The 72,089-nt window shown below is 44.9% G+C and overlaps 2 protein-coding genes across 2 annotated transcripts in view; both read left to right on the top strand.

Moving 5' to 3' along the window:
* The window catches only part of LOC144140058 (uncharacterized), a 15,965-nt gene extending 2,036 nt beyond the window's left edge, over positions 1-13,929 (top strand). Inside the window, exons 2-3 of the mRNA XM_077672259.1 lie at positions 10,711-11,013; positions 13,586-13,929. Of these exons, the coding sequence (XP_077528385.1) occupies positions 10,711-11,013; positions 13,586-13,929 (647 nt within the window). The remainder of the gene's footprint in view (positions 1-10,710; positions 11,014-13,585) is intronic.
* Positions 13,930-18,726: 4,797 nt separating this feature from the next.
* LOC144139577 (uncharacterized) lies at positions 18,727-71,783 on the top strand. The gene is made up of 8 exons (XM_077671887.1): positions 18,727-18,807; positions 23,811-23,885; positions 29,604-29,811; positions 34,589-34,882; positions 39,437-39,537; positions 41,534-41,744; positions 53,187-53,363; positions 71,109-71,783. Exons 2-8 carry the CDS (start codon positions 23,823-23,825, stop codon positions 71,312-71,314), a joined length of 1,260 nt encoding a protein of 419 aa, XP_077528013.1. The 5' UTR covers positions 18,727-18,807; positions 23,811-23,822; the 3' UTR covers positions 71,315-71,783.
* Positions 71,784-72,089: the final 306 nt, after the last annotated feature.

The raw sequence follows: 72,089 nt of genomic DNA, 5'->3' as shown, positions 1-72,089 counted from the left end.
TCCCCGCATTTCCCCGAGGGGAAGAATGTGAAAGTGCGAATGCACGAGTTGAATTTGCGCGGTTCGGTAATGTTCGTGAAAGAGAGATCACACACACACACACACAACTACAAAGAAAGAAAGATGCATTTATTCACAGACACCTATTTGTGTTGTCGTTGTACTTGATTGCTAGAGCGGATCTCAGCTTTGAAATTTCGTGTCAGTACTCCTTTAAGCGGGTGCATTAGCCCTTCTCACGCCCGATTCCTGGCCAATACCCCACGTGGGTACACGCCCGATTCCTGGCCAATCCCCCACGTGGGTATGTGCCATGTCAGCGGGCAGGCAGCGCGCGCCCATCTCCCCCCGTTGCCAAGGAAGACGAGGAGATTCCTGGCCAATCCCCCACGTGGGTATGCTATGCGGACATCGCCGGTGGACGCAGGTTCAGGGTCGCTTAAGAAGTGCATTCGCACTTAATAAACTAAATCGTGTCTTTCGGCTTTACATAGGGTACATTGGTGTCGGCAAGCTCCTGGATAAATCATAGATAATTTGCGGGTTGTAAAGACTTTGTTAGTCTCAAGCGGCCTTCAAGGAGCTGCATAAATATTTTTGAGGGATTGATGAGAGTGAGGATATTTATGTATGTTTAATCGGTAATGCATAACCATCTGATAGTATGTTTGATCAGTTCCGTAGCCTTTCTGAGGGAGAAGTCCCCCACTGCCCTTTTCGCTAAAAAGCCCGCGTAATAAATGATATGTCCAGGGAAATCGGTCCACAAGATTGCAGCACCGTAAAACAACGACCCATACTGTAAAAGCGCATACATGTTGCATTCTATAATTTCTGGGGATTGTGCTTCCTCACTGTGATCTGACACTGCTTACATTAGACTTACTAAAATGCCGTCATATCAATTCACTTTTGAACTGAGGCGAAGCCGACTGTGATATAGCACTGCTCAGATTACCCAACGATCTTCTGTATAGAGGAGAAGCCGACTGAGATATATAACTGCGCACATTACTCCCATTAAAATCTCACCCCACCAATGCACTCTAGTACAAAAGTGAGGCTTACTCTAAACAGGATCACTACATGAAAGAATGGCTGAAAAGTATCTTTACGCATTAGTACAGAGCCGCCAAAATATTTCAACCATTATTTGCAGATTGTTAGTAATGTAAAAATACAGTTAGAGATTACTTTTAATGAGCGTGAAAGGCAGCTCTATACCGAAGTTGCCTAAGTTCGTGGTAGGCGCCCTTGCCCTGCTACGTCTTTTTACATTCTCTACATTGAACTTCGACACAACAACCATTATTTGCGGATTGTTAGTAATGTAAAAATACAGTTAGAGATTACTTTTAATGAGCGTGAAAGGCAGCTCCATGCCGAAGTCGCCTAAGTTCGTGGTAGACGCCCTTGCCCTGCTACGTCTTTTTACATTCTCTACATTGAACTTCCACACAACCATAGAGGTAAAATAAACCGTGACCTCGTTTTATTTGAAAGCCATATCTCTTTGTAGCTTGCTCTACGCTAGTGCGGCCCTGGAGGATGTTGTATTCATAAAAACGATAATAACTATTTAAGACCCTAAAACATCACACTACCCAACTTCAGCGGCGCCGTAATTTGTCAAAAAATAAAGATTAACCAGGAACTTAACTTCATGCAGCAACCAAGGCGTACCACAAAACAAGACTGGAGCACCACTAAATCTCACAAACATGATTTTTAGCTGCGGCTTTGGCCGGCAGCTACGCGTTACATAAATATTTTCCTGTGACGTCATAAGGACTGGGAAAGGAACTGTTTGGTGAACGGGAACTTCATTTTTTTTTTATATCTAGCATAATTGTTTAAAGTTGCCATTGAGATCGACATCATTCCTATTTAGACTAAGCAGTCTTTTTAATAAACCAAACTTGTATTATTTTGGTTACGGGCCTTGTGAACTGGAAACTTAATTTTTTCGTCCTAAGTAGTTACAGTTATTTTTTTTCGAACCGGTTCGGAGCCGGAACCGGAACTGCACTATTTCCCCCGAATCTGAACTGTAGCCGAACGGGCATTTCTTTCGGTTCCACACACTGATTTTATCGAAGTACTCCGACTTCCAGACAACGCCACTACTGCAGGTAGATTTCTGCTCGGTGGCCTTGATTCCTGCGTAGTATCTGCTGTTACAACTTCAACTAACGGGTAATTTCTATTCTGCAGCCTCTTTTTACAAAAGTGTAAAAACTTCGACACCGTTGTTTGTATTTCTATACTGCATACTCAAACAAACCTCGCTTTAATGCAGGAACGACAAGATATGGCGCTACACTTCGTAAGCGCGCTATGTTTAGGTGATTGGATAAGTTCCACGACAAATTCGTGAAGAGAACTGCGTGTTACGCTTAGAATACAAACATGCACCGTTACTTGCTAATAATCGTAGTTGCACCTCATTGTGTTTGGAGAACCAGTACAGTGATATCCTAATTTTAACCGTTCCCGGAGTTTAAATACAAGATACGGTTGGAGAGGCCAAGGAATATTTAGGAGTTCATTTAGGGCAGCGTATTAATTTTGTGGCTTCGTTTTACTGCCCCCCCCCCCACCGCGCTGCTTTAAACGTACAGTTCCGACATTATATTTTGCCATTTCCTGTATTGTTTTATTGCTTTTTGTCGCAACGTATTTATTGGCTCTCATAAATATGATAACGACCTAGGGCACAGAAAAAAACTTCTTTTCCACGTATATTGCCTTGAACATGCTTTCTGCACACATTATGCACGCCTTTTTGCACACTGAGTTACAGTCTAGAGAGGGGATATATATTCTAGATGTCTGTCCTTAAATTCAGCATACCTGTGTCATTCTTGCTGATGTTTGCTATGAGTAAAACTGGCAAACACTTACCTTTTTCATTTTGTGATTGGTGACACTGCCCGGACGCAACGCATAACATGACGTGCTCGAGCTGAGAAATGACTTGCCAAGCATTTCCTGAACCCACTTTTTCTATACACCCTGTTTATTAGGTAAAAATCTTACATTTCTGTTTACTCTATTCCGCAGGGTACAAAAAGTTAGCTTCCTTCCATTTTGTAAAGGAAAAGGACCATCGAAGCTTGGCACCGTATAAGTGGCGCATGAAGAAAAATACGTTGGCTTGTAATTTGTGATTCAGCATGCGTAGAATAAAATTTCCATAGACCAGAGTTTTTTTTCTATCGTAAAAAGATGGAGTAGTTTGTGTCCCTCCCGGGTCATAGGAATCGTATTGCCTATATACAACACTACCCCAAACCCCTCGCACACCGAAGACCGCCGCCAGGTCGCACTTGGCATTCAAATAGCCATGTTGAAATCATATCACCGCAAATGGTATATCGTCGTCCAGCGCATGAAGCCTGGCTTCCCGTTAGCGCAATCTCCACTGCATTCCAACCAGTGCACGCATACCCGGCAGGCGGAGATGAGCGGGTGCTTAGACGTGGAAGACACGGACAAGGATGTCTTGCGGAAATCTTATCAAGCTGGACAAAGAAAACTCCGGCCAATCGTCACAGCAGGAGCCCTTTAACAAAGAAAAACAGTCCAGAAGCTCTTGGTAGCGAAAAACTTCGCCTACGCCGATTTATTATTGCACGCTCTTTTTGGGTGCTCTGTGCATACGCTACTTTGCTGTAAATATTGTTGTGACTCAAACATAATTGCTAGAGAAATTGGTACGCTAGAGGATGAGCACGCATCGGCAAAGTAAAACAGGTGTTCCGCAGAAAGACCGAAGAAGAACTGAGGAAGGGGCACACAAAGGGGGCCAGAAATAAAAAAAGAAGAAACATCCCCCTCGCTAGGGGCACGATCAAATGCAGAGCATTTCTGCGGGGGGGCGCGCCTGCAAGTCGTATGGATTACGTATTGGTTGTTGTTGTTGTAATTGTTGTCTTCCAGCGTAGACATTGTCGATGACGTCGATGGTGGAACGTGCCGTGAACCCCCTGCCGCGGCTATGACGCAACGTGGAGCGGCTATGACGCAACGTGGCGCGGCTATGACGCAACACAATCCAACACAATCCACTTTAATCCAATCCAATCCAAATCCAAGCCAATCCAAGCCAATTCAATCGAATCCAATCCAATGCCCCTCGCGAGAGAGTGTTATAGCGCCGAAATCGCCACCACGCGAACGCGTGATGCTGACGTCACGATCACGCCACAGATGTTAGCGACCGCAGCTCGCGCGAACGATATATGTTTTAAGCGCGAACCGACCGCGGCGAGAGAGCGCGATGCGAGCGCCCCACCTGTTCTTGCGCGCGAACCTAACGCGGCGAGAGAGGGTGTTGCGCACGTCCCCACCTGTTGTGCGCCCGAACCGAACGCGGCGAGAGAGGGCGTTGCGAGCGGAGAGAAGGCGAGGAGGACGCGGGGGAGAGGGCGCACCTCTGGCCGATGGTTGAATGAGTCAAGAATATAAGGCACGTTCGTAACCTTCCGTTCTGTGTCGGCTTTGTGGCTCAGTTGGTAGAGTACCGTGCACCTTGCGTTCCGCCCGCAGAGTCGTAGGATCGAAACCTGGCGCCGGCAAGTATTTATACAGTGTAGGGGGAGCGATGCAGACGCGGACTACGGACGCCAACGCGGGTGACATCGTGAGTTACTGAAATGCTCTGCATTTAAGAACAGTGTCAGAGGCAGAAGGCTCCTTTCGAACATGAACAACAGCTGCTTTGCGCAGTGAAAAAATCAAAGGGTATAAAACGGTGGCTTCTGGCGATTGATTTTGAGAGGACAATGTTGGAGGGGTGTTCTCAGGTGGCTGGTAAAATGTTTACAGACGCTGCGGCCAAGTGCATTAAAAGTTCAACACCAGAGCCAGATAGCGTGAAACTGCGTCTTCACCTTTAGATTCTTAGGCAAGAATGATCATCCACATTATTTTTATATATTGTGTAGCACTTCGCCACTCTGCACCGCAAGAAAAAAAAACCACGTCCGCCTAAACATCTGGAAGTGTTGGAAGCGTTGAAACACCGCACTCCTTGGAAAGTAGCAGCAAACAATTGTGCAGGGCGTAAACAAGAGCGCATTTTCTCTGGCGTTCCGGTAGATGGCGTTTTTACATAGGTCCTGTAAGGAAGAACATTTTTCAACTTGATTGTGCGTTGCTTCTCTCTCGGAAACATTATGCTGAAGACTTAGGCTAAATAAAAAGGGGTAGATTGATTGGCTGTGGGGTTTAGACGCCCGTGAATACGGTTGCGAACACTATAATGGCTGAGGCTTTCGCTCTTTCCTCATGCCTGCAGTTGCTATAGAGTGTAGGAGCTGCTAAGCTCGGAGCAAACAACCCAGAGACAGTCGTCAGGGCATTTGCGCTCCGAGGTACGCGCAACCATTGGATCGGCTCGGCGGCTCGCCCGGGTTTTCGCTCTAAGTAGATTGCGCGAATGCTCTGCCTAATAAATGGCTGCATGGCACTGCTTGTCGCTTCGGCAGTGCTAGCGATCTCACGTCAGTTCTAGAAGTTTGAAGTTTGAAGTTTTTTATTTTAGCATTCCTAATACACAGAAATGCAGGGGAACAGGGACAGAAAGCTTGTTATGCGATATGCATGACACACAGCAATGGCAGAAATTTTGTGTACACATGGGGAACATCTCAACTAACATACAGAATTGTTTTTTGCCTCAGTAACACAAAGCCAATTGAGTAATCTAAACCTGAAAAAAAAACTTAAAACATACAACTGTTTCATCTCCTAGGTAACAAAAAGCCATACATGTTATTTACAGAATGAAAACGACGCGTATCAAACGATAGAGATGCTTATCTCACCATCATTACAAATTCACGATAGCAATGAAAAACGAAATAAAGTATGTAAATATACTTTGCTAAGTATATCAGTAAGTACTAAAGAAATTCATAAGGGGTCAGTGAAGTCAAGAACATAAAAACGTTTAAATGATGCCACCCTACCACTGTACACCGTAGCAAGAATATCATCTTAAACAAACAATTCAACTCACAAGAAAGAACATTATTAAATATCATGCATGCACACAGATATGATGACGGGTCCCCGTGGTTTTAATACTCCATGTTAATACTTACACATAGCGTTCATAACTTCAAGTGCCAGAAATGTATTGATGACGTATTTGTTTCAAATTTTAGGGTGAAGTACTTATGCTCAAGATATTTACGTTTTTTATGTATATTCATTCAGTAGCCTGCTCATACGGTTTTCAACACTGTTTAACCCTTGGTTTGTTGTAGCAAAAGTTATCAACCACTTTGCCTGATGGCGAAAACTCTACGAAGCCGCCAAAGCTACTTCCAGACTACACAGAGACAGAAATGCCTGGTTAATACTTTTAACGCCGTTTTTATATATCCCAATAAGCCTGTAGTTGTATAACTGCGGGAATGGCAGTCTCTTGTAATTTAAGAAAGGTTTGTGTGCGGGTGCATCCCCTAGAACGTTTGCGATATGGCGAAGCGCTTTTTTTGACACGTAAGAATTCTTTTCATATTGGATTTAGAAGTTGTGCTCCAGCCCAGAGAGCAGTAGTTTATCTTTGATGAAAAAACAGAGTTGTAGATGAGTAACTTGAGGCGATAGGCTACAATCTACCTGAAATGGACTATAATGTCCCGCAATTTTCGCTAGATTTGTAAGAACGGGGACTACTTGCGAGCTCCACAGTAAATTCTCGTTAAATATTATTCTTAGCACTTAGCTTCTGAGGTCACCTCAACTTTTTTCGCACCGATGTGAATGCTCAAATCACAATTTACGTGCTACTGATAATGGGTGAAGAGAATTGCTTTAGTTTTTTTGCTGTTTATTTGTAATGAATTTGGGGTGCTGCAATCGTGAAGTTTTTGGAGTGTCAAATTTACGATTTTGCGCAATTTATCGGCGCTGTCAGATTGAACAAACACGCTAGCGTCATCGGCGTATATGACGAAGGAACCTTGATCTGTAATGTTCGCAATATCGTTGATATAAATGTTAAACAACAACGGGCCCAATATGCTACCCTGCGGGACACCTGCTTCACCGTTTAATACTACTGACTGAATTCGATCTGTAAGATAAGACTACAGAAGATTGAGAGGCGGAGCACGTATTTCGTAGTGTTCGAGCTTCTATAAAAAATCCCGACATGCCCCCGAGGGAGGGGCACGAGTAAATGCAGAGCATTAGCGGCGTTACGCGCGTGGCGGTGGCGATGGGTGTTGTAATGTTGGTGGTAGGGTAGTTGTTGTTGTTGGTATGATTGGGGAGAGAGGACGAGACGAGTATTAGGTAACGTCAAGTGTCATTATTATTATTATTATTGATTTTCGGTAAAATCGATTGGTGGATTAGATCTTTATTGTTATTGCTGCATTGTTGTTCTTCTTCTCTTCTTTTCTTCTTTCTTCCTCTTTCTTCTTGGGACGGGACGGTTGGGAGTTGCGTCGGACGCGGTAGATGCCTCTCGGTTTACTCTTACGAACGCAGTAGAGGGAGAGGAGGTGGAGAGAGAGCGCGCTATCACGCCACCGTCAGGCCACGACGCGCCCGCCCCTGCTGTTGCTACGGTGCTTGCAACGCCGGAGCGCACGCTGCACCTGTTGTTGCAAGCGTGTTGAGGGCGAGCAGGAGTAGGGAAGAGGGCGCAGCTGCCGTGGTGCGGACGCCGAGTTACGGACGCATAACATCGTGAGGGAAAGAAATGCTCTGCAATTAAAAGTGTGCGGTGATTTAAACAGTCAAATGCCTTGGAGGAATTTACAAACACTCCCATGACTAACTTATTAACTAATAACTAACTTACTAACTAGCAGAAACGGCCGTTTGAAGGCCAGATAGGGGGGATGCAAATACAGTATGCTCTCTGACGACAATAATTGAAGAATTCCCCCTACGAGTAGCGGCCTGCTTGCGTTTCCTGGATGAATCATTGCCGCGGTGAACAGATGCGTCCGAAGCCGGGTAGAGCAGAAAAGGCCTAGAATCGCTGCAGTTATTCGGTCACGGCTGTGTGAAGCCGTGCAGACAACGAACCCCAGCACAATTTGTCTGCGTGCTGCCATCCCTTTTCACGCATTAGTAAACTGATTTTCAGAAACAGTCAGGATCTGGCGGGCGGCGGTAAGTTTTAGTTGCTGCAGTGTGACTCAATTTGTGTGCGGTCGTTGTCCACCGTGCAGGCAGGTGCTTGCCGTGGTCGTGCGTGTAGTGTTCGTGACTGTATAAGACGTTTCGTGTTTGTCAGCCTCATTTATATCGTGCAAACGACTCGCTTATTGGACTAGCTTTCGCTCAGAGAAAAAACCGCGGGAATCGAAACGCGAATAGGCGTATGGGTGCGTGTGGGCTCGAAAACAACCGAAAGCAGCTACGGAGAGACGCCCAGGCGGCGCCGTTGCCACGTCAAGCTCCGCCTTGCCAAGTAGCTGCGAATCCTTGAAGGATGATGAGCAACAGGTTCTCTAAGAACGTCGACGTTAGCCACGAGTTATAACATGCCAATTCATTGTCCCGTGCCTTCACCGTAGCCAAACCCACATTAGCTAGAGTTTCACTGGCTTCAGTGTTCACGCAGCAGGGGGGCTCTGCACCTTTTGTGTGAAATCTAATTCGGGGGCGTTTGATCCATGAGCTCTAAGGCCAACTTTAGGTTTTGATTAGTTGGGGTCACCAGATATTTTGTAATTATTTGTATCGTAGTTGGATCTCAGTAAATATTACTGTAATTGGATAGGAGCGCCCACGCTGTATTATTTATCACTGAAACGTGCAACATTCGCCACTGCGTACAAAAGGGAAGCCTGCTTACACAAATGGTATAAAATGGGCCAGGAAGCTTTGAAAACGCTTGCTTAATTTAATTCAGCGTCTCTTACAAGTCACTCTGACACAGCCACTTGTGATCAACAACTCTGGTAGCAATGTTGTAGCATTTGCAGTCGAAAGATTTCCCAGAAATTGCTGGTACGGCTTTGCACAGAACAGTGCGGGATTTGCGGGCTGAAGTAGTTAAACTGTACTCACCGGCGTCATCCTAAGCATGAAGCACCACAGGTACACCGTTCCGCAGCAGAAAGTACCTGCACCGTGAAATGCCCCGATACCTGTACTCTGGGTTGATGACCGATTACACTCTGCTCGTTTCGTCTGGCCAACGCAGTGTACGCTCTCCCCTTTTTTAGTGTCTTTTTTGTAATACATAATAGATCCTCGTGTACGTCCTTTAACGCTTGAATAAGCGGGTAATTTGAACTGCAGAGTTTGAACGCTTAATCGTCAGTCATGGTGACAACGTATCTCGAACAAAAAAGTTGTAGTCAAGTATGAGCGGACTCATGCATGATGTTAGGCAAAGTTGTAGGCTATATTTTATACCTTTAAATCAAGAGGTCGACACTTTTCTCCTGGCTCACCAAGTTGGACACGGATATGTTAAGGCCTCCTCTGTGGAGGTTTTTTTTTGTAGTGATGTCAGCAGTGGCGAGGAAAGCGGAGTAAGCCGTGGCGAGGAGGAGCGCCGTAGCGGCGCCGAGTAAATCGGCTACGCATCAATGAACATTGGAAGTGTTGACATACTGCTTCGCAGCAAATGACTACACTATAGCGCAGCATAGGCGACTTCCTGAGAATACGCTTACTGATCCTCTCGGATTTATTTATCCACAATGTCATATCTATTTCTCAGTGTGGTCCAGACGCGTTGTTCTCATTTTAAGCTGTCGTCGTTCCTGGCGCCAAGCAACCTTCGCTATGATGTGTCATGTTGGTCGGCTCCTAACATAGCCCAGCGAGACGTCTTTTTTCAAGATGTGAACTTTTGTGTACTCCGGAATAGATAGGTAAAGATTTCAATCATGGATTTCTCCTGTAATGCTCGCGTTTTATGGAACGGTGAGCTAATTCCGATGGGCGGAAACGTGGGGAAAATCTGAACGCGGAGCACCAACGACTTTTGACAATCTTTGCTGTGAAATCATATTCTGGTAAAAAATGGTTCACCGTAACTTCTCAACCGGCGTAGCAGTGAGGAAGAAGCGCCACTGCTGGATGAGTAGAGCACAGAAATTACACAAGGAACGAGAGCAGACCACAAGAACGAGCGCTTGTCCCTGTTGACGTCTCTCGTCCTTTGTGTAATTTTTGTTGTTTACATGAATCTAACCATGCAATACCAACCTGCCCACAAGGCCACCTTCATCGGCACTGCTAACTGAATGTATAGGCATAAATTGGTCGAAGCAAGCGTTGGCTTTAAAATTTGGTTAGATAATAACGGGGCAGTTGTGTTTCAGGCTACGCAATTTTAAGCAACATTTTTGTGTCTCTAGAGCGACAATGATATTTATTTGGAGCGGAGTTCTCAATCACATCAGTGACTAAGGTTGGCAAGCTTGTAAAATGTAACAAAGGTCCTGGATATTATTACTCAACACATGTCAAGGCGGCACTAACTTCATAAACGACAAATCTGGTGTAATATATTCTGCACTAAAGTCGTCATATATAGTTGCGTGCATGTGTCAAAATACTCCAAATAAAGCCAAGGGACAAAACTGTCAATTGACAAACGTCATGCAAGAACATACAAATCCATGTAATAATAACAATTCCGCAGAACGGGAGCCTCTAAATGTCTCGCGTTTAAGTAGCGCTGACTTGTACAATTAATTTTTTTTGTATTATTTACAGAGATCAACAGATTTAGGATAGTGCATCTGACCAGTCAGGCACAACAGAACGGGTCCTTGATTCTTTCGTGGAAGTGGCGTGGCGGTGCGGCACCGAGTGGACTCTCTGGGATCTATTTCAAGGCAACTTCACCAGACCATATGGTCCAGGCCACTCTACCTCCCAGGTCAACTAACCACTGTGCGGCCAAGCTGCGTTTCTATAAAGAGTATGATATCACGCTGTGGCCGTTCTACAAGTCTGAAGGTGATTCTGAAAAGCTCGGAAATCCCATCACACTCAGCGTACGGACGCCTGCTTCAGGTGAAGAGCAATTTATGTAATTGTTAACAACACTGGTCATGCATTTTCATCGCAAATGAAGTACGGATTCAAAACGTACTTGCCAGTATTTCTGCTGAAGGTGTAGCGGCATATATAAATCATAAAACTGCGGACATGCTACAAAAAACACTGATGATGTAGCGGCATATATAAATCATAAAACTGCGAACATGTTACACAAAACACTGATGATCAAGTCGAAAACGTGTGAATTACTGGCTCGCTTTAAGCATAGTGGTTCAAATTGCGAATTTGAAAGCATTTGCATTAGTATTTGTTTAACGTGGGCGCAAGTGTTACAATGCGTGTATGTGCTGGACAAACGCGTGCATAAATTATATCCGATCAATAAAATGCACAAAATACACAATCAATAGGTTGCAGAAATAGTCACTACTGCACAAATTGGTCAACAAATACCGGATACAAGGAGAAAAACTAGACAATGTGGTAGCACTGCACTAAAAAAAGGTATATCAAAGGACTTAAAACTTCCAGGGAACTCAAAAGACCTTCACAATATAAATTGAAAACAATGGATAAACGAGTAACAAAAAAATTTCTGTCCAAATGTTTTTAAAACTATGCCTCCCGACCATCACGTTTGACCAAAAAAAGCAACCGGGTGGGAAAAACAAATTTCATTGTCCGACGAGAACGAGTACTTGCAGAAATTGTAAACGATGGATATCAACTCAACAACCACAGCGTACGGTACTCCGAAATCCTAGGCTAAATTTGAAATGGTATTTTGGGTAGCATAATTCAATTGCGCCCCTAGTATTTTGCCTCGCTACGATTCCACTCCAAGAAAATTTATATACACCATAATTATTTTTCCTGAACACAGCACCTAGGTGTGTATATATTGACCTTCTTTCGTACGTCAAGTTTGCGGAAGTGTATTTTTTGTCTGCAGGTCCACCCAAGAACTGCCGTACATCACCGGTTGGTTAAAGACTAGAAAATGTAGAATTGTAATCTGAAACTCCTTAATTATATTTATCACACAGTTTTATGTTTTTCTGAAAACTCACAGATTGAAACTGCAGATTGCTTCCATAACTGCGCCTTGAAGCAAACGGGAACAATATACAGTGGAACCCCGTTATTACGTTTTTCACCGGCCCGGAAATAAACGTAACAGCCGGGAACTCGTAAGAGTGAGGAAAGCCAAGGAAAAAAGGCCGGCGTATAACTGACGTCCTTAAATCTGCCCCTATCTAGGGCTCCATTGCTGGCATCACGTCTGTATTAACGCATTAACACTGTGCTGTCATCTTGAAAACATATTTTAGTGGATCTCCGAAGTGTCGGTGCGGTTTGTTGACGTGCTGCGCACCGGAATGCCGCTCGGGGTATCTTCGGCAGCGTCAAAGTGCGTGCGGTGGTATTTCTCCAAGGTGTCCAAGGATCCTGACGTGTAACAGGCCTGCGAATGCTTGATTCTGCGGAAAAACTACAAGGCTACGCCACAAATATACGGCTGTGACATTCATTGTGAGCCTTCAGACATCAACTGTCGCGAACTATTCGTGAACGGTCAAAATAAGGATACCGCTAGTCAAGTAGACCCTGAGGGAGAGCACGAAGCCCCGTATTTCCCCTAACATACGTGGGCACCTGTCGAAACAAAGACGCCAACGTCACGCAAAAAACCACCCAAATGGATTGTTGCATCCTGCCAAAACGATGGTTTTTCTGCGACAAAATGGGCGCAAGTGACGGTATGGGTGGTATAAAAAGAGCCGAGAGTAGCAAGAAAGCAGCAGCAGACGACGCACCGAGGCCGATCTCAAAGCCACCGCAGTGCCAGGGCCTGCTCGGCGGCAGCATCGGCGCGCGCCGCGGTACTGAAAGGCCGCGCTCTTTGCCAACTGACTTAATCCAGAAACGCTGCACGGCACCATTACCGCAGTGCGGCAGCGGCAACACCACGCACTTCCGGCGTTCCAAAGTGAAACTTCTGTTGTAAGCAGAGTGGTGATGGTGATAGCACTGTCCACGGATGGTCATCTAGTGACTGCCATTCAAACTCGCTTCGGCTTCTTGTAACCAGTTCAGTAACGAAGCCTAGCCAAGACTCATTAAAGCCAAAATTGTGGTGCCCAAGCGGCTTCGGAGTGTCAGGTTGCGACGCATCATACGGGAACGGGCCCACAGTTGCGACGTTACTGAGCGGTTTGCAATACATTAAATCCTCTTGAAGCTGTACCGGTACCAATGACAAACAAAGTAACAGCCAGGAAAAGGCAACAATAAGGAACGTAAAAGCGGGGTTCTACTCTCTAAACAGGAATAGTAGGCTCGTAAATTGAACGGTACATACAGCTTGCATCCATATAACAATGGCGACTACGTGCCCTTTTGAAATAGGTTTATTACTGTTTCCGAATGTGCGAGGTGTCAGATACAATGAAGGCATTCATTTTAATATTTTATAATGTGAAAAGGAGTTTCGCTTGTTCTCAAATTCGATACGCACCAGCAAATACTCCAGTAGTACTTTATTGCACAGCTCATTGTGTCATGTATACATCTGATTCCACAGCCCCTTCCGTACCGGCAGTCGTTGCACCATGGCCTGAATCGGCTTGGCCAGGACCTGCTGACGTGATCCTGACCATCTATGGGCCAGCAGAGTGGAACTCGATACCATCGGGTTACCGCTTTAGGATAGTACCTACTAATGTTGGTGAAGAAATAATCAAATTTCTGGAATTCCCTGACGATGCAGAGCAACGAACATACGATCTCAACGCCACCATTTCTTTGAATCCCGGGCAAAGGTACACCGTCTTTGCCAGCGCCTGCGGTCTGGCAGACTCACAAGAAACTCTCGTCGGACCTGAAACATCGGCTACATTTGCCACTGTTCCTTTGGGTAAGACGTAAATAGCAACCTCCGGCTGAGTTTTTTTTCTTGAAGAACGTTTTCAACAGGATCAAGCTCGGATTTGAATTCTTACTGAAAAACCTGTAAAGCCCACAAGCCAGCGAAAAATTTCTTTTTTCTATTTAGTAGCGAGCGGGTAGGGAATACTAAGTGGCTTTAAATGCTGTGAATAAGACACACGACGCCACCAAACTCAATTGGCGCATCAACATGAACTGCAGAAGTATAGAGGCTAGATTAGGAGAGACCAGGCCGCAAAATTTTTCATCTCTCCAAAAAAGCGCTTGTCACTTCTGAGACTGGAAGCGTGGGCTAATACTTCAAAACTTTATTCTCGGTGTATATGTTTGTGGTTAGCAAGGCCAAAGATGCTATGTCTCTGTTTGCTCTCAGCCACACCACTGCGGCTTTTGAAATGTTTTTATGCAGCGGTCTAGAAACAGGTTTTTGCCGGAAATGAAGTGTTGCCCTGTGTTTAAGATGTTCTTTGTCGAAGTAGTAACAATTATTTCAATGTAGGGCACATTTAAAGAAGTAGGGACGTTTTTTTTTTACTTTTGTGTGTCCGCTAAACATTTTTTGTAGACACGACCTTCACAAAGTCAACGAGCGTAGAGTAATACTAAACTGTAGCTCATGCTTCAAGTTTTAACAATATTGTGATACTATACGAGGCAGACTCTGGTTCAGTTCATACATACTTCTTCAGGTAAGCTACAGCTTGGGATACTTAGTATAGTGTTGCGTGAATTGGAAAGAAGTTCTGTAGTAAATTTGCTTTTGACAAGTGCTTTCTGTGCACCACGGCAACAGACAGTCACTTTTGAGTGACTTTGAAACGAATCGTTTCTTTTTATATACAAGATGTCATCTCGAGCTTGCGCTGCCCTCATCAATATGTGCTGATTCGCGTAAACTACAAAAATTCTCCTATAAATGTTTACCCAAACGTGGTGCCCAAAGCACAGGGACAAGAAGAGACACGAAAATAGTAACCTGAGCGCCGATTTTATAACTTTTTCTTCGCCGAAACTCACGCTAATCATAAGAAAAATAGGAGTGCAGAAGCACTATAATAAGAAAAGAACATTTATCAACAAAAGGGCCCAAAACAGCAATGTCACAGTGGAGGATGCACAGAACAGTAATAGAGTGCCCGAAAAGAATGGATGCTGTACCGCCGTAAACAGAGTTGAAACGAAAGGCTTCAGATGCGCGTGTCAACGTTTCCGGCGATTTCCGGCCATCTATTAAAAATTGCTCCTTATGGCTCAAAGACAGCGAAAACGCGTTGACGTGTTATTTATTCCTGCTCTTTGTATAAACACCGACTCGAGTAGCTTCGCTTCCATTCTGTTTCGAACTCTCCTGAGAAAAGTACACTTGTGTTATTGTGCCTTCCGATCACAGCCCTTGCTTTTGTCTGCCGTGTCCATGCTAATGTTGCTGCTGACTGGCACTCGGGGCTTTCTCACCAGATCATGGATTTCTTTTACCTAACTTATTAAACCTTACTTTATGACTTAAGGTATGTCACCACGTTTGAAAAGACGTTTGTTCTAAAAAAATACCATTTTCTCCCAAACAGTCTACATGTTCATGAAACATGTTCTGCAGAAAGAATCATGTTTTTATATCAGTTAGTTTTAAAGTTATAGCCAAGTTTCTACCAGCAGGTGGATGGTTCTGAAACCGAAACTAATGTAGGGCCGTTACAGAAACTGACAACTCAGCGAATATCACTAGCGTACGTTACAAATTTTTTGGTATCTTTTAGTCCGATGCGTAAAAAAACTTTTGAAAGACACTTTTTGAGTTTCCGTTTTCTAAACATTGCTTTAAATTTCTGTAAGGGGTTTGCGTGACCCCACAAGTGTCCCAGTTTACTTTGCGAGCTCCTTATGCTCCTGCTGTGAATGCTACGAGGCTCTAAATTTTTATATGTAATATTCTTAGCAGCAACTGTAATAAATGATGATGGAAGTTTTGATAAAAAAGCGTAGTCAACTAGTCAAGTCCATGATAAGAGGCGACAAAAGTGAAAGTTTCGCGACAATTGGTACACAGTGAACGCTCCAATCGAAGACCATGTGGCCGGGAATGTATCGGTTTGCGATGCAAAGCTTGGGAACTTGGAGAAAAATTGCGAGGTGGGGCAGCGAGAACCTTTACTGCAAGGTAATAGGATTATAGGTATGCTGACCGCATCATCTGTTTTTGCACAGCGGACTTAGGTTGCCTAAGACGCCCACGTGGCCTGCCCACCCTACCCTTTGCCATATGTATAAGGCCGTGGAATACTCTAACGATAGCAAAAGAAGTACAGCAGATATTTTGAGGGAAGCGGGCATCAAGTTTTGCCACCATACTCCCTTACAAGCCAACAAACAAACAAACAAACAAACAAACAAACAAACCAACAAACAAACAAAGAAACGAACATTTAATAAAAGGCATGGCTCAAGGCCACATGGGAAGGGAAGGGACGGGAGAAGAAGGCCTCAATAGTGTCCCAACATAGAGGAGTCAAGAACGAACCGCCACAGTGAGGATGAATTCTGTCTGATGCGGTTCTTCGGCCGGATCCACTCCCTTACCATACTGTAGAGGGACCACTATCGAGTGAAGGAGGGGAAGCGCCAATCAATGGGTGAGACAAAATAACTTTGCAAAAACAATGGGCGGAAACAAAGGCCAAAAAAGAGCTTGTGGCAGGTCAGGAGAACCTTTGCTATGCACATGGTGAATTTTACTGTTCCCGGACTAGATTATCTGGTATAAACACGCAACGAAAAACTTTATTTTGTTTTTCTCAAAGTAAGTTTTTGCACATTCTTTTTCCGCGAACACATGTAACTTGGAAGTGAGTAATTATTTTTCAAAAAACTTTGCCAGATGTTTTCCTTTAATAATGTTATGTGCAATGAACTAGGATTTTTAAAAACGACTCGTAAGTTTTGAAGTATATTGACTTATTTCAAGGATGCAGACAAAAATCACACATTTCTTGTTTTTTTTGTGTTTTCACTATAACTTGATTCCATATTTTCGAACGGCATTGATCCTACGTTATTGCACACTACGATTAGTTGGCTAGCTCTATACCAAACATTTTGCAATTCCTGCAAAACATTCATTAGTTGTGAATGTTCGGGTAACATTCAAGTTTGGAGTATTTTTTGTACATAACAAGGATCAATTATATTATATTCCAAACATTACTTTATATGATCCATAGAAAAGAAACATTACCGGTGAAAATGGAAACATATTTTGAAAAAGGTGGTGACATACTTTAATATACAGAAAAATTATCCCTCCAACGTTTTTTGACGAATGGTATGTCTTCACCTTGTTCTCTACGCACCCATGCATACCAGAGACTACTGCACTAGCATACGTATGTTCTCTGCAGGGCAAACATTTTTAGCGTTTTTTCTCCAAAAAGATCTGTTTGCGTAAAAACATAAGTATCTCCACTTTCACCTATTTGGTAAATCATTATTGGTTATTAACATGCTGACAGTTTTTTCAGTATATATTTTCATTTGCCATTGTCGACACCAGTTTCCAACCTTTTTTAGCGACTGATATACTTTTAACTGATACTGGTAGCTATCTATACTCTGGTAGAGAATGCAATCGGCTCTGAACAATCTGACATTTACTTCAACTACGTCGGCGACGTCATTATTAAAAAGAAGAAACAACATGGGTGCTGAAACAGAACCCTTGGGCACTCCTCATATTCCCGGAACAGTTTCAGACACATGTGCACCATATTGAACAAATTGGTTGCGGTCGGTCAAATAGTTTTTGACCCACTTGGTCATTGGTCGATTGCCAAGTATACTGGTAAGCTTTTAGATCAGGTTGGGATGGGAAACGCGGTAAAAAGGTTTTGACAGATCTAGAGAGATTACGTCAACCTGCGATTGATCGTTAATGCTATTGGCAAGGTCATGCAAGATCTCAACCAGTTGTGTTACAGTAGATAAATTATGCAGTTGCATTTTCTCTAGAAACGTCTTTGCAGCTGTAAAATCTCCGCAAATTGTTCAGAAAGCCACAATGCTTCACCGCAGAGCCCATTTCCAAACACACGAGCATTTAAAGTTTTCGTCGCCGCTTCTATTTAAAAATAGCTGTCAGTGGCAGAATCTGTTTTTTTTTCTCCAAAGATCTTGTAGGAGGGCGAATAGTGTAAAGAAGTGATCACGCACATAATTTATAGTGTAATCAGGAATGGGCGAGCGAACTCTCTGGAACATTTGCGTGTAACTGCCCATAGCTGACACAAATACAGAACTCCTCCACCAGAGATATCGAATGTGCCTGTTAGAGGAGTTTACCAATAAAAATATGGGGAATAGAATGATTTTACGGTATAAAATTGTGCTCTAGAGTTTGAGCCACTCTGGTCTTCTTTTTGAGACACAAAAATTGCCACACCAATGTGCTGCCATTTGGGCTAAAAGGTCCCGAGTCACCTTTTTCACCGTTAGTTTGAGTCTTTTTCCAAGTCTTTTCTCCAAAACACAAGGGTTGCAAATGTCATTTTTGTAAGCTTTAGCGCTCTCATCTATATCTCTCTCAACTCTTTCTGCCGCAGACTTTTTGTTCTGGGATATAGTCACTGACACTTAAAAGGAAAGCCTAATAACATTCGTGCATTTAACAACCAAAATTTTAAATGAGGTACTGTTCGTAGTACAATCAACTGCCCTAGTTATTCCTATAGATAGTTTTACCTACATGGTTTGTTTTGTGAAGCTATTTTTCCTTTTATAGCACCGGTGAACGTGCGTGCCGAAATATCCGACGCGAGGAGTGCTCTGCTTGCATGGAAGTCTTCTAGCCCCGCAGAAAGATACGAGGTATGCAGTTAAACGTTACATCGTAGCAACCACTAGGTAAACCGCCAGCGCTAGGACTACATTAGCACTGCAGAAACAAATATCGGGAGAGCCATGACAGTTGCGGTACTGACGTGTTAGCTGGACTATGAAACTCTGCTGTTTATGAAGTCTGGCAGGTTTCCCAGATTTCGGCTCATTCCGTTTGCAAGTACAAACAAACTTCGGCTCGTTGGTATATAACCGGTACATTACTAGTACATAACTGGTTGAGCTAGTTGGGCCATGGGTGTTAGAGGGGTAAAAGAAACGTTTTTAAGGAAAGGGGCAGCTCATCAAACGGGACAAAGGAGAGCCGGGACAAACACATGCGTTTTATAGCTCTAGCGCAAGTGTCTCTCCTGTTCTACTTCGTCACTTTCGTTGCGCTGTTCCTTACACTAAAATGTAGGAAGCCGTAAAGGCTCTGTAGCCAGTTTCTGGAAACCGGCCATAGTAGTATCGAAACAAGCATAGCCAATACCATGCTAACCAAAAATGCTGTTTTAAACCTGGGTTATTTGTTTCATGTTGTACGCACTGTCTTTTTGTGCTTTCACTGGGTCTGTAGGAAACTTTCTGTGAAATCTGCTTCATAGGGTACCATTTGTTGCACATTTATTGTTTCTTGCCCCTCCCCACTCTCGGCAATGTGCTTCAACAATCCCTGAGCGTATTATCAATATGTAAATAGATAAGTAAACTCAGAAAACTGTGCATGATGTGATTAGAGCCGCCGACAGTACCTCGTTTGCTTCCATAAAGGCGATGCGTTAAGTCAGTTTGCGCTATAAGCCCACTTCTACCGACTGACCTTGACGCAAAGACACATCCTTAGAGCGCATTTGGGAAAATCTATACTGCGCACAGTTCTCCGACGCCTTCGCAGGTTTCAGCGTTCCTTTGCGCTAGTCGGATTTCCACTGAGGCAAATGAAGTTGAAGCATGTGTTTGCGCGAAAGAATTTTTAATATACGAACAGGCAAACTTATGCTTCGAGTTTGGGATGTATTACCTGTGGATCAAAAATTTTGTAATGACGGCCGTATATAAAACCACGACTACTGGGCCAGCCTTGTGCTGGGTTATTGATTTTCTGAGTATAATACGTCACTCACGAAGCACATATTGGCACAAAAAAGAGCATGCAAAGAAACTCCTCCTTACGACCACAATTGTCAAGACAGTAATCTTCGCATCACGGGATGCAAAAGAACCATGCTTTTCTCCACTGTTTCATGATTATCGCCATTTTATGGCTGCCTTGGAAAAAGCCCCTCCAAGATTGAGGGGTAAATGCTGTTGCCGAAACTCAAACGATCGGAGTAAGAGTAAAGATTTTAATCAGTTTTTTAGGGGCGAAGCTCCTTAGGGTGTGGGTCTGCCCATCCTCGACGTATGTATGTAGCCACCTCTAGTTTAGTTCTTGGATTCTTTACTAGATGGCGTGGCTACCTCTAGTTTAGTTCTTGGATTGTTTACTAGATGGCGGGAAGCGTTGTAATAAAATCCGTTCGCTGTTGGCGCACGCTCGGAGTCGCCCGATGGATAAGGCTGCAGATGCGCGAGCCCGCGAGGCAGAAGCGCTCCGTGAAGCTGCGCGACGCCGCCGCCAAGATCCTGCCGTACGAGAGCGGGAGGCCGAAGCGTGTCGTCTGGCTGCGCGACGACGCCGCCAAGATCCCAGCGTTCGAGAACGAGAGGCCCAAGCGTCATGGCAACGGCGCGAGGACCCTGCCGTACGCGAAGCGGCACGGCTGCGGCGCGAAGAGGATCTCCAAAACGTCAGAGAACGGGAAGCGGCGAGAAAGCGCGCGTATCGGCAGGCAGACCCCGATGCAGTGAGAGCTCGTGAGGCGTCTGCAAAACGCATCAGGCGAGCTCAGCCCCAAGGTGCCGACGCGCGGTTTAAGCGAGACTTTCTAGACGTTACGTTCGGACACAGATGTAGTGGGCGAACTTTCACTGAAGAGTCACGGTTTTACCGATGATTTCCCCTCAGGAGCTTCGCCCACTCATCATCATTCACCCCGTGGATATGCTGTGAATTTTTTTACATGGCGCTTGTTCAGAGAACTCACGACGTAATGTAGACCTTTGGACGATATAATGACAGAAATTGAGAGCAATTTAAAAGAAAATAATTTTGTTAGGGGCCTAATGCGCCGAAGCTCAACTTGGGGTATGAGGCGCGCCGTTCTGGAGGCCTCCGGATTACTTTTGTCCCTCCGGGTGCCTGTACGAGCGCAAAGTCTCGACACACGTGCGGTTTCGCTCTAGGACTTCATCAGTGAAGGAGCCACTGCTGCCCGTATCGAACACTCGTCCTTGAGCTCAGCAACACATCTCTTTAGCCGAACTTGCGGGTCCGGCTTTTAAAAGTTTGTTTTCTTCGGTTTAGCACATTACCTTTTGATAAAAATATTCCCAAGCTGATATTTCCTCTAAATGGTGAGTACACATCTGCAGCGGAGGCTGATCCGCAAGAAAGTCGTTGCTCAAAAAATTATCCCACAAATTGCATTCGCGGATTCCCACTGCACTCGGCGTGTGTATTTTGGCACTCGGTGCGCTCAAACTGAGCGTACAAATCAAAAGATCTTTCGTGTATAGCAGCTAATAAATGTAACTATTATGGCCTCTATATAGTCTATATAATTATAATATATATATAATATGTAATATATATAATATATATATTGTCACGGGACAGGTTGACAATGCCCCATGGCGGCGTAGCTCGGCATCGAAGACGACGTGGAAAAGGGCGCGTGCAGACTTAGCGGACTCGGCCATGGCCGCTTGTAAATACAGTAAATAGATCGTTCTACCCCATTACATCGTTCATCTCATGTATGACCTGCCGCCGCGTAATACTATTATATATTATAAATATATATATATATATATATATATATATATATATATATATATATATATATAAATATATATATATATATATATATATATATATATATATATATAAGGTCCCCTTCTCCCTGTGTGGTCTGAGTGGCGCTGGCTGCCACCCTCAAGTGTCAGATACAGTTGTAGTAAATATAAATACCCCAGAAAGTGAAGCAGAACACAGTCGCCCAGATAGCCGAATTGGTAAGGCATTCGAGATCTAATCGAAAGGCGTGGGTTCGGTCCCCACTCTAGGCGCGTGTTTTTCTTTCTTTCTTTCTCGCGTAATTAATAAAAAAAATAAATGATGATGTACCGTCACTAACGGTAAAAAATTGTCTAACCTTCCCCTATGTCTTCTTTGGCGTTGTAGGCTGCCGGCATTTCTTTCTGTATTTTCCTAACGAGCCCCTCATTTTCCAAACCCATGTATATATATATATATATATATATATATATATATATATATATATATATATATATATATATATTGATTTAAATATATAATACAAATATCTATATATAATCTAATAATTTTCTAGATTGTAATTTTTATTTAGCGTAAGCTTCGCTCAAATCAGCTTCATAACTAGGAAAAAGGCAATGGCTATGTCAATCACTAGCTCACTTTCTGCAACAGAACTTATGATGTCATACGCCCAGCTGTGCGATTGGCTGAGGCCGGCAGAAGCAAATGCAAGTTATGCGGTGCTTATAAGCTTGCAGCACAAGATATTTTCGCTAAAATGTAATCCATTTATTAATTTTATAGAGGTAAGAATGGTGGTGCAAGCATGGAAGTTAAGAAAGTACAAGTAAACAATGAAGTAACAGAGCGCGCTGTTGTTGGTACTGCGCACGCTTGGCTTGTTCTAGCTGCACAGCAGTAGGCGCTTTGGAGTTGTCCGACACGACACTGGCCGATTGGCGTAAGCGACATTGGCTTACGTGGCCCTGCTGTCGAGAATAGCCCATGTTTCACAACACGAGTACTTTCTACCGTAATAAACACAAACCAGGTGGAAATACGGTCAAAAATAAAACAATAGCGGGCAACGGTCTGCCAGTGTATGGTGGCGCCCTCTGGGAAGACGGTTGGCAAACAAGGCTCTGTAGTTTGCTGAATTCCTAGTGCCACGTTAGCGTTCACTTCAAGGCCTGCTTTTGTGACGTCATCGCAGACGACCTCACGAAACCCAAGAGTCGGAGGGAGAATCAAAATTTTTAGCGAAGTTGAATAAATACTTTCTGAATAAAGGCTTTTTTCTGCCAGAAAATTGCTTGAGTGACTATAAAACTCCAAATCTTTAGAATAAAACAAATACGTACTATGTCTGCATGTTCCCTTGAAAGCTTGAAATTGTTCTAATTAAAAAGCTGTTAGCTTAATTATTCCTACAGAGTCAGTTGGCCATAGTCGTTTGTAAGAATAAGAGCTTTCAGAAACTACACACTGACATATATAAAGATAATAACGTAAACAGCCTGAACACATTTGTAAGCCACAATAGACGCCAGGTAGAAAGGCTCCAAAAAAGCTTCACGGCCCAGAAGACGACGGCCGACATGATAACACTCTACTTTGCCGGGGTTGTTATTCAGCAGCATCCATTCCCCGTTGCCTTTTCTGGCAACGCGACTTGCCTCCTGTTGATGCTGCCGTAATCACCACTGGCTTTTCGTGGTGTGGTCAGACAGCTTTTATTTTTAAAGTGCCCTCTTAGTCTTGGCTCGTCAGCCAATTAGGAAGGGATTTTTTTTGCTGAACGGCCCGGGTCTAGCTGATGTGCGGCTTTCTTCTATTCGATTGTGTTTTCCTCTTGGTTTCTTGAAACGCCGGGCACGTTGGTAGTTGTATCCGAAATCATTTTTTTGGTTCTTTGCACCTGCTTTTGCTATGTGGATGAAAAGCAACATTTCTATCGAGGAGTTAGGCACATCTCTTGCAAAAAATTTTTCCTTGATGTTGCATTTTTTTTGTCATTCGCATGTAAACGTGACCCTCCTGCAATTTTGTCGTGTACAATACTGCAACCTATTCAGTTTGACTATATCGGCCATCAACTGAAACGTTCCAGGTCACCGTAAGCATGGAAAACATGACAGAAGATGGCGAAACCAACAAAATGATCCACTGGCCGACGTTCCATTCGGTAAGATTATTACAGGTTCATTTTCAACGCGTATACATTTTGTTTTAGATATCTTGCGTAGTATCGTCTACGCTGGCGGAAAACCGACGCTTTTAGCATAGTATGCATTATTATTTACAGCGTTGCATTTTTGGATATTTTTTTTCACCCCTGAGAAACATTTTGGCGAAATATTAGCCAGGCAGCTAGCACCAAAAACCAGAAAGAAAATTACCCCTTAGATTACTGGAATTATCTCAATTAATGTAAAACGTCCTGAAGGTTTGATATTTTAACAATCCACTTAAAGCAGTTGACGCCGGGTTTTATGTTTCCTTTGTCAGATTTTAGGCTTAAATTCTTTCCTTTGTTCATAGAGTGTTAGAGTGAGGTATACTAGGTAAAACGTTCTCACTGCAAGTTCCTCTGATCACATTAAAACTTACGCAGAAAAGTCCGAAATCACAGCGTTAAAACTGCCACACACTAACAACAGGAAAAGGAAATCGGTACACAGCAACCAGAGAAGACTCACAACTAAAGTTTGTTTCTAACGTACCCATGTTTACCATGGAAACGTATAGTATTAGCTTGTCCATTCCATGGAGACTTTTCACTGAGACGTTCATGCCATCATTACGCAAATTCTATCGGAAGCTAAAAAGCACGATAACGCAACAGTCGCAATGGTGTTATATTGTTAGAGACGGAATTCCCATTTTGGCGAAGGCCAATAAAGGATGGCTTGCACATGCCCCTTGCATTCTAGGCGTGTGTCGGTCCCGAATATTCTGCCGGGTAGTTGTGTAAGAGTTATGTACGAATACAGATATACCAAACAAATGTTTGCACTTTACTTCTCTATGTTCGGTACCATGCATTGTCTTATGCGTCTAGGAAGGTGCTTTTAGGCTGAGCTGATTGTCCATCTGGCTTACAATTTTATATACGACTATGACCAACGCAGTCCGGCACACATGCGAATGATTTCTTGTAAACAACTGCGTCCTCATCTTTCAAAAACTCGTGCCTAAGGGGATTACGCTTGGCATGACACACAACCATTCTGGCCCAGGTGGTTGGTATAGGCAGAGATAAAGAACCTAAAGGTCGAGCCGGAACTTAAAAAGCAAGCACCATCCGAACCGTTTGGCTGAACTGTATGGTTCTTGTGTACGGTGATCCGCTGGTGTCAAACGTCAGGTGTATCTACGTTACGACCGCTAATGTCACAATGCTTAGCAAACATTTGGCTTAAGATGAGGATACATGCTTATGCTTAAGTTTCGCACAGCGCAAACTGCAGTCTTCCGGCGACGGGGAAGGAAGCGGGGAAGGAAGCCCACTCCTATGGATTCTAATGCCGGCGGCGCTAATGATCTGCTACTGCCGCACACCCTACGTGTTAAGCATGAACCGCATGGCTCGTTTTTGCACGCGATTCGGGCGTGTCGCCGTTGGACTTGCGATTTTTCGCTGCCCTCGTCGGTGATTCCGTACGCGCGGCAGCTTCTGCATTGCTCAGAAAATGATTCGCGCCGCGCGCGGAAGTGGGAGGAGCCTGGCAACTTGCGCCAATGGGGAAGCACACGCCTCATGGCGAACGTTTCGAAGGGCTCGAGACAGCCGGCTGGCTCCGCCAGAGATGTTTAGGCTTAACACCCCGGCAGATATTGCGTGGGCACTTTTAGTAGCGGCGTGGATGAGGTTTCATAGTACCCGTTTCGCCCAGAATATCAGCTCCTTTACTGCCAAAGCAACTTCGTGCGTGCCTAGAGCGGCATTTTAGAGAGCGCTCAGAAGCGGTCGCTCGAGCTCTCGACATCACATCGCGATCGAAGCCGCCGCCATGTTGCCGCCGTCGGCCACGCCACGCGCAGCGTGCGGGTGGTTCCGCGGCACCATCAGCACGGCTATGACGTGCGCGACGCATTTTCGCGAGCACAAAACGCCCCATGCGGTTCACGCTTTAGGAAGTAATTGCGTCGTCAGCGAACACAACATGGTGTGCCATATTCTGACGGGAGTAAAACAACGGGTAAAGAATGCCGTTTAGAAGCTTCATTGCTTTTACAAATCACTCTACGCATTGTTTGAACCGCGGGGCGCGCCTCTAAAACCTTCCGTCAAAACAGCAATGCTTTGCTCCGCATGTCAAGCATAGCAGGTGAACTTGCAAATAAAAACGTAAATAAAGATAAGTTAAGACGTGGAGTAGCAATTCAGTTTCGTGAGCGCGAAGTTGGAGCTTTGTGTTATGCTTGCACATACAGATGGCAACTTTACGATTGTTAGAAGGAGGAGTGCAGAGGGTGCAAGGCGAATATACAGCAAACGGCGCAACAGCTATCACAAAACAGGTGGCAGTGGCTTCAAGAACTTTTATTACTTTGGCTCTGTTGTTCACTATTGGAGCACCCTAGAACCACACAAAAAGAAAACGAGGCAACTGGCCATGAGTGACCCCTTCGAAAATAAACGAAAATAGACATATAAGGGCAAGGCTATAAGCGGTCGTGTTAGAACTGGCTGGAATACTTAGCTCTTCTTGCCATACGATTGCGAAGATAGTGCATGCTACGCAGTTCACCGGCTGTACATGCTTACAAAACAAAAACCGCCATGCTGACAAAAACTATATATGCTTATAAAAACAAAAACAACCGCCAAGTTCCTGCAAATCCGAATTATATTGTTAGAATATCCACTACTTCGTGGCCTGGTAAGTATCTTGACTGTACTGAGAACAATGTTCACTCTAACGCATAAGAATACATGCACAAACACAGCCCATATATTGGTTCATCATCATGATGATGATCAACATTAGCCTGTATAAGCACACTGCAGGGCAAGGACATCTCCAATTATCCGATCCTGGGCTAACTGCGACCAATTTATCCCCGTGAAGTTCCTGCTCTGATCTGCCCACCTAACTTTGTGCCGCTGCCTGGCTTGCTTGACTTCTTTTGGGATCCACTCTTTTGCCCTATGACCAACGGGTATCGTGCCTTCACAGTACATGTCCTGCCCACGTCCATTTCTTCTTCTTAATTTCTACTAATACGTCCTTAACACGTGTTTGCTCCCTGACCCACTCCACCCTCTTCTTGTCCCTTCATGTTACCCCTATCAGCTTCCGTTCCATTGCTCGCTGAGCCATCCTCAATTTAAGTTGAATTCTTTTAGTGAGCCTCGAAGCTTCTGCCCTGTATGGGAGTACCGGTAAGATGCATCTGTTATTCACTTTCCTCGTCAGGAACAATGGTAGGTTGGCATTAATTATATGAGAATGCCTTCAGAATACACTCCACCTCATTCTTACCATTCTAATTATCTCTGCGTCATAGTTGGTACCGGGGATCACTACATAGCCTCAGTAGATATATTCGCGCAGCACTTCCACTGCCTCGCCACCTATCCTCCCGAAGCTATTGATATACTCGGTTAGGATTTACTCACAGATGAACCAGGATAAAAACTGAACCATTGCAAGATGTCTGGAAGCACTATGTAGATGATACGACAATATGATGTCAGATGTTCTTAGTATGAAAAATGCAATGTGTTAGCTATTGAATTCTAATGTCAAAGCTTTGCAATCAGTGCCAAACCTATGCGCTATAGCTTACAGTTGAATACACTTCATAATTTCCCAAATTGGTTCATCGGGTTATCTTTCACCCCGGTTGAGACAACAATACCGGCATAATTTTTTGCATCAGCATGTGGACTTTCACTTGATTGGGTACAGTTTCTCAGAAATGTTTAAACATCACAGCGATATAAAACACATAAAGTGGGCATATCTTTTCTTTTGACTCCGTATGTAAATTTTCCAGCCCTGACACACGCTTCTCGTAGGGAGTGAGCAATGGTGTAACTGTTTTTGTGCTCTGTTCCGTGTCTGCAACGAGCCTTGTTAAACTAGTGCCTTCAGCTCTACAGTTTCCGTCAGGCTCAGCATGAAGTTTGTCTATAAGGTCTAATGCCGTCAACAGGCAGTCCTAGTTCGCGCTGGACAAGCTAGTCGTATTGGAAATTAGTTGTAAATCATGAAGTTGACTTGAAGCTGCATAGCTTGACTTAACATTCTATGTCCAATCTTAAAGTTAGGAACCCTACATTTTGAGAATGGCGAAGAAGCTAGCCATGGGTAATTATTTTAAATATCTGCGGACGAGCTCGTGGTGACAGTTTTGACTCCGAATGGGGATGATAGATTTCACTTATAGCCTTCTCATGCCCCTGATGCAAACTCCGTGAGTACAACAGGAAAGTTTATATTTCTTGCTATTCTCAGAGTGAGAAAACATAAATGATTGTTGTATTTCATCAGCACGACCTAATCAAAGTCAAGCCATTTGCATTACCGCCAGGAGGTATCCTCAATATAACACTCAAGACTCATTGCGCTATTAAAACCTCTTGTGTGGTGAAAAGCTGTTTCGATATAATTTGAGCCGAATATTTTTCAGCTCCTTGTATTTTCAATTCCCTTTTATGGTTATGAACCCCGTCTTCTTAATAAACCACAACAGCACAAGGTTTGCATTAGCAACTTGTTACAACCACGTGTACCAACTAATTACGCCAAAACGCCTTCACATTTTTCTGCAATATAAATTTGGAATTGTTTACCACCGTTCGTGAAATTATTTATCGGCGTGGCGTTTATTAAATCGTCCCTAAAGACCACCTTTTGTCATAAAAATGGCTCGTTGGTCTCTTTTTTGCTCATTTATTGCTAAAGGCGATTTGATATTGTGATCTGTTTTGTCGTGTTGAGTCAGTTGTGAACCTTTTCCTGTTTTATTTGTTTACTTGAAATAAACCCACCCTTTTTTGGAGCGTCGTATAATTTTGCCGTGTTGTTGCCAGTGTTTTTTTTTTGTTATTATTACTTATGTGTTAACTCATCGAGTGTCGCTGTACAGTCACTGACTTTGGGAACCTTGCCTGCAATGTTTTACTGATGTACATTTTTTGACGCACTCCTTATTTTTTTAATGAATCGTAAAATACAAATCCAAACTACAAAACCCGGGAGCGCACCTTGCTTCATTATCACTTCACAACTTGCGCATTTTCTATAGAGTAGGCTTTGCTATTGAAGGTGAAATAGGAGCAACTGTATTAAAGGTAAAAAACACCTTGGCGCCACCTTTTCCCAACTACGAGAATAAATAAAAATTCTGCCATTCGCATACAAACGGCGACCAGCCAGTAAAATCAAAGTACTTGAAAACCCTACAAACGCACATTCAAGAATTTCCTAGTTGCAATTTTTTTCATAATTTATTAGTACCTGAAAACCGTGATGGCTCGAAGGAACAAAGTACCAGTGATAAGTAATTGCTCTTTATCGCATGCATTGACAAACTGCATCCGCAATACAAAAGAATAAAAACTATACAATTGTTAGACGATTATAAATATGATAATTCTTGATTACTTGATCACGTGAGCAGATCTTGCCATTGCATTTATTACAATTTGATTGCGCACGTACAGTGCTTCTCCAAAATGTTTTGCGAGCGAATTTAGAACTATACTAAAAAGTTACGTAATGTGTTATCGCCGGAAGTTGTATTATTCTTTGTTAAATCTCTTCATTTTAGCAATGAATTGAGTTTTCTGCAGATGCCTAACATAAGAAACGCCGCAACGAAAACTGCAAATATTTTTAAAAGAAATAAATGATGTTGAGTAACGCATTTTGAAATTTTGCCTCTTCAGCCAGTGTTCCCATCGGTGAACTTGTGGACCGGAGGCGGAAACACAGGCAATGCCACAGTTAGCTTCGATGGTGATAATCTGACATCACACTACAGCGTTCCTGTGTTCGGCCTGATGCAATTAAGACACTATAAAATGCATATCCGGGCTTGCACGGATGACGCCTGCAGCAAGCAGATATCTATGGCCTTCAGGACAACGCTATCAAGTGAGATGGTGATCTGTGCATTTTTAGCAGAAATATTTTTCACGCTTTCTCTTTTTGCTAACATCTATGCCTTAGGTGAACTTTAATACAAGAATCACTGAAGATGCTACTACCGTAACAAGCTGCCTTGGCGTTTATTTATTTAAGTGACAAGACCTGAATATGTTGCGTTTTGCGGCTATGGAAACAATATTTTTTGGCAATAAACGGAACATTTTGTAACATTTTTCTGCAGCTAGCCGAAACGCCCCTCTGAAAATTTGGTGACTAGAGCGGGGTTATTGATTCCCCACTTGTATTGTTCGTGCGTTCGATTATATGGCATACTTGTTGAAACTGCAACGTTCTCCTCCCATAAAAATGATCCTGAGTGCATCATGTACTTCTTTGCTCCCATGGTGAGCTTACGTATTATGGAACTTCAACTTTTTGAGGAACTAAAACGGACCGTAACAATTATTACCCTTTCCTTCACTCGGACTTAACTTTCTTGGCTACGATTTTTTTAGCCTTATTAGCAAAGATAACATGTTTGTGCGCTAGACGGTTGTTAGGAGGAATTAAGGCCCAATTGAAACAGAGATTTAACAAAGACCGGTGAATAAAGGATCCAAAAAGTGTTTCTCAGCACTTTCTCTTGCCTTCCCATGTGCATGAACTGAACCGTTGGTCTTCTGCGAGGTATATTGTCAGCGCTATCCAAAAGCGGAAAAAAACTGTAGACTTTTATTAGCTTCAACGAGAACAGCTATAGGCTGCAATGTTTTAGTTGCGCAACATTATTACTTATTTATTGCACCTGCGCGTTGAAGATCTCGTTTCGTTAAGTTGGCAGCATTGCATGCAACCTGCCAATTTTTGTTTGCTAGACGCTGCGTAGCTAAACCTCTTCGCTTTCCTGACTTTCCTCCTCTTGCATGAATGCGATTTGTTGTGTGCTGAATAAGGGATAGCTACAGAAGTTATCCTTATAAAGTGGACATCTGCAGTAGTAAAGTTTCGGATAAATCTCTCATCGGAATAAGAATCCATTGTTAGCGCTAATCGCATGATAATATTGTCACCCAAAATAAAAGAGTGGCACGCGGCTTTCCTCAAACAACCCTTAAGGGACAATATTTCGATTTCAAGTTTCATGGCTCGCACTTTTTTACAATGTTAGCCAAATGTCAAGTTTCTTAAAACACTCTCTCAATGTGGTCATGAAATGAGTCATCGCCCTTTAATTAGCCAAAAGAAAAAACTCCATTTAGCACCAAAGAAATATTTATGCGCAGAAAATAGAAAATTTTAGTGTCCATTTGAACTTTCCAAAGTCCCAGCTTTTTGTGCTGCATGAAAAGTGCAGGTTTGCGCTCCCAAGAGAGTTTTTGGATGGCTTCGATCTGCCTCCTACGCGTAGCGCAGCTGCCCGTTTAGCCTATGTAAGGAAACATTTAAAAATGATCGTGAATTTCACTGATTGTATGTTGGCTCCATTGGCGTTGTTCTTTTGCGGATTTATTTTCCGGTGCATGGACTGCATGGACATGGCAAACATTTCTTGCTGCTGCCAAATTTAGGGACACGCTAAAAAAACCCCTTGTGCTATGAATCAAGACTAACACACCATCGTACGTGGAAATGATTTCAAATATTGGTGTGTAATACTTTTACGTTGAGCATTTTATCATTCTTTTTAATGGCGGAAACTGCATGCATGAGTGCAGTAACGAACACACGCTCTAGCCAAAGGTGGTTTAGTGTAATGCGGACATGGAGTGCCCGAGTGCTGCAAAAGGACATACGTACAACCCCTTTGGTTACAATACATCGGCATCTCAGTTATTTTGCTTCTATTGGCGCGGGTGGCACTTTTGACAAGCATTTGCGCCACTCGTTTGTGTAGCCTACACGTTCACAATTTTGTGCAATATATAGTGCAAGAAACGCAGCAAACACAAAATGATATCTCGTACGCGTGCATCGACTGCATGGTGATAGTATGTATATATACAGGCTCGTTGGAAGGCTGTAATAAAATTTAGATATTATTCCCCAGATTTTTTCACCGAACAACCTCTTACAGATCTGGGATTCTGTTAAGCTTCTTTGTTTGACATGGCTTCAGCAGAAGTTAATTATGCACATTCCGACAAGTTACAAACAATATGTAAACACGAATCAGCGGGAACAGATTTCATTTCCTTCTTCTGAAGACTTGGCCTTTCATTTCAAGCGTTTACGTGCCAGTAGCATTGGTTTCCTCTCCATGCCTACTCTCTAGAACGCAGATCTGGGTACTACAATTTGGGTGCACGCACTATGCAGAGATTATTCAGGCTTTGCAGTGCAAAACAATTTTTACGTCAATTCAGCGGTGATTTGTTCCTTCTGCTCAAGATTTGCATTTTATTCAACCAAGGCAGGCGTAATTTTTGTGTGCCAAAATGCCGTTCAGCAAAATGCTGGGTGTTGATGGCTCTGATTAATATATTGCAGCTGATGTATTTCGAGACATTGTTCTTTGCCGCGGTTGTCTCATCAGCGTGAAACTTTTCAAGCGTACGCATACGCGGCAGAAAATTATGGCTGCATAGTTCGAACATCTGTGTGCATTCTTCACAGCCTGCCTTGTTCAATACTTTTTCTAGATTTTGATCACTTTGTGCAATCATGGTGAGGTTCAACAAATGTTGTTGCTTTTGAGCACATGTCAAAATAGTAGCTGTCATTGTGCAAACTTCCAAGAGTTAATATCATATGAGAGCAAACCAACTGTTCTGCGCCTAGAGTCATACACAAACTTTCTAAATTCTCTGATATTTCTTTTTGTGTTGGAGTCCGCCACGATGTGCACGTCTAGGAATGAAATTCTAGGTACTTTGAATTCAAAAACGTTGATTTCGCGTCCACTATATTGGTGACACAGGTGAACATGCGAAGCCAACTGCGAGAAACCAATTTCCCGCCTTCCTGCTACTCCGCCACATTCGCGTCATCCGTTTTCAGGCAATCACGTCTCGCTAAACATGGATACTTTGAAGATACCATAAAATAAAGACAAAACAAAGAATCTGGTACCACGCGTAGCTTTGGCGGAGATGACCAGAAATATTCATGCCACCCCTATGATAACATCTCTTTTCACAGCGTTGCGGAACATACCTCTTCTCTGTCAGAAATATCTTACACAGTACCATAATCTGAACTCCACTGCTGTGAATTTAACTGAAACAAATACACAAAAAGTTCGTTCCCCATCCTGTATTAGGGATCCAGTTGTTTCCAAGTAATAACCGCGTTGTTGTTCCGAACCGAGCAGTGTCTATTAAATCTGAGATCTTGGTCGCCACTATCATCCAACCCTTCTTTACTTCCCCCACCAACTGTGACTATCTTCCCAACCCCCTTCCCTCCTCTTTCCTCCTCTGCCGGTTGAGGTGACGACGCCACGCCAGACAGCTAGCGGTGTGTATTTTCCTACACCCCCGCCCCCCAACAATTACCTTCTTCTTCTTCTTCGGTGGCTTTTCTAACACGTTCCGCCTTGTGATAGCCGGGCACCTGGAATCCGCGGTTTAGAAATCAAATGGCACGTCCGATTTACGACTGTATCCCCCCAATATCGTAACAAACGAGGGTTTATTCAGATATATTGTTATTGGGCGAACTTCAATATATGAAAACCGGAAATTCAGCTCGGTTTGGTTTAAATAGCTTCGCAAAAGACAAGCCTCATCAATTCTCATTCTAAATTGTTCGCACTAGTGCATGATAGTACAGCATTTTCATAATTTTTAATGTTGAAGGCGCACATGGAAGATTCCCTGGGGTTTAAGTGTTCCTTGCGTGAATCGTATGCAGCTGATAGAACGAATCCATTTTAGACGGAGAAAAAAAATCGTTATGTCTTTTTTTTCCGAGAATGTGGTTGTGAGAGAGGCATCCATGGTACATGCAAAACCTTATATTACCACGACTAATAAGTCTCTGAGTTACAAAATGGCGCCAATTGAACTTGTAAGGCAGACAGGACGTGAATGCTATAACAAAAGCATCACCGTAAACGTAAGCATCGTTTTCGACTTGATAAAGGCCAAGGACTTCCTTTTCTGGTAAAAACTAACGCGACGCCAGTGGAAATAGTTACCGCTATATCTTCCCGGCTCCACGACGCAGTACTGCGTGGCCGTGCCTATTACTACTTACACTTCCTTAGTGACCTTTGACACAGAGCAACGCGCGAGAGGTTTCTCTCCGCAGGAATTGCAGGGTTGGCCAGACACATCAATGCCAACACATAAGCAAACGCTAGCAGTGAGTCACAGAAAGGTGTGCTTTAGGGGAGCTACTGGAACCGATACTTCAAAATATATTTCACAACAATCAGCTCTTCCTATTTCTGGCTAGGCTTACTTCTAGAAAGCGGAGGCAGATGTCGAAGCTGAATTTTTTAGAAAGTGGTGATGATTTTTGTGTATTTTTTATTCTTCGGTAAAAATCAAAAGATAGATAAACTTTGGCAAGAAAAAAAATGACACGTACGAGAATATTTAGTTAAAGAGCTCCACCTTTGTCGCTTGTAAAACTACTGGCTACCCTTTTTTACGCTGACATTTGTGTGAATGAGGGCTATGGTCCCCTATCAGCGTTTTCAGAATAACGTAACACACAACCAGGTTGTACCCCTCCTTCTATTCCTTTATCAGAAACTTGAGCATTTTTTGGATCCGTGCTTCGGTATGTATGGTATTTTGCCCGTATTTCATTGTTTATCCGTATTTCATTATTACAGGAATCCCCAATGCTACCATCACAAGAATTTTTGCTAATGACGCGAACTCTATACATCTGGAGTGGAGCATCCCGCGTTCGGAAGAATTGATACACCTTGGCCTCAAATTTGAAGTGCGGGTATACAATAACGGTGTGTTCCGACTTATATCTACGGCGGAAATGGCTCTCAAACTCACCGACCTCAGCTCCAGTGTAGAATATCAAGTTGAAGTGCGTCCTTCCCTTGAGGTATTGCCGGGAAGGCGAAAATATGGCAACCCTGACCGAGCCACTGTGCGCACCTGGCCCCTTGGTAAGCACCACATTGGAAAAAGAAAATAGCATTGTTCTTCTTGACTGCACCGGGTATTTCTACATTTACCAGTCGCCCAAAAGTCAGGTTAGAACGTTATTTCTGAACAAACATCATGTTTTCCGACAAAGCAAGAGTAAGGCTAAAATAAACCCAGTTCAAGAGGTAGAATTTTGTAACGTAAGAATGTTCATCGGTTTTGAAACTCAAATAAGTAGTGCTTTCTATTCCTTTATTTTGAATCAACGTGGTGTGGAATATGTTTTCCCAAGACCAGCGTGTGCTTGGCAGTATTTTCTGTTTCGTGTGCTCTTATGGCGCATTATATGACGCAAGCTTATGCATATCAATTAAGGCCATGTCTGCTCTAAACAACGGCTACACGTATAAGGTTGTCTCATTTGCGAATGCCCAAGCGGGGATGAAAATAAAGCGCCCATCTAGAATCATTATTATATACTGAGGTCGCCGATATTACATTCTGAACATAACTTCCCCTTGAAATGATGCCTTGCCCAGAGGAATTGTGTCAAGCAAGGATTCCCTATATATACTGACATGCTTCAGAACTAAACACGAACCTTGGTCCTACAGAAAAAAAGATACGCTCTTTCCAGGTCCATTTTTTCGTCTCTACGCACCACGGCAAATACCTTAAGTGTTCCTCATTACGTTGGTTGATTTATTCGGACGTTAACGATGAAAGTCATCGGAGGATTTTTTGTTTTGCATGGGAACAAATTATTCCAGTACAATTTACATATTCTGCGAGGGAGGGTACAGTAAAAACTGGGTTCAGTGGGATGCGAGTAGCCTACAATGAACAGAATTTGGTGTCCTCTTAGTTCGTGGGGAGGCCCCCGCCCTGGTGACTTGTTCAGGTTTGACTTATAACAGAGTTTACCGAGCGCAGCCAAAATGTTTTCGTAGATTCAAACGTTCGCAAGTATTGTTTTATTTCTATATAATGAGAGTAAGCTACGGCTTGCAAGGTTTTTAGTGGACTACAATCCAACAGGTTTAAGAAGGGTAATGTGCTACACTGTGACAAAACAACTTGTGGATATTAATACTCAGAATACCTTCACTCAATACTCAAAAGAACAATCAAAATGCACGAAATATTCCATTTGTGTTATATCGTATTTGAAGTACTTGGATTTTAAAGCAAATAAACTTTCTAAGCAACGTGTCATCAGCTTGATACCTACTAATATTTTGGATATTGCAATTGTTGTACGCGTGTAGAAGTTGAATGTTTATTCACAACTAAACCCATGATGTCATTTAAAGGTAGCAGCGTCTTGAAACAAGTTTTTTCTACAACCTAAATAAATCAGATTTAAGCACCAATATAATAAATAAACTCGTCTCAATATACAATAAAGTCACCGAAATTTCATAATGCTCTAAACAGTGAAACAATGTAGTTTTACCGGCTAATCAAGAAAACGCGTATGTCACGTTGGCTATAAAGACAACGGTTAATATGAGCACGCCCTGTCGTTTTCCTTATCTCGATGCAGCCTGAAAATTGCTGCTAACGGCCAGTGAGAGCGATAGTTCCCGTTCAATTTGCCGCGTCGCTTGTGGGACTCACTATCCGCGACTCGGCAACGGCGGCAGCTCGGAAACTGAAGCCGCGGAGGCAGAAAAAAGCGACTCATTCTTAGGTTTTTCTTAAGGGGTTCGGATAATGAAGGGAACAGTGGGTAATTAATTCATACTGGACGCTCTACAGTAAGCTGTAGTGTGTTATCATTGGACGTGCTTCGAAACATGACCATGTTTGTATGGTTGTTGTCCGTAGAAATACACATCATGAAGAACGCCGATCCTTAGACAGCAATAAGCTGACTGAGCGTCAGGTTACACAACCACTCATGTTTGAGATTTCCGGTTAAAAATATCCTATGGGGCTAACGTAAGCCTTGCAAAGCCACCGCAGGACAAAGCAATGGGGCCCATGGAATATTTCAGTTTAATGGTTCAGTTAATTCGAGTTAGAAAGCGTTATCAACAAGCCAAAAAAATGGCTCCAATCGACGCTGCGAAGCTGGTTGGAAAGCAAAGCATTAAACGACAACCACAGCAATTGCCCGTGCGATGTCACTTGAATTCACACACGTGGCTCTACAAAGAGTGAAACGAAAGTTTGTGCCATCCGTTACTTGGAATTCGCGGGGCGGCGTCCCGAACGCAGCAGCGTCGGCCACGGCCGGGCTAAAGCGGTGGACGCCACCGCCATATCCCGGCCTTGCGTCGGCAGAAAGAAAACGGAGAGGAGCGCCTTTCAAAAGGTGAGGAAGCAGAACCTAGCCAATCTGATGGGCTTTCTCGCTGCTACAGCACCGCGCGAAACAAGCGTAGATACCGAAACAATTCAGGAAGTGAGCTTAGTGATTTCTATTTATACCGATTTAAACTAGTTGGTTTAGTACGTTTGAAAATTGCGAGAAAGCTGAGGGAACTTCTATAATCGCTATTTATCAGGACCAGTTGCTCCTTCCTCCTTGTGTAATACCTCTCAAAACCCAACAGAATTGTATTCATCAACATAGAAAACTGAGTCCCATGCCTGACAAGCAGTGCACAAAAGGTAGCGTTTCTCTAGCGGCCAGATGCCTGCATGTGGTCTCTACATTTTGTTTTCCTCACCCTTCAAACCAATCTTTCACGTATCGTTGCCGTACAACCACTTAATTTCGTAAAGTGCGGGTTACTAAGAAGGTGCTGTGGAACAACTTAATCAAGTCGTGTGCAGAAAGCGCGCAATGGACGCGAAGCTGCGCCAAAACTGGCCCGAAACAGCGTAACTAAAGTAGACGACGAAGCCGTACCACCTATGCGCCCACCGGCAAGCAGCCACCTCTGCGTAATGAACGCAGGGTTAATTCGCCGCCATAGCTGCAGTGTGGTCCATGAGTGAAATATTCCGCCGCCCCCCGCCCTTGCCCTCCCCGCCGCCACCTCCGCCGCGTTGGGAGTTTATTGTCACGCACGGCGCAAAAGAACAGTTGGCTGGTAGCGGCAGAAAGGTTTGCTTTAAAATTCCGTCATCTTCATGCTCATACATCTGTTCACTGTATCGACATTTTGTCAATGACGAGGCTGTGGTATGGCGTTTTCTCGCATCGCAAGCTTTGCCTCTCAACCTGAAGCCATTCCTTCATTAGTCTCGTTACGCTAGACTCTCTTGTCGATCTGACGAAATTTTGTAGCGTGGTTTGACACCCGCCCTTCAGCAGTTTGCTTCGCATATGATCGTAACCTTTACAGGATTTCACCTTCACAACACGCATTCAGTATCGTGTGCTTCTGCCCAGCTGGCCGCGCCTTGTAACAGTTGATAGTCTGGTAAATGACAAATTTTGCAAGCCTACCTTCCCCTTGCGCGGCTTCGGCGTGGGTTATTCGACCTTGCAAAGCTTGGTTGTCTTCATATTGCTGAAGTTTTTCTTTGGATTCCTCGCAGGTTTGTTGAAGTTATTGCAAGCGCTCGTTTAGTGTCCGAACTTTCACTTGAAGGCTGTGAAGAAATTTTACGTGCGGATATTTCTTTTCCTCTCCGCAATATATCCAACCATGGCGAAAGTTGTCTCGCATTCCTTAGTTTTCTGTCCATGGTCCAACTGTTCTTCACCTTTGACATATCCCCTGGGGCTACGTATTCTTTTAGCTGGTGTCCAGGGGCTCTAGGTTACGCCTTTGGTCTTGTAGACGAGGAGTGTTTTGTTTTTTCGTGCGCTATAACCCGGTTACCCTAAGGTTCCCGCTTGCCCGCACGCGGTACATGGTGCGCTAAGCAGAATTTGTCGCTACATGGACCGAGACGGTATGTAGGTCGGTATAGGACAAAAGCAGTCGACAGCACAGTTCTTGGAAGCAGCAACTTGCGTTTCAATCTTACCTTATATACGCATGAGTGAAATGAAGCAAACTGACGACGGTCTAGGAGATTTCCTACCAGTGGCTAACAATCTTACTTCCTTGTCGGGACATTTTTGCTGGGAGGTATTTCCGAAGGTTTCCTTTGCACGCAGGTCAGGGTAACAAAAACAGCTTTCGTGAGGCAAGCGATTTACAAAGCGGAACGCATCGATTTGTAGGAATAGCGTGCCGTGTAATTTATCCTCAGGCTGATAAACCTTACAATAGTAACAAAAGAAAAATATTGAGGTGGCCGGCTCAGCAGACGACCGCATGGCAGGTGTCAGAGTAGAAAAATTACGCCTTCGCCCGAGGCAGTGCAAGCAGATGAGACGCTATCTACGCCTGTAAGCAGCACCCCCACCACCCGCCGTGGCCGGTAATACAACTTCTCTTTAACACAAGTCCTCATGTTCGCGAGACGAATCGGCAGGCCAACCCAAAAACTGGAGTGGCCGTGGTATGGTTAATAAGCATCAAGCAAACGTCACCTTTCACGCAAGACCTATGCACATGCTTTTCCGTACGCTCATGTAAATAAGCATCATTAACCGACTACTTCGCTCTTTATAGTTCGTTCAGAATATTATATTTACCATAAATGTCTGTTGTTTTCTGTATTAGTTCTCTTGCCACCAACTTTGTCAATCAATGGCTTCAAAAATGGGCTGGATGTCATGGCTGTCTCCTGGATTTTTGTCAACAGTACCGTCCTGAATGTGGAGGTAAAGTAACAAACTTGCCTAGACGCCTGGCAGTATTGTTTGTGTTCTCTAAAAGTGCACGCAACCTAACGTGTTCGTTATGATTTCCCAGCTCATCCTTTCAAGTTTTTTTATCGTGCCCCGACGGGATGTATTTTGTTAAACGGAGTATTTCCCCCTGTTGTGACTAGACTAGCGTGGAATATCATGCTAAGAAAAATATTAGTACTGAGAGGTTATTGCTCCAAGGGCGAATGCCGTGGCTAATTATTTGCTGAACCCTGGCTGTGCGTGTTCATTTGTTGACCGCTGCTTCGCTGCTTATGTATTTTCGATTTCTGTGTGCCAGGTCAAACTTAATTGATGATTTGTGTTTTCTATTTTAAGCAGTTTTTCTCTCCGTGTTTGGAGACACCATATCGAGTTGAAAATGCTTAGAACCTTAATATCCTGCAAAAGTGGCACGTTAAGCGGAGTTAATGTCGTTTTTTAAACAGTTTACAATTTTTGTGTCCATTTCCAGAAAAAAATGTATTAGTCGTCTCTGCAACCAAAACAAAGTACAACCTCGACTATTGATACAGACGATTTTAAAATTTCTAAGTAACTTGTTTATTAGTTTTTTACCGACCTTTGGCTTAGATTTACGCGTCACCATCGTGAAGTGTGTTATTTACTACTTCATGGCAGTTTCGATGTACGAGTGAACAAAGGCCTTATCATCATAGGTAGCTTTTCTCACATAGGCTTGTACTAACTTCAAGTTTCTTGGTGGCTGAGCGTAGTCACAACGAGTGCAACTCCATCGTTAATTCTTAAAAACACCACCGCGTTCTCTAGTATTTCTCAGTGAATTGCAAATTCTTTTGCGCGCTCTCCATTTGCTAAAGGCCCTTGGTGGCACAAAATATTTAACACTACTCAACTCCGTAAAGCATTTTCCAGTTCTTCCCAGGAAGCTTAGTCCGATGATATGACAGTTGATGTCCGAGAGATCATATATAAATACTAAGGTAAGTGTCACTATTAGATGTCCTGGTTACTGTAACAGAGATGTGCTAAAGGTGCATCTTATCTTGCCCCGCTACACAGATTTCTCGCGTTTAACGTTGCCAGCATCAAGTTCCATAGACTGCCTGGCTGGGCCCAAAGATTCTAAGACCCTCTGCTGCATCAATGCCGTGACCGGCGGCACGGCGGGGGCGCACTGGCTCCTCACATAGAGCTTCATACTAATATATACTAGAGGAAAATCTAGCACCACTCTCTATGGGAGCCGCGCTTGAGCGAGCGCTCCGTCATGTACCGGGCAGGCACGTTTCGGTTGTCCTTGGCATGGCCCATGAACAGGCAGAAAAGTGCGCTCTGGATGCAAAAAAGACACCTAATTACTGTAGAAGGTTCTTCAAATCTGTTTTGTTATAATAAATTGAACATCCAAAAAGAACATTTTGTCAGTGATTATGTACAAGCGTCATGCATGATGAACAAAAAATATGTTACCTTTTTTTGTTGATTTTGCCTTCGAGAAAAAAGGAGCCATATTTCGAACTAAGCCAAGTGGGCAAAGAACGTTGCCAGCGGCAATGGCGCCGGCCACGGCGGCCCGCGACTGCAGTGACAGGTTTTCCTCTAGTATATATTAGTATGAAGCTCTATGCCTCATGAGGACGAAGTGCCAAGAGAAGGTTGGTTATTCATTGGAAGTGGGGGCGAACTACTACACAGGGTTGCCAGATATCTCTGGTGAATGAGGATGTGCTGTTTCTACCCCAAAGAACCTCCCAAGCGTGATCTCACCTGTTTAGTTGACCCTATGAAATATCCAGGAGAGTGTTTACTTCCGGACCTGCCAGCTGTCTATAGCTGGGGAAGTAAGAGAGCCTGAAAAAGAAATCGCGGTGCATGCTTCTCTGTACGAAATCTTTTCATTATACAAACACAAAATAAACCACTTCAAATTGTTACGTATAAACGTTCAAGCAAAATGTTTTCACAATACTTTTTATCCTTCCAGGTGGCTATTAACAGCAGCGACTTCGTAAAATGCGGAACCTCCTCGGCTTGTGATTTAGTTGTGCTGTACGGCTGGAACTCATCTTTCAAAGCTGGTTTTATTAAAATATCTAAGTTAAAGGTCTATGACACATGCGCCATTGACATGCGTGGCTGCAACAACCATGGGTGTGGTGACCCAACTACAATTAATGTCACTACCGGCATCTCAGGTATTATGTTACTTTTCACACGACTTAAAAAACCAACGACCCTTGCTCGAAACTTCACTCCGCTTTTTTTAAGTGAATTCTCGCTTCGTTGGGAATAAGTCCACTGATTTAGAATGTATGCTTAGGCAACTATCTGAAAGGGACTTTTTGTGATTGCTGAGACTTGCTGATGTCAACCGGAAAATAGACTACAGTCATTTAAGTACAACTTATTTTAGTTAAATCATAGATAAGGTCGAGAGGTTGGTATTTGTGGTGTAGTCAGAAACTCTCCTTCATGTGAAAGAATATTAGTATTATTCGGTTACTTCTGGGGTTGAGACATACCTGATGAAAATAGCACCGTAAACGATTTCTCCACCATTTATCCGGAAATAGCTGTACTAATGCCATAAATATGCCATCCTGAGTGACAACAAGCAGTTAGTCGCTCCTTGACTCACCTATAACTTATTTTTATTCATCGCAACTAGAATGTTTTTTGTACTCACAGTTTAAGCGACCATTTTTGAATTGTACTTGCCATAAAAACTGCTACTAGTAGGTGGGCCTAACTCGCCGTTCCTATCAGTGCATTATGATGGAGGTCCGTGCTTCTTTTCGACAGCCTGTCACTAACGAACGGTAGTCTGATGCACTAAATGTAATAGATGCTGAAACCCCAAACGACGCTTTATCACAAAATTTAAAACCCTATATCATACCTTCTTTTTGTACATAGAACATGTCCCTCCCACAAACACTCGCAAATAATCAATCATGCCGGCTTAACTTAAGCGAATAGTACTCAGATAAATATGTAAAAGAAATTCATTTCAACATACAACGCTGCCTTTACGTCGCAAAAAATAGGCTCACCAAACAATTCCCACAGACAAGATAGCCCTATTACTAAGATACATTCGGCTCTCACGAAGTTAATTTCACACAGCTGTGTACAAAAATAAGTACGGTTAATTTGTCTATACAACATGCCGGTGTGCCTTACGAAATTGTTAATGAAAATGTTTTCACTTGAGAATATCTTTGCAATAGTGCTAGTGACTATTTTATTTCTCGTCGTCACGGAAACATTACTGACCCACCGGGTAAATCCGGTTTCTTTCATGGTGACAAGACCAATTTTTTCAATAAATGCACTACGAACTCCGAAATTGTTACAATTTTAGAGGCTTTAAAAACAGCAGTTTTTCTGACGCAGAAAATTGTTAGATGAAACCAATTAAATACGCGATAAACATCTTATGCTGTCATAGGTGGTAGGTATACTTTTCCACATGTGCCTTGAATTGCGAGTATTTTAATGTATATTGCAGATAGCCAGAGTATGTTCTATTCTTAGGAAAACCGGCCGACATTGTCTATAATATTACATGCTAGTCTGTGTAGTGCCGTTGTTTTAAAAGGCACCGTGGGACCTTGTTCTCGGCGGTTGCACTCGGTCTTGCAAGAGGTAGCGTCAAACATCCCCCTCGCGAGGGGCACGATCAAATGCAGAGCATTTCCGGGGGCGCACGACGTTAAGTAGTTTGCGTTACGTTAATGTTGTTGCACTTGTGGCAACTGCTGACGAGAGAGCGCTCGTCAGCAGTAATTTGAATGAGTCAACGATATAAGGCGCGTTCATAGCGTGCTATTCTGTGTCGGCTCAGTGGCGCAGTGGGTAGAGCACCATGTACATTGCGTTGCGCCCGCAGGGTCGAGGGATCAAAACCTGGCGCTGGATAGTATTTTTTTTATATAGTAGGGAGGGGTGCGGTGCGGACTACGGACGTCAACGCGGGTGACATCGTGAGTTACTGAAATGCTCTGCATTTAAAATTTCAAATAAAATCTAAACTAAATACTACAATCATCTGTAGAAAACTACTTCTGGCGTTCTTTATGGCAGAATTTAAGGCTTCCTCCGGTTTAGCCTAAATATTATTGATATTGTAACCAGCTCAAATTAAGCACATTTATCACATACGCCGATGATGTAACCTTGTGGTTTAGACATTATGTCGCCGAAGCTAGTACTGGTCAAACAGCGCAATACAGCAAATTAGGCACTGTTCACTTACAAACCAAGTAAACCTAAGCGTAAACAAAACAATGGCTGCATTTTCAGAGGCAAAAATAAAGCGCTAATAGCATATTTAATACTTCATTTTGGCAACAACCATCTAAAGCTCATTAAAATAAACTGTTTGGCGTCACATTCTATACCAAGCTTGGAGGGGATGATCATGCTAAGACAAGAATGAACTTTCGCAACTGCAGTGGCATTACGCAGATGTCGCAACTAGCTAGTGACCAAAGTAAATCTGGTGTGGCAGACTTCCTTATTTTTATCGCACTGAATTGTGTCCACCTGGTGTGGGCTAAGACTACCGCTTTAAACGAGAACGCATTCACGCTCTGCAAAAGAGGACTGCGTACAATATACAGTCGACGACCGGTTATTCGGACCCTTAAGGGACCGCGAAAATTTCCGGAAAATTAGGCAGTACAAAAATTGTACCACCCAAAAGCTCAATTTATTTTTTGCTAAAGCGGAAGATGCTAGACAAGGTAGCCTCAATCTAGCGTCAGACATTACTAGCGTACGCACCTGCACGTACGGCAGGCACAATTTTTGAGGCTATAGATGAGAAAGGAAAAAAAAACAAGATGGCGACTACAGACTTCTGTATGCGTGGTAGCCGGCTCGGCTGATGCTTGGGTAGTCCAAAAAATCAATCAGCCAATTCTAGCTTGTCCGAAATTTTGAGCTGCGTAATACATTAAATGTATGGTACATCCTGGTGCCGGGAAAACGTACGCCGTGCTGTCGGGAAAAAGTACATATAATCAAGCATCTCAGAAAACATAGGCACCCGAAAAATTCGTGATCAAATGTATCACAAGAATACTTGGAGTATACAGCTGAGGTAGTTTCCAAATGGGGGTGTGTAAGAATTTCCCATTTGTATGATCTTAGAACAATGCAAAGGTATAAAGAGGAAACAGAAAAAATTGCCCCCACCTCCCCGAAGGGAATCGTGAGGAAGTGCGAATGCATTTCTTGCGCCGAGAGTACACGGCGTAGTAATTCTGCCATCGCCTTGAGAGGCGCAGTACCGGTGAGGGGGAGCTGTCAGGCGAGGGGAGAGGCGTGCGCCGAGGGTGAGTGCAAACCTAACGGGGGGAGAGGCGCGCCAGCTGCAGAGCATGTGACGTCACGGCGCGAGGAGAGGGGGAGCAGACGCAAAGGCGCCAGCGCGCGGTCAAGTGGGAGTGTGACGTCACGGCGCGAGGAGCGGTGCGGGAGCAGGCGCGGGCGCGCGCAGCCACGGCGCGGGAGGCGGAGCGCGCGCGGGTCACGTGGGGTGTGACGTCGCTGCGCCGTTGCTACAGACGCTCCTCTCCGCTCCTCGCGCCGTTGCTAGGGGAGAGCAGGAGGAGCAATGCGGACGCCGGATTCAGGGTCGCTTATAAAGTGCATCGCACTTTAAACATCTTAAATCAGAAACATTCAGCCGCTTTCAGTTGTTGCCATCAGGTTTATACTAGCAGACCAAAGAAACATTGAATCATTCCTACGTGCCGAACAACAATCATACGCTGACGCTATCGAGTACATTACCTTGCATTTTAACCTTATTATATCGGAATATTTCAGATTATCAGAATATTAGCAGAATATTTTATTCTTCGTACCATACGGACAACCGTCTTTAATGACTTCGTTAGTTTCAATCTAGGCCAAAGCTACCGTCATATTTTCTTACTTTTTATGACTCCCTGCATTTCGGCCTGAACACCGAATTGTTACATGTGTTTGAGTTTTCTGCGATCTGTACTTTTCGCTGCCTCGTTACACGTTTGTTTTTAGTAATTGCGACCATGCGCTCGTTGGTGTATCTATAATGGGTAAAAAGCCACAATGTCTACCTCCGGGTTTTATATTGCTGTCATTTGTATTGTTTTTTTTTATTTTCCACAAAAAAGGCTGTTGTGCTATGCGGTCGACGACTATTGTTTTTATTGCACACCTTAATTAATATTTTTATACCAATACTTTAAATGTATGCGTACCACTATGCTATTCGCGGTTCAGCTTTTTTTGCCTCTATTGTCACCTGCCTATGCTGCTACCATGCACTTTAAGAGAAGAGGACCCGTCATGCGGTATATGCGGCTTTTCTTTGTCATGCCCTCCATAAACTGGGGGGAAAAAAAATTTTGTATCTTTTGTAGACTTCCCTGCAACTCTAGGATGTATAAAATGGCTTACTAGTTTATATCTTTGCTGAAAATCCAGAGTGCACGAGTAATCGTTCCGTAGTTTGCTTCACTGCGATAGAAGTCATGAATCGCGTTGCAAAAATTTGCAAAAGTTAGAATTGCCAAGCAGCATCGCCATGTTCAGATCGACGCTGGAGCCATAGGCATAGAGAGCCTCCAAAGTTCTTTATTCGTAATGCTGCCCTGTGCCATGGTATGTTGTATTGAATTGAAAAAGTTTGGCCTTTTTAGAATAGTTACGATGGAAAAGAAGCTGTGCTAAACAATCTACAATTTAAAATACCTTGGATAAAAGGTCGCCACGTTTGCCGCACATAAAACGAGTTCTACACCCATTATACTTCCATCTGGGTCTCGGCAGCCCGAAATTGCCGCAATGCTTTTAATTACTTTGGTCTTGTCGCGCGGACGGAGCCCAAGCTTAAAACTAACGGAAACTCGCATTGCGTCTCTCGCACATTCTACGTTTTTTCGGTCGCTTATATTGAAGCAAAGTAGAGTTATGGTTTCTCTGCTACATAACGAGGGATAAAAGCCCTTGCTAATTAGTAGTATCAAGCATAACAAGACAGCTTTATCTTCGGTTTTATTGTAATTAGGTCTCACCAGAAACTTCAACCGTCCTTGTTCTATTGTGTTCGAAGCGTTCAATTAGAAGTAACATTTTTGAGATTTAATTTTGTTATTATCACCATCTCTCAAGGGCCGGTTACTGAGTGCAGGCTGTGGCACAGATACATATAATGCATTCTAAAGCCAATAATTTCGATTGCTTCCTGTCATACACCAGCAACATCATCCATGGCGGTTGCTACTGCAATAAAAAACACGCTTTTTTCCTATTTTCTTCATAAAACTATACGCAAAGCACAGCGTGTTTTAAACTCAGCCTATATTTTTTTGAGCTTGCTGTATTTTACGCCACAATAGAAAGTATAAAGTTACCTACCTTTTTTTCTGCACCTCGAATGCCACATTTCTTTGTTTCGTTCCTCTTAATTGTCCCAGGCAAAATACCGAAACGACTTTTAGGTTTTCGGACTTTTTAAATTGCTTAGATAAATTCATTTTTCTCGGGTTAACTTTCATTTCCCACGTACCGTGCCTTGAAATATTGCGGTATATGAAAGCGGAAATTTTCTTCGGAATTTGCCATCATGGTTGTAGTAAAAAAGGTATGCAGCAGTCGTTTTTCATTCACGTGGTATCTCGTATTTTGAGTACCCTGTGTCAAGCTCGCGATGCGGATCATCGTTCTGCTTTAAATTATATGATGTTCACCTCTGCATACATTATATTTATCATATCATAGCAAAATTCATAGCGTCATTTCAATATACAACATTCAAACGGTCATTCCTATTGCGTAAAAAATTCGCACTCTGGCAGATAGAAACGTTTAGTGCTGTATGCAATGCAGGTGCTATAATACCAAAGGCAAGTGGTGCATTGTAATCCAAGAACTGTTCCTTGCAAAGCACATTGTTTCTTTTATAAATACACAATAGGATACTTGCATGGACGGCTCCCATAATTTCAACTTCAACTTCAACTTTATTTCACATTTTTTCCTGTTACAAAACAAAGTAGAAAAAATGTTGGACAGGAACAAAAAGCTACAGCAAAGTAGCTTGACGGGGTTCCTACCCATTTCTTGGCATCGAGGAAAACAAGCAAAGATTTAAAAAAGAGCATAAAATACACGTGGGCGACATGTTGCATTGTCAATAACATTCATAAAAAAACACCAAAAACATTCATTTTAAAAATTTAGAGGAGCACACGTATGATAGAACAATCTTACCTAGTTTACATTTCACATATACCAAGAAGGTGTACATACTGGAAAACGAGAAACATACTGGGAACGAGAAATAATTTTTTTTTCACTAAATATACACGTATTAACAAGGCATCAACGAAATTCTTTCACTAACATAGATTTAATAGACATCATCTAAGTCATGAAAGATTGAACAAGAGATACAGCGCAATATGAAAACAGGAAAGATTTAATAGACATAATCTAAGTCATGAAAGATTGAACAAGAGATACTGCGCAAACATGCAATTTGCAAAAAAAAAAAAAAAAAAAAAGCGTAATTATTTATTTTGCAGTGTAAGATATCTTTTTAACTCTTTTTTTTGTAATAGTGCACAAATCGATTTCCTGGCGTTGAAGGTGTTCTAAGTAAGTGGGCATGCAGTGCTGTAGTCTATCGAAACCGTGGTTTGTGCGGGAAAAAGGTATTAACCATGGGTGTCTGTGCCTAACATTATATTGGTATTCATGAGGCGTCCTGAGATTACATAATTTTAAGAAAAGTTCATTTTTACATTTTAAACTGTGCTTATATTTCATGATTAGATTAAACTGAAAACTGTGTTGCAGGGGAAGCACGTTTAGCGTTTGGAATAACTCGGCCGTGTGCGCGTCATAAGAAGCGTTTGCGATGTGGCGGATGGCCTTTTTTTGCAATAAAACAAGCTTGTTAATGTTGCCTTGTGATGTGTTTCCCCATACCAGGTTGCAGTAATTTATGTGAGGCGCAAACATAGAGTTGTAAAGTAACAGTTTAACTTTGGATGGAAGTACCTGCCGAAAATTACAAAGGACACCGCATGCCTTCGACAATAGTTTAGCCACATGATCGACTTGTGTATTCCAGTTCAAGTGCTGATGAAAAATCACTCCCAATGTCTTCACCTCCTGCACAACTTCTATGTTTTCTGATCCTAAGTGTAAACTGAGGTTACGATTCACTATGTTCTGTACAGGTGTAAATAAAACAGCTTTTGTTTTGGATCCATTTATTTCCAAGCAATTTATTTCAGTCCACTTTAATATTTCTAGTAATTCAATATTAGCTGCGTAAGTGAGATCGTGAACATTTGTGGACTGAAGGAGGAGGGTAGTGTCATCTGCATACATAATACACTCGGCATTTTTATTCAGCTTGGTTATATCATTCACGTAAATATTAAAGAGTAGTGGTCCCAGTATGCTACCCTGCGGAACTCCGGATGTTATTTCTAATAAGGAGGAGCGATTTTCATCTATTACGACACACTGTTTTCTATGTTTTAGGTACGACATTAAAAGCCCAAGTGAAATACCGCGGAAACCATAATGTTCAAGTTTAACAGCTAGTATTCTGTGATTGATTCTATCGAAGGCCTTCGAGAAGTCAATATATACACCCAGGGTAAGAAGCTTATTTTCGAAACCGGTAAGGATAAATTCTTTTTGTGTTAATAACGGCATTTCGGTAGACATACCGCTACGAAAACCAAACTGTTTTGGAGATAATAAAGAGTGTTTCTGGCAAAAACATGAGACACGTTTGAATATAATTTTTTCTAGACCTTTAGAGATGACAGGTAATATTGATATCGGCCTGTAATTTGAGAAACTGTTTCTGTTCCCGGATTTAAATATTACAGTTACTCTTGCGCGTTGCATATTTGTCGGAAAAGTACCCGTAGATAGACAAAGGTTAAAAATAAACGAAAGTACTGGTGACAAGATGTCAAGGGTATATTTAATGGGTCTGATTTCTATATCATCAATATCACGAGCCCTGCTATTTTTTAGGGATGTGAAAGTTGAGTGTATTTCCTCTGGACACGTGGGTTCTAGAAAAACCGTTTCCAGATTCGGAGCATCCAAGAATTGCTTTACTGCATGACATTCTACGTTCGATTGGGGGGAGACTAAAGTTGTGAAATACGTATTAAATTTATGGGCTAATTCCTTACCCTTCAATAATGCATTATCAATTTTTAATTCAAGCTCATCTTGTCGATAAGAATTTTTGTTCAGGAGCTTATTTATTTCTCGCCATATTAAATCGCTATTTCCAAGTCGTCCATTAAACAGGTTTTCAAAGTAGGCATTTTTGGTACTGCGCAGATATTTGGTTACGTAGTTTCTGAATTTCCTAAATTTCGAAAGATCGCGCGGGTTCTTGGTTTTTACAAATTTGGCGAATAAAGCATCCTTTTCTTTAATCAATCTATACGACTCATGTGTCATCCATGGTTTTCGTAGCTTCTTCGACTTTTTGACCCGTTTGAACTTAAAACATTTCAGATAGGTAAACTTAAGCAAACTCATGAAGACATTATATGCTTCCTCCGCACTCGTGCACTCATATACCGGGTTCCAATTTATTTTTATCATCTCATATCGGAACGCATCTAAGGTGTCGATGTTTATGTCCTGTACAGTGTACGACTCGGATTTGGAGGTTCTATTTTTAAGACTGGATTTGTGTTTGTAAAGCATATAGACAGGCAGGTGGTCACTAACTCCCGATATAATCGTGCCAGACGTAACGCAATTTTCACTATTGTTCGTAATAAATAAGTCTAATAGGGTTGACGAATTACAAGTTATGCGTGTGTGTTCTTTTATGACATTTGCACAATGGAAAGAGTCAAGCAATATTTTGAAATCGCGGGTAGAAGCTGTGTTCTGAAGCATGTTAATGTTACAGTCTCCGCCAATGATTACGTTAAAATTGTTCGTGTCGGCGAAATTCAATAGACCGCTCAGAAAACCAAAAAATTTGCTAACGCACCCGTCAGGGGGGCGGTACACTACCACAAACAAATATTTAGCGTGTTCCAACGTGAGAGCTTCGTAATCCGGCGTGATTTGTGTGAACTGCGGTAACAGGGTACATAACATTTCTTCGGATACAAGTTGCAAAACACCACCACCACGTCGAGAGCATCTGTTTAGATAATAACTTTGGTATCCTGGTAAGCGAAGTACATCTGATTCACAAGAATACCACGTTTCTGTGAGCATGATCACATGAAATCGGACAAGAAATTTACTAATGAGCATGCGCAATTCATCAGCCTTGTTCCGTGCAGACTGCGTGTTGCAATGTAAGAATGCTAGATAACCACTATTCGCAGGGAACGTGATATCGTCCGGAGTAGCCATTTGGCGAAAACGTCCAGAAATGGCAGATTGGCATACACCAAGAACAGATTAAACTAAAACCTGACGCGCGTCGCGCATCTTTGCCAAGTCAGCTTCGCAGCATATCAAGAGGCGGGACTGCTCCGTTTGCCGTGCGTACACTTTTCCATCCTTCGTCCACGCAAATCGCCAGTTCATCTCTTTTTTCTTTGCTATTGTCATCCCAAGTAACCTTTTTATTGGAGGGCACAAATGCTCATTAACGAAGACCGGTTTTCTTACTGAGAAACCTAGTTCATCTGTGGCAACCCTTGTCTTTCGTGCTTTCCCAAGAACTGCGTCTCGCTTCAACCGATTTTTGAAAACTACCACAATGCCCGGAGTGGCATCAGAGCTTGGGCTCTGAACCTGGACTGAATCCTGGCCACCAGCGGTATTTCTACGCGCGGGAATACGGTGGCAGATTTCAACGTCATGTTCTGAGATCTGTTCTCCTAACGCATCCCCGACCTTAGTAAGCACGGCAACAAGGTTCTCGTCTTTTTCCTGCGGGATTCCTTTAACTTCCAAATTTTTGTTTCTGGAGTACTGGTCCTGCGCTGTGATACGCAACGAGTTTTCTTTTGCCATGCCCCTTAGCTCAGCGAGTTCCTGTGCGATTTCCTCGTTTTTCGTTTTCAGCTGCGAGTTTTCTTTCTTTAACGCCGCACATTCCTTTTTAAGATCTTCAACATCTTTAGTCATGTAGTCAAGGCCACTCTTTAGTTCTCTAATTTCTTTTCGCATTTCACGCTTAAAATCTGATTCACTTGCCATATCTTGCAAAACAGGGCTTGTGGTGAACAACAGTTTTCAACAACACAGGGCAGCAGAGGCAGCAAAGGCAGAAATGCGTAGCAAAATAAATGCGATATTTCCAACCTGTGAAATAAGCAGAGGTAAGCGTCCGCTCAGCTCGCCGCCTCCGCTGCCAAGTAGCTGCGACGATAGTTGCACCCTCCTTTTCAAGTCAGCAGGGCACACGTGGTTCCTCGTGGGCGGAAGCACACCGTTTGTCGGTGTAGCCACGTCAGTCTACTTCCGATGACTGTCGCTGTAGCCGTGCGCAGTAGCCGTGCGTCTGCGGAGGCCTGTGAAATAAGCAGAGGTAAGCGTCCGCTCTGCTCGCCGCCTCCGCTGCCAAGTAGCTGCGACGATAGTTGCACCCTCCTTTTCAAGTCAGCAGGGCACACGTGGTTCCTCGTGGGCGGAAGCACACCGTTTGTCGGTGTAGCCACGTCAGTCTACTTCCGATGACTGTCGCTGTAGCCGTGCGCAGTAGCCGTGCGTCTGCGGAGGCCTGTGAAATAAGCAGAGGTAAGCGTCCGCTCTGCTCGCCGCCTCCGCTGCCAATGTAGCTTTATTGTCTCAAACCTTATTCAACTAAGCGTGTGCTTCTGCTTTCTAAAGCCATAATCTGGAATGTATTCCCGTAAACAAGACTCGGGACCGGGAGGACCAAAAAAGTGAATTTAACGTACTTAAGATCAAATACACAGCTGTGGTTGCCTTGAACACTTCTATAAAATGAAAACGCTATTCGAAAACTTTTGGTGGACGGAAACTGGTTACTGCATTTTACTTTTTGTAAAAAGTTGTGAAGCAATGGACGTGCTGCATTTAAATCCGCACCGCAATTATTGGTAGGGCGAGGTTTGCGGTGTACGTTTTCCGTTTTTTTTTTTTCAAGCAAATTTTCATCCTAAAACACACTGGCATGTCTTTCGAAAGTAAAATGCGAGAATGGTTAGGTGAGGGCCTTATCTGAGCTTCACATCCTTAGAGAAAAGACGCGTCAGTGAGGTATGTTCACAGCAGATACAGGTGCAGATCCACGTGGAGCCTGAGGTCATGCTGCTCATGGTACCTTAGCGTCTGCCCACCGTCTTTTGGCTCTCAATCAAATCGCGCACGTGAATTGCACACGTCAACATCTGGAAATGAATCAGTCGGAGGGAACGTAAAAACGATCAAGGGTTTCCTAACGACGTAGTGTTTGTGTGTCATAAAAGGAGTGTTCTTAGGGAAATGAAATGGCACTTTCACCGCCCGAAAGTGACAAACACCGTTGAAACAAAATTTGCTTAGAGTATAGTGTTGTAGTCAGAAAGTACTTCTTCTCCACAATTGTTTTTACTTGTTGTCAAGGTAAAAGCTAGCCAAGCGAGCCTTTTTTATTTCTGTTGTCCTTTCTACAGAGCCAAGTGAGCCCGTCGACCTTCAGTTGGGCGCTGAAGACAATGTGACAGCCATCCTTACCTGGAAACCGCCACTGAAGCTGGCGGGGCCTCTAACTGGCTATCTGGTTTCTTGGGACTGTGGTAACGGTTATTCCATGGCTGCAACTACCAGTGAAGGCTGTCTGACTGTCTCGGGTAAGAATTACTCCCTCCATCTCGGGCCATACCAACGTGAATAATCCAGACATTATCACGCCGGTTTGCACTTCCTTTTAAGTAAAGATTATTACCCCGAGGGAAACAAGTACACAAGACAAATTCTCTGTAAACCCCACAATTTATCGTTACTCTAGCGATTGTTCTAACCAATTGTGCGACCTTCGGATTATTACATGCAAAATAATTTAATGTACAACATCAAAGCAAGAATAAAGAACTTGATGGCTGCGTTTCTGTGAGACGGATCATATGAGAAGCCCAGAGAACTCCCTTAGCTTTCTGAGATAAAGCGCGTTCTGTTTTAATTTGCGATTTAGCCAAAGAGCAGCAGAAAATTAAGAACAACTCGATCTTTCTTACAGCTGAAAAACAGAGGGCTGCACTTCGCCTTGCACAGTTGTAGTTATCTTGCTATCTGTATGACGCAACAACCTAAACCACAGCTCCACATCGGATTTCAGCAGCCAGGTTGCAATGGGCCGTGGGACGTCCATGAGTAAATCTCCCACCATCCCAACAGGCTACTGATCCGCGAGAACACAAAACTCGCTTTGCGCGCACGTCCCCTCCGTCCAGTCGTCCAAGCCCATGCCCGCACTGTCCAGCAACCATTGAGTTGTGCTTGCTTCGACGATAAAGACACTGGCATAAATGACGCCCATGAAGGTTTTTACGCTGCACAATATTTCACCTTCATGTCGTCGTTTACGCGGGCAAGTTCCTCTCACGTGGGGGGATTCGGAGCCACTCGAAGAGGTGCAACATGAACGGCTAATGTGTTGGCTACATGTTATGCAGCAGTGGCTTTCTGTTGTTTCCGAGCCCTGGTGGGGTTGTGTCTGCACCGACGTTTGTTCAAGTCCCACTCTCCTAGCACCGAACGATCGGCACGACTGTTAGCTGTAGGGAAGAAAATATTGGGAAGACTTGAGCTATCATACTGTGGACAAACATGAGGCTGTATGGCTTCCTTTGCATTGTACGCATCTTAATGTCTTTTCGGTGCACCAACCCCTACCGATCGACCACAGGGGACACCAGACTCGTCTCATTGGCCTTGAGACGCCCGCGTCTACATCTCCCACCACCACCGCAAACGGCACGTCATTGGTGAGTGTGTCAGTCCTAGCTGTTTGTGCGCCTCCCTCATTCCTCCCCTCTAACGCGCACATAAACGGGTAACCAGGGATCTTGAGTCTCTTACACGTGAAATCCACCCGCTAAAAGGCCGCTCCTCAAGCCGTTCAAGCTGAGCATGAATGATGGCCGCTTATAAGCGCTCCGAAAAGGCAATTCTGTTCTTGTGGAAAAGAGTGACAGATACTCGAACAGGTGAAACCTAAAAGGCGACGGCTGTGCGCGCCGTCGCTCAGCCGTCCCGTTGCTGTGCGGCTGTGCGCATTGCTGTGCGCGCCGTCGTTGCTTCGGTTGTCTTTCTTGTTCCTCGCCGCAAAACACACGTGCCCGCCCTGAACGTAGTTAAAGTGACACTGGTTTTAACAGTGCTACAGGCGCTACCAGCTGATAGCGTTACAGGTGAGAGGCAAAGTTAGTGGCGTGGGGTTTAAAACTTAGGGGAATTGGTTCACGCGGTAGCGATAAGAACCCTACCATGCAGTACCAAGGAGTAGCGGCGCCCAGTAAAGTAGCCTCACCGGAATAAGATGCCGAGGTTGAGGCTGGCTATATTTAGTTTTGCTGTAAATAGCACATTTACAGGAAATGTAAATATAGCTTTGAATGTGCTATAACCTATGAAAATTAAAGGCGTTACCATTGATGATAGAAACCTTGAGTCTTAACCTTCACGCAGAGAGAAAAAGGGTCTGCTCGCTCAAACCTATGCTTGACAAACATGTATAAACTAACACCTTTTAGTGCAAATTGTCTATGCTAAAAGCACACAAACACTTCTCGCGCAAGACAGGGGTAGCACTTGGCGAGAAATTAAAACAACTCTCACTGCTACCTTAAAGTATCGTCCACAAAATCAATGGCATATCCCAAAACCTATGACAGAATTACTGGGAATGCAAAATAGCCTTGTGGGCTTAGCTTCGACACTAAACTAGCGCTGAAATTACAACGGTATGAAAACAGCCACCATAAAACAAAGCTCTACCTTTGGCGTTCTCTTTTGCCTTGGTGAATTTAGCAGCGTTTCTTATCAAGTGCTGCACAAAGTCAGTTTCAGGACGTAAATTAAATGAGTAAGTTTTAAATTTTGTGAACTTTACTCCAGGGAGCAGTAAGAACAAACGTAGATAGACGCACGCAGTACAGAGTGGAAACTGATATTTTTATAAAGACTTATGAAAGCGCTAAATTATGCGTTTCAAGCAAAGAAACACACATAAAATCTACTCAACAGGTTGTCATAGGTAATGCAGCAGTATCATTACCTACAAGCAAGCAAAGTTGAGTCTCACCAACACGGTTAAAACTTTGTTAGGCCCAGCAAAGAAAACATGACGTGCGAGACAAGGACGAGAGCGCTGGTACTTGTCTCTAACGTACTTTGTTTTTTTTTTTGCTGCGCCTGGCGAAGTTTCGAAGAAGCATCAACTAGCTCGTAGGAATTCGTTGACACCAACACGTTTTCACATCCTTAATAACGGAATTTATCGAGTGACGAAGTGTGGTATTGTAGGTCGCGTCGCTATACTAAGCTCTAATGAAGAGGGAAATACATGAGGACAGTTTTGTACACAAGCATTTGGTGATTGTTGGAGAGTAATATTTTGTTGTTGTTACTGTTGATGTTGCTTTTGAAATTATCATTGGGTAACTAAACAGATGTAAGTATATAAAGTTTTTAAGCTCTTCATGAAGAAAAAAACCTAGGGCATTCGCGGCAAGCGCAAATATATGTTGTCTTCTCTTCCTGTCCAGAAAACTTAAGCGAGTACTTTTTATAACAGAAGAAGATTAGCCACAATACACGCAAAGCGCTATCATGTTGTACGCAGATGTCTTTGGGAACAGGGTTGTTTTTTATATCAACACAACCCAGCAGCGCTACTGGCTTAGTGTTAGGCCTTTGCAGGTCCAAAAAATTTGAAAGTTGTGAGGTAATTTCACCGTCTGTAACAGAAATGCAGCGCTCTTTTTATTGTGTGGTTCTTAACACGTTTCTCGGGAAATCTGTAGTCTAAAGGTAGCTTTTCATTCACCTTACTATGAGAAATTTGGAAGATGCGTCGGTTACCAAATGCGCCTTTTAACGGGAATGAATGACCAACGATATTTTTTTTTTAAAGAGAATATTGGGGAACAGAAAACCTATTCTATGGCCACGTAGCCAAGACGGAAGAAATTTTCTGCAAGAAACAGAAGTTTACTGCAGCGTACTATTAATCGTCTAGAAATTGGAGGGATGCATGGCGGCTAATGAGCACTCAACACAGTAAACTGCGGTGGATGGCGCCGGGAATAGAATAATGCAATGTTTGCTATGTGAGAAATAATGTTTCGGCGTTACTGCTTCGGTACCACCCCCTCTGATAATGAACATCGGTGATCAAAGAAGAACATTTTGTTCCAGTGAAGACAGGGTGATACACTTTTCCTATCAAGTAAGCTAGCCGTAGAAGCATACAAAATACAGAAGGAAATGCCTATTTCAGTTTTAACTTAGAAAAGACAGCTCGTCCTGGCTAGATGCTGGCGACAACGCAGCAGTAAACAACGCAGAGACCGTGTTTTGTTCCATTACCCCCCTCCCCTCACCGTTTTTTGAGGGCATCGACTCGACGCTGAAATAAAATGGCAGAACATATAATAAAAATTTCGTCATCTTCCGTAGAAAGGCTCCAGACAAACCATGTGGACAAGGTCGGAGCGCGGAAGTATTCCGAAATGTACCAGAGTCACCGTCTGGGACAATGTCGTAAAGGAGTAGGCCAACACGTCACTGAACTCTGTAAGGCCAGAAACACCGTCGCTAAGCTTTTCACTTAGTTCGCTTGGTTGAATTAATGTCCAACCCGACGCAAGGCCGCCTCGGTGAAACTCAGTGTTTCGAAATCGGAGGTTGTATCAACCGGAACCCACCGGATTCTGGTTCATTCTACACAGGCTACCAGGCTGGTGGAGCTTCTCCTCCAGCTATAGCTATCCTTGGGTGTTGGCGTGGATGTAGTTGTCTTGAACGTGTGGTAGCCCGGCGCGTGTATTCGTATCGGCTGTCCACGGCAGATAAGCTCGAATATAGTCATCTGGGTGGTTTCCTCAATCGGTGTAATGTACGCTAACGTGGCTTAAGGGGGGTATGTTGCCCATATCTACATTCAACGTCGGCATGAACAGACCGTATGACCCCGATCACCTTGTTGAGGCGTTCGTTTACTGCGTTAGTCTGTGGCTGGTATGTCGTTGCTTTCGGGCTATCCGTATTGCTCTACCGTAGGACATTTTGCATGAGCTCGGCAGTGAATGCCGTACCACGAACCATGATTAGAACTCAAGGACTTCATGTCATAGCAGAACTTTGTGAATGAATAATATTGCGACTTTTTCAGCAGTCCACCTTGGAAGAGTGGTGGGCACTACGAAGCGCATCATGTAGTCGGTTGCTACAACATTTCACCTGTTAATGGCTCGTGACACGCTGAACAGGATGAGAAAGTCGTTCCGCTCTGTTGGAAGGGCCGCGATGGTACTTCGGTGGACTGGAGCCGTACGGCGGGCATCGTAGGCGGCGTTTTCCGCCGCTGGCAATACCTCTAGCTCTGAATTTAGTGGGCGACGTCTGATGTAGTGCGGGGCCAGTAGTAGGCTATCTTGATCTTTCCGTGCATGCGTGGCATGCCGAAGTCCCGAATGGCGAGTCGTCGTGGCACCCTCCCATAAGTTTGTGTCGGAGGCAGGTGGGAATGACAGAGGTACGTCGTAATCGTCGTATTGTCGAAGATCTTCACTAGCACCGAATATTTAAGGCAAAATGCGGAAGAGTTAAGCGCACATTTTCATGACACGGTGGCGCTGCGTCCTCCGAAGTACTCGATCATGACGCGCCACTAGTGGTCGACTCGCTGTGGGCGGCTGGGTTGCTTTCGGTCGCGGTTCCGAGTAACTTGGCGTCTGTGTCGGCACTTGAGGCGGCGGGACGATTGTGGCGTGTGACAGGCTGTCAGCGTCTAATTCTTTTCTGCCACTTGAAACCGGTGGTAAAGTCGAAGGCATGCCACCGCAGGCTCCGTCGTCAAAAACGGCCAGCGAGGTCCTTCAAATTTGCGATGCTACACAGCGCATAGTGGTTCGTGACCACGTTGAAAGGCCTGCCGTACACGTATTGGCGAAAGTTATGAATGGCGCTGATTATGAGGAGGCACTTCTTTTCAGAAGCCGCATAATTCCTTTCTTCTTTTCATATACGGTGGCTGGCATTACAGATTAATTCGTCACTAATATACACCCATCGTAGACATTTATAAGGAGCCACTTACTAGAACGCTTCTCCTAGCCCAGGTGTTGTTTAGGTGCCTTAAACACCGCAATCAATCAATCAATCAATCAATCAATCAATCAATCAATCAATCAATCAATCAATATATCAATCAATCAATCAATCACTCAATCAATCAATCAATCAATTTGTTCTAAGCTGTGGTGCTTCTTTTTCAGGACCGCAGCCACGCCTATCTCACTAACGTCTTTGGGCTCTTCTTTCTCGGGGTACTCCTCTAAATTGGCTAGCACATGCGGGCACTGTAGGCGATTTGAGACTCGCAGAAAACATTCTTTAGCTCTTCCTCCAAGCAGAACAGAACACTGTCTTTAGACAGGTACCCGGAGGGCTCGGCGATTTTTGCGAAGTTTTGGACGAAGCGTTGATAGTGCGCGCACGGTCTGAGGAACCTTCGGACACCTTTATTCCCTTTAACCTCGGAGAGCTGGCGTTGGGTTAGGCTTTTTCCAGGGTAGGCAGGACTTGCTCGTGGTTGAAGACGTCACCAGAAAGCTTTACTCGTCGGATGCAAACTGGCACTTTTTAGGCTTCAGCGTTAATACTGATGTTCCGATTGCATTAACTACCTACTCCACCTTTGCGAGGTGCTCTTCGAAGCTTGGGGTGCACAGGACCACGTGGCCCACTTAGACGAGGCAGGTGTGCGATTAGAGAACTGCAAGCACAGTGGTGATGACTCTTGTGATCGTTGCTGGTGTCGAGCACACAAAAAACCGCATCAGCACTGGTACGTTACGTTGGGCGTTATTATCACCGTTTTTCACAGTCCTTCTCGTCCCCTTCGATTAGTCAGTACCTGGTTTTCAGGTTCATCGACAAGGAATACTTGGCATGGGAAAGGCGCTCTGTGGCGTCGTCGATTCGTTGGAGAGGGTATACTACTTATTCCTGGTTTTATTTTGCCATCGGCAGTCAATGCGTAACCTTAAGTGGCCATCTCGTTTCTTCACGAGTAAAGCCTGGGTAGCCTAGGGACGTTTGGAGGTCTTTATGATGTCGCCGCTCAGAATGCCGTCACCTTTCGTCCGGATAGCCTCGCCTTGGTGTGAAGACTCCGTAAGGTGACAGTCGCATATTTCGGACGCCAGCTTCGACGATTATTCGGCGCTTTACTAGGGGCTTCTGACAAAGCATCGCAGTCTACAAAAAACCGTCGCGTGGCGCTATAGCGAAGCCTTCAAATTTTTTCAGTTTTTCTTTTGGTAGTCCCGGATTTGTGTTTAACGCGGCACCAGATTCGGGCCGGAAGTTGACAACGGCGATGAAGTTACTTTCTTCCTGGGTTGCTTCGTCCAGGATTGCAATAAAAAGGCCTTGTTTATGTGTTTATATTCCTCTGTGAGATTTCGGTCCAGCACTTAGGTTTGTCCTTGCTTCAAGATCACAATACCTGTTTCAACGGATACAGGAAATTTCCGAAGCAAGCTGTGGTCACTCTCCACGATAGCTTCTCTGTCAGGAGCTCCATCTTGAAAGTAAACAGGTATCTTCAGGCTTCAATGGGGAGGGCGGGTGAGGTGGTCAGCGTATATTCTAGGAAAAGTGCGTTATTCTGCGTTTGGCTTACTCGTCATGACCCGAACGCCCGACTTGACCTACAAATCGATAATAGCACAGTTGTAGGTCAAAAATGCGGTTCCCAGAATTACGTTGCGACCAGTAAGCATTATGACGAACGCAGCAGGGTACACGGGGCCGTATGTGGAGGCGCGCCGTACAGGTTTCACTAGGCCTGACTAGATGACCTCCTGCTTTGCGTATGCCCGGTCCAGCACAACATGCCCTAGGCTTATTCAGTTCTGGAGCGAATGCGCTGCTCTTCACTGTATAGTAGGCTCCCGTGACTATTATTGCAACCACGTCAAGCCCGCCGATGGATGGGTGTTCAGTGGCTTTGGAGTTTTGGGTTTGTTAGGGCGTTGTATGATGGCTGGTAGAGGTAATATCCGGGAGCAACGCTCTGTCATCATCGTCCCCATGTTAATGGCGCATTGGGTGATATTCAGTAGGTATCCCGCGTTGTCGCTGTGGTGTGGTCGTGTCATGTCGAGGCCAGATCCCCCCTTCTGGCTGTGGGAGTCTCGAGAATCTTGGTCTTCAATGCATCGTTGTGTCATAGGAGTGTTTTCGTTTTTGCTATTCTGCAACTTCACCTCCATATGCTCTTGTATTTAGGTTCCTCTTCTTGGGATGATGCACCTTTCCCGTGCGAACTCGGGTTGCTGCCGCGACTCGTGCATCTGTGTACGAACGGCGAAAGCGAGCAGCTGATGCGCGGTGGTTTACGGCTGGTGTTCGACAGCTACTCTTGATCCCACTCGGTCGTTGGCCTCGCAAGGGGCGTGTTGCGTGGCCGAAGAAACCTCGCAAGCCGAGTTTTTAGTAAGGCCAGCGACGGAAGATGAGTATCTTTAGCACAGCAGTCGGTGATATGGAGTTCGCCACACTTCTGTTTTCCAAGGAGTTGGGTTTTAAGAGGAGGTAGTATTTTGGATACCCTGCAAATTGGCTTTCCTTTAGGAAATAGTTTCTAGCCCCGTTCATTTATATTATATTGACCTTAAACCTGCCATGGCCTTGCGAGAGCGGGTATTGTTTCCCACCTCATTTTTCTTTTTTGTTTGGGGGAGGGGGGAGGAGGTAGTGGGGGAACACATAATTTTGAAAATGATTTGAGCAGGTGGTTCGGCAAGGGACGTTTGGCTTCGGTATTAGGTGGTGTCGTGACGACGAAAACCAGGAGCATCCGGACCTCAAACGGCAATGGCGCATGCGACTGCGTGGCGTTCGTGGTATTCCGACAAGGCAAAGTACCCAGTGCATGTTGCACTACTCGCACTACATCTGTTAGACCAACAGCTTGGGGGGTGGGGTCATCGTCGTTGAAATATCTTTTTCATCCCTCTACGTACTACGTCCGGGATTTTCTTTGCAGGCTTTCCACCTTATTGCAGTCACGTGGACGTCGTTTGTCGCAATCGCACTCAATTTAGGATTATGCCGTATTGATCTCATGTCGAGAGTGTTTTCCATAGCTGCGGCACGAGACAGGAATTTGGGAGCAGTTTTTGGTGGGCTGCGAACGAGGATAGCGAAAATTGCTTGCTTGGCATCCAGCATCAAAAACCGCTTTTTTTATCTGCGCTCGCCTCTGGATCATCTTAGTGTTGAAAGCACTCACAAAAGAGGCACGAAGGTAGAAAAAAAAGACGATACGGCGCTAACTCACCCCAATTTGTTTTCTGGAATAAACACAAATGTATACCGACAACGTCTCACTGGGAGATAAAAATCATGAAAGCAGCTTTTACAGGGAATATACAGAATGTATATGAGCGACTTTTGATATCTTATGGTTTCACTGTTTCAAAACTTTTCCCCTTCGACTGTCACGTATACCCCAGATTGTGTGTATACCCTCTAAAAGTTTCTTCCAAACTTTTTATTTTGGCAAAATGAGCGCACCACGTGAGATGTTGTCGGTATATATTCGCGTTTCTTTTCAATAAATGCAAGGTTTTGAGTTATCACAATATCGTCACTTTTTACCACCTTCGTTCCTGTTTTGTGAGCGATTTGAACACGAAGATCAACAGTTACATACTAGCCCAATTGTGCATTCTACTGCAGTAATCCTCTGGGTTAGTGCGATGAAACAAGTTGTTCATCTTTTAAATGATGATGATGACCCCTTTGTTGGCGTGCCGGGTGCGCGTTTGGAGCAAAACCTCCGCTCTTTCTTTTCGCACGACGGTAGTACATGTCGTCAGGAAACTCGTGTTTTAGTAGAGTACAGATCGTCATGGGGCTCTCGTGGTTCCCGAAATGGATTCGAGCGGCATAATCAAAATTACAAAATACTTGACTGAAAGTTCCTTCGTCTCCGCAGCTGTTGAAAGTCCGCACGTGGTTTTGTTTTTCGAACGCTCCTCAGGGTGATTAGCGGAACGATGGCGGTTGCCGGGGATTTTTGAGGATGATGGGAGTAGTTGATTCTTGCACCATGATTCAGGTGTCGGCGGGCTATCTCGTAGTTCTTTCAGGCGGAAGAGCAAACTCGACAGGTACCCCTTGCAGTAAGCGGCTGGCTAGACATGAGCTGGCTTGTGGGCTTCCAGAGGGAATGGGGAGCACAGAGTGCGTACCACAGCCTCTACAATATGCAACGTAGCTGAGGAGCACGCAGGTTTGTTCAAGGAACAAAACTCATTCGACGGAATTGTGTTCCGGGCGCCACAGGTGGCTTCCGCAGGCGAGTGTTGGAGCGTCAATTTAATACCCCAATTTTTTCCTTGCCAGGCTGGCACAATTAAGAAGGTTCTTAAAATAGCGGTCGTGCTATGCAGTACGACCGCCACATTGTTAGCTCGGCCAATGCGAACTGCGCTGACGGGACGTGGATACCGATGGATACGCTACGAAAGACAATCCGCGGGACGCAAGGCAGGAATTGCGGACACTTTTCCAAGACGCCACAATCTGAAGTCGTTTCCGTGACTGACATCATTCGACAAGAGGCGAACCAGCACTGGGGAGGTCTACGCCGCCCGAAGCAAAGCGTTACCTTAAGTCACAACCTACACCACACCCATTACAGGGGAGGCCTATTTTAAGGGATCGGGCGGTCGGCTTCTCCTGTCGTGTTCCTTGTAGCATTATGTAGTCACGGTACTTAAACACTGGGATAGTCGTTTTTCAACGCCTCGCGCTAAATGGTAACTCGTAGTAAAAGAACACACCGGGACACTTGTTTTTCAACGCCTCGGGCTAAAACTTTTCATCTCAGTGGAAAAAACGCGTACTAAAAGAATACACCGGACAGTCATTCTCCAGCGTCTTGGTCTAGAATGCTTCGTGCTTCCAATACACGAGACTTACAGCCAGGCTGTGTACCTGCATCCCCAACCGCTTCACCTCCGTGGAGAAAAACACCATTGCGCAAGAACCCACTCATACGCTGCATGCTTCACCCCTTACCAGGTTTAACGTTAGTGGAGATGGCCCGGAGTTTTTCGCGCTCCCGGCCCTGCTGCAGTTCTTCGACAGGAGGTCCCACCGTACCACGGTACAACTTCGCCTGACTGACCACCTGCAGTGAAGAAAATGGCACCCCGCCAGACCAAAGTATGATGAACCCCCATCACCGCCCGCTCTATATACATCCCGTACAAGCGACTGGAACTGCAAAGTTTTTTTCCGTGAACATCGTCCGTTACCAGGTCAGCGCACCAAAGAGGTCGACCATTACTTGAACCTTAGCAGGTGTGCCCCAGCGTGTGTCAACTGCGCACAGACGCCTTAACTATTCAAACGACACCGCCGGCGCAGCAACGCTTACTACAGGCGTTGAAGGTCCCCCAGCCCACTTAGGGGAAACTGAAATCAGCGTCTTATGTAGGTGAAGTTGGTCTTCGGCGAAAAAAGGAAACCCTCGAAAGGCGCAACGACGCACCAAAGCCCCAGAATTACGACTCGCCCTCAGCCCAACGACCCGATTTAACCTTAACATGACACCCCATAGGTGATGCTTGCATTACTAAGAGAGAGAGAGAGAGAAAAGACTTTATTGAATTTTCGCCTGCAGGAGGGACGAGGAAAGGCTCCGCGGAGCCACCCCGTCTCTCGACGCTGCCTAGGGCGTCCTCGAAGCATTGCCCCGCAGGCGTCCGCCAGTTCGGCGCGCGAGGGGCCTTCGGGGATGTCCCCTCGAGGCCTCCGTCGGCGCCTCCCCGGGCTTCTGCCTGGCGAGAGCCGCCTCGAGCTGCTGGACGGCTTGCAGCTGCTCCGTCAGGTCCGACGATGCAACCGCTCGTGCGATGGGATCCGGCAGCCGCCCCTGTGGCGCGGCCGCTTCCGTTGGGTAGCGAGAACAGTCCCATAGGATGTGGGTCAGAGTTGCTCTGGCACTCGCGCACACACTGCACACGTCACTTTCATAAATGTCTGGGCACACGTGGCGCGCGAGCGCCGGCGTGATTACCGATCTGGTCTGCAACTGCCGGAAGAGCACTGCCTGCGCCCTCGTCAGTCCCGGGTGGGGTTGCGGCATAGTCCGACGTTTGAGCCGATACCAGCTCAGGACCTCGGCATACTCGACGAGGGGCTCCTGCTGTTCGATGTCCTGGCAGCCGTCATCGCCTTGCGGTTCTCCGTCCCTCGGTGCCGCTGAGCCGGGGGGGATCCCGGTGGTGGTGGAGGGGGCCACCGGGCGAGCCGCCGCGCGGTTGGTGAGCGCGCGCGCGGCGGCGTCCGCCGTCTCGTTGCGGTTGGGGTGGCCGCTGCTGCCTGCTTCCCGCGTGTCCGTGTGCGCCGGGAACCACCTCAGGTGGGTGGCCGGCACCGTGTCTCTCACTGCACTACACTGCACCACGCGCACTGCACTGGTACACACTCTGTTGCGGGTGAAGTTCATGATGGCCGAGCGGGAGTCGCTCAGTATCGTTGTGCATTGCGGGTCCGTTAGCGCGAGCGCGATCGCGACTTCTTCCGCGTGCCGCGCGGACGGCGCGCGGACGCTGCACGCACTGTGCACTTCACCGTTAGTGGCTTTCACCACCACCGCAGCGTAGGTGTTGGGTCTGTCCGGGTATCTGGCCGCGTCCAGGAACAGGGCGCCGGTGTCGTCGGCGTATGTTTCCGTGAGGACCCTGGCCCGGGCGGCCCGGCGTTCTTGGTTTCGCTCCGGATTCACGTTCCGAGGTAGCGGGGGGATCTTCAGTCTTCGCAAGGTTTCGGCCGGCAGGCTTCGCGAGTCGGCCGCCGCAGCCGCCCGTTCCCCGAGTCCCAGCCGTTCGAGGATGTGACGGCCGGTCTTCGTGGTCGAGAGGCGCTCGAGCTGGGCCGCGCGCTGGGCCTCGCCGATCTCCTCTAGGGTGTTGTGAATGCCGAGCTCCAGTAGCCGCTCGGTACTGGCGCTGTTCAGGAGGCCCAGCGCTGCCTTGTAGGTCTTCCGTATGGCTGCATTTATCCTGTCTCGTTCTTGCGTCTTCCAGAAATGGAACGCCCCCACGTATGCCACGTGGCTGATGGCGAATGATTGGACTAGCCTCAGCAGGCTCGCCTCCTTCATCCCGTTGTGCCTTGTCGCCACTCGCTTGATGAGGCGGGTGGCGGCTCCGAGCTTTGTGATCGTTCGGTCGACCGTGGCACCGTTGTACCGGTTCCCCTCGATGATCATGCCGAGTACCCGGAGCGCCTTCACTTTGGGGATGATCGTGCCGTCTTTCGTCCGCACCGTGATTGCTGCGGAGTCTTCTTCCGCCCTCTTGCGGTACGCGCCTGGCGGGGGGATGATCAGTAGTTCGGACTTCTGTGGGGAGCACGCGAGGCCAGTGTCCCCCAGGTGATCTTCGATAGCTTCCACCGCCGTCTGCAGAGTCGACTCGATGTGGCCGTCGCTGCCCCCGGGGACCCACAGGGTGATGTCGTCCGCGTAGATGGTGTAGCGGACCTGCGGGATCTCCGAGAGCCGGTTGGCCACCCCGATCATGACGATGTTGAACAGCAACGGCGAGATCACCGAGCCTTGGGGGGTCCCGACGCTGCCCGTCTTTTTCAGCGGTAGTTCCAGGTCTCCGGCCTGGATCATTACGGTCCTCTCCGATAAGAAGTCCCGGATGTAGTTGTACGTTCTCCTGCCCATGCCCAGCCGCGAGACCTGCGCCAAGATGGCGGAGTGGCGCACCTTGTCGAAGGCGCTCTGTAGGTCGAGGCCCAGCACCGCCCTGTTGTCGCGGGTGGGGGCGGACACTTCGAGTATCTCGTGTTGCAGCAGTATCATCGCGTCCTGGGTGCTGAGCCTCTCCCGAAACCCCAGCATGGTGTCGGGGTAGAGCCCTTCCGTTTCCAAGTAGCGTTGCCATCTATTCATTAGCACGTGCTCCAAGACCTTCCCTACGCACGAGGTGAGGGAGATCGGGCGCAGGTTCTCGATGCCGGGTGGCTTACCGGGCTTCGGGATCAGGACCGTCTTGGCCGTTTTCCACTGTCGGGGCAGCGTGCCCGCGTGCCAGCAGCGGTTGAAGTAGTCCGTGAGGGCCGCAACGGCTCCGTCGCTTAGGTTCCTCAGGGCTTTGTTGGTTACCAGTGACGAATAACCGACATTACCCAGCCCGACTTAACCACGATGATGACAGCGACATGTAGCGAGCGGTTATCATCATGCACCAGCCGAGATACGACTCGCCGACGCACGGGAAACTCGCAGTGCGACGTGCTGCTATACATGAACGGCATTGACTTGGTCGCTGAATTAGACACCGGATCCGGCTACTTAGTCAGCGGATCTCACTCGGGCAAGCTGAAGAGAGCTGCATCCAGCTGGGGTGGTCCATATATCCGCACAGCTGGAGGCCACCGCATTCCACCAAGTGGAACCTCCATACAGCGCGTCACGCTAAATGACCCCACGAACCGCACTGCTTCTATCATACTTCCAAGCTGTTCCAATGGCGTAATTATCGGAATGCACTTTGTGAAGGACAACGGTGCTATTATTGATCTGCAGCCTAAGTCTGTGCGTTTCTCCGACACGACACCATGAAGTCGAGCCAAGCTTAGAACGGTCTGCTGGCTCAAGGATTACCGATGAACATGTCGCCCTGCCGCCCCATGCAAGCGTGACGGTCGCCCTCACTACCAAAGTGGTACGCCTGACGCCTACGCAATTGTGGAAAGTGAGCAGAGTTTGCTTCTCCAGTGAGGTGTCTCTGTCGCAAGACGCACTGGGCACTGGAAGCGATGAAAATTCTTAGTTGTGGTCACAAGTTTCCCCGAGGAGTATCAGTGCTTCAACAAGGGTGCTGCAATTGCGTTTCTTAAAAATAAACGTACTCCGCAAGTATTGCGATCGAGTTCACCAACGTTTAGCACCTGCCCGACAAAGCCTCGGCTCTCAGTTTTCTTCGGCGTTATTATGGCGTTATCACAAGAAAGACAGGAATCCTTACGCTCTCTGCTACACCGCTACAGTGTCTGTTTTTGAAGACGTCCAAACCATGCCAGAGGCCATGGAGGAGCACCGAAGCATCGAAAGGACAGAACCATCAAAGGGTGAAATGACGAACCATCATCAAAGCACCTAGTCAGCGCAGACGCGCTTTGAAAAATTAAGAAGAGATATTACTTGCCCAGAGTTACATCAGAAGTCGCCAGTTAAGCTCGGAGCAGCCGTGAGTGGTAGCGGGTAAAAACGTTACTGACCAGACCCCCCAGATGGCTTCAGCCACCGGCATACCTTTGTAGCCTTCTCAAGAGATTCAAATTGGCCTTTTGTGTCAGTTTTCTACGTCACCAGCGGCTAACAAGTGAATTGTATTAGGCAGAGACTATACGACGTGCTACGCTAAGACTGCTGCTCTTTCCTGAGCAAAATTCATCAACTTTCATCAATCATCAAAATTCTGCATCAACCAAACTGCGCTGCAACACAGAGCCCCTCGAGTACTAATTATGAATCAAGGAACAGCAATTCCTGTAGACCTCCTGTAAGGTGTCCTATACTTCCTATGTCCTATACTATACTATACTTCAGTGGACCTCGACTATGGGGTATCACCCCACAGACGAGACGGAATAACAGAACGGCCGAACGACACGGTTGGGGAATATGCTGTATAAGTACGTCAACGTCGAACATAAGATCTCGGACAAAATTCACCTTTACTTCGCGTTCCCGTTAATACTGCTATCCAGGAAACCATGCAGATTGCTCCTTTTAAGATTGCCTACGCTCGACAGCCGATGATGATGTTCGACGCCATGCCGGCATATGAAAAACGACGACTGCAACGCCCATGTGCAATCGTACGTACAGCGTGCGCAGAAGGCGCGAAGCCTGCCGGCGTACGTACTACCGACCAGCAGCTTCTGGTTGTCGAACGCTACAACCTCCGAAGCCGGGACACCGTATTCCAGCCGGGTGATCTTGTGCGCGTTCTGACTGCAACTCAACTACGCGCACTGAGTGACAAACTCAGGCGACTTCACTTCAGGCCCTGTTGAATTCAAGCACGTGTTGGCTATCTACGAGGTTGTCCCTGTCTTGACTCATGCTAACCAAGCCGACGCATGCGCCATGAAAGTCGTCCGTGTGGTTCGCCTCAAGCTTTACACAAGATAGAGGACCCTTTTATTGTTTGGGATATCGTTTTATCTTCAGCACGGGTCGATTCCTTTTTCAGCCGCAGTAATGCTGCTAACTATAACTTCTCGTTTGTTCACTTTGCCATTGTTTACAGCATCGGGCCACGGTTAAAACACGGAGTTTTTTTTGGGTACAAAAATAACGGTTCGCACTTCACTCCAGAAACCAGCCCGCGTTAGATTAAATATCCCACTAAGTAGGGCGCACTCCATGGTGTGGCGGTGAAAGAGTCCAGGTTCTCGGTGGCTGTTGGTAGATTGGCACAGGAGCACCACGTGGCACAGTTGAGGAAGGTGATTTAATGCGCGGTCGGCGACCAACTAGAAGACACGGGTGCCACTGCAGACGGACTGGGTCTTCGAGCGGGCTGACGGCAGCCACAGGAGATCATGGCTACCGCATCGTTGCAGGCTTCCTTCCGAAACATGGCTAATTCTAATCCAGCCTCCTTCGTCACTAGTGGTGTTAGTGGTACCAGAAGGTATGGCTCAAACCCACTCAGGGGGATTGGCCAGAAAAGGGGGCTCACCGAGACAAACTGTAGACTCAGGAATTGAAGAAATACATGTAACGAATGAATTTAAAGTAGGCGTTTAGGGAATATATAAACATAACACCAATAACGTGCCTATGAGACGTAGCACCAGAAAGGGTTAAAACCAATATAGAATCAAATCGTAGAAAATGTAAAGAAGAGAACAAAAAAACGATGACAGAGCAGTAAAGAAATAAAACAAGCAGAGAAAGTGGTAAATGAGAGGCAGTGGGCGGGAAGGCAATCACAGCGATGATGATAGATGTTGGGATATTTTCTTTTTCTTCTCGGTCACATAGCCACAAAGGGCGATGGTATACGGTCTGTCATCCCATCTTTTTGTCCACGTCCTCAACATCGAAGCCTGTCTGTCGCGCACACTACCGATGTCTTCAGCGTCATCACAATGCTCCAATCATGAGAATGTTGGGTGAAACAAAACACTGCCAAAACAATTCTACAAAAATGAAACATTAAAGCCATACCCAAATGAACGGGCGCAAACACTTCTAGAATAATCTTGGATAAGAATGTTTGTTAGTTAAAGTCGTGCTAATAAAGTCCTAATTTCGTTTAAATGAAGTTACAAGTGAAGCGCGTTTCTAATATTTCGTATGCCCCGCAGGCTATTGAATTTTACAGGAAGATTGTATCACCCTGTCATTGCATGGACTATAATGTACGTATTATTTCGCTAATATTGTAGATATTAATTGATGTTTCTAAAATAGGAATGTCGAAAAATAAATGCTCGCAAGCGAACACCGCGGCGTGTTTTTCGCCGACACTCGCTTTGGCACGTCGATTAGGTTTCCCCTCCTTTCCTGGTTGTGTATTCTTTCGAGTTCCTAGCGAAGCACAAGTTGGATCGAACAAACGTTTCTTCCTTTTAGAAACTGGCGACAACCTTTCCTACATGACAATATTCACCGCAAAACGCACCATATAAAGTATGTAAGGTCACCTTAAAAATGTGCGAATACGACCACAGAGGAACCCTTTGAGCCTCGTCGCTTTGTACAGCATTGTTGTCGTTATTAGACTGAAATTATGTTTCTATAGTTGTTGAGTGGGTAATTGAGCATGTCAGTTCAGGACACTCTTCTTGCCACAAATACCGAAGGAAAACCCAGAATGGCAATTCTGCAACACCTGTGTTGGTGAGGCATTCCTGATTTGGTGTTAGGATAATTATGCATTCTTAATACTGTATGATAGAGATAATATTTGGCTAACACCCCGGGCGTGGATTCGCTCCTAAACGCAACATATTTGGGAACATTTATTATATAACTGCATGCATTACACTAGAAGACGTAAATAAAGAACATCGTGATTGATGAAAGTACAAACCCTTATTAGAGAAAATGGGTGTAACAAAATTTAATCGCTGAGTATATTGGGTAGATTCTTTCAATCGTGCAAGTGCCACACAGCCTTTGAGGGTTCTAGCAGATACTTGTTTGGGTACTGTCTATTTTATGTGAAAAGGTAGTGAGATTGTAGGTAGAAGGTTTTCTGTGTTGATGCTTCAGATACTTTCAATGCGAGCCAGCATTTTTTTCGTTACAGGGCTCGGGACGCACATCCTGGAATGCTCTTTTGCTGTATCAGCTTACCACGTGGGTGACGACGGTGAAGAGCTACGTGGGAAACCAGCAACGATCACGCGGTTGTCACCTAGTTGGACGCCGATTGCGGACCTGGTGTTAGAGCAGCACCAATATACAGGAATTAAAGGCTGCCAAAACATTATTAACCTCTCGCAAGACGGATGAGTCGGCGAATAACTTGGAAACAATGCCACAATGTTCTTTTTGTAACCATATCATTCCTGTCTCAAACTATGCGCCCCTAAACTGACACACAATCGTATGCACTACACGTGTCCACTCGTGTCCTTTTTTTCCTCAACCGGTCGACATTAGGACAATGGCAGCCGCCTTTCACTCACCATAAGAAGCCATGCTAGTTCTGCAAGCATGTAATCCTAATTATGTGTTTATATGTAACAAGCATGTTACATGTCCCTTTAATTAAAAACACTTGCATTGTGTTATCAAGTAATCTGGTAATAGAAATGGAGCCTTTCATATGTCTCTGATTTGTCGCTACCACTGCCACGAAGAAATTAGTAAATATATAGCCGGTTTTGGAAACAGGTGATAGATAATTTATGAATGATCTGCAGTTCTTGGCCATTCTTCTGTGCGCTGGACCAATAGAACTCTGGAAATAAAAAAATAAACTGGCATATTGGTTTGTGTCTTGTGTATTGTGACCGTTTTTCGTTGACAAAGCACCACTTTTATTCGTTTGTCACGCAAACGGGCTCAAAATGTCGCGGATGATGTTAGTGAAAACAGAGAGAAATTGCTCCTTCCTACCAACCATTCACACCAAATTGGACGCTCTGTGGCAGATCGAGAAGAACATACAGCAGGTAGAACGAACACTGCGTAGGTTCAGACTAACAGTGGCTACCCTAGGACGGCAGCCGTATGGCCTTTAAACAAGAACCAGGCAGTCGACCCCCATCAGCTAAAGTATTCA

Source organism: Haemaphysalis longicornis, unplaced genomic scaffold (genome assembly GCF_048455015.1).
Source record: "Haemaphysalis longicornis isolate Haplotype H1 unplaced genomic scaffold, Haemaphysalis longicornis Haplotype H1 scaffold_5, whole genome shotgun sequence".
Taxonomy (NCBI): domain Eukaryota; kingdom Metazoa; phylum Arthropoda; class Arachnida; order Ixodida; family Ixodidae; genus Haemaphysalis; species Haemaphysalis longicornis.
The sequence above is the reverse complement of the archived record's forward strand: the minus strand, read 5'-3'. Positions and strand labels throughout refer to the sequence as shown.

Excerpts from the sequence above, each read along its gene's own strand:
- LOC144139577 (XM_077671887.1), top strand. The coding sequence starts at position 23,823 with ATGGAAAACATGACAGAAGATGGCGAAACCAACAAAATGATCCACTGG. Across the intron at positions 34,883-39,436 it reads TGTGCGCACCTGGCCCCTTG|TTCTCTTGCCACCAACTTTG; the intron begins GTAAGCACCACA and ends TTTCTGTATTAG. Across the intron at positions 41,745-53,186 it reads TGTCACTACCGGCATCTCAG|AGCCAAGTGAGCCCGTCGAC; the intron begins GTATTATGTTAC and ends TCCTTTCTACAG.